Source organism: Cololabis saira, chromosome 5 (genome assembly GCF_033807715.1).
Source record: "Cololabis saira isolate AMF1-May2022 chromosome 5, fColSai1.1, whole genome shotgun sequence".
Lineage (NCBI taxonomy): Eukaryota > Metazoa > Chordata > Actinopteri > Beloniformes > Belonidae > Cololabis > Cololabis saira.
The window spans coordinates 46,898,601-46,970,689 of NC_084591.1; the positions used below are offsets into that span (position 1 = coordinate 46,898,601).

General features: G+C 41.1%; 3 protein-coding genes across 3 annotated transcripts in view; 2 read left to right on the top strand and 1 right to left on the bottom strand.

Annotated features, from left to right (window-relative positions):
- The window catches only part of has3 (hyaluronan synthase 3), a 29,720-nt gene extending 13,436 nt beyond the window's left edge, over nucleotides 1-16,284 (top strand). Inside the window, exons 2-5 of the mRNA XM_061722302.1 lie at nucleotides 4,638-4,731; nucleotides 5,577-6,127; nucleotides 8,936-9,037; nucleotides 10,317-16,284. Coding sequence (XP_061578286.1) covers nucleotides 4,638-4,731; nucleotides 5,577-6,127; nucleotides 8,936-9,037; nucleotides 10,317-11,246 — 1,677 coding nt within the window. The 3' untranslated portion in view covers nucleotides 11,247-16,284. The remainder of the gene's footprint in view (nucleotides 1-4,637; nucleotides 4,732-5,576; nucleotides 6,128-8,935; nucleotides 9,038-10,316) is intronic.
- Nucleotides 16,285-19,511: 3,227 nt separating this feature from the next.
- On the bottom strand, nucleotides 19,512-26,985 carry chtf8 (CTF8, chromosome transmission fidelity factor 8 homolog (S. cerevisiae)). The gene is made up of 3 exons (XM_061722301.1): nucleotides 26,812-26,985; nucleotides 21,526-21,649; nucleotides 19,512-19,949 (listed from the first exon to the last, which is right to left on the bottom strand). Exons 1-3 carry the CDS (start codon nucleotides 26,829-26,831, stop codon nucleotides 19,680-19,682), a joined length of 414 nt encoding a protein of 137 aa, XP_061578285.1. The 5' UTR covers nucleotides 26,832-26,985; the 3' UTR covers nucleotides 19,512-19,679.
- Nucleotides 26,986-27,022: 37 nt separating this feature from the next.
- utp4 (UTP4 small subunit processome component) lies at nucleotides 27,023-53,713 on the top strand. Its single transcript, XM_061722300.1, has 17 exons — nucleotides 27,023-27,107; nucleotides 30,268-30,432; nucleotides 30,528-30,716; nucleotides 32,691-32,775; nucleotides 32,911-33,000; nucleotides 35,381-35,592; nucleotides 35,669-35,840; nucleotides 36,485-36,576; nucleotides 37,434-37,530; nucleotides 39,412-39,476; nucleotides 40,936-41,058; nucleotides 41,921-42,077; nucleotides 45,943-46,049; nucleotides 46,994-47,089; nucleotides 47,172-47,357; nucleotides 51,320-51,430; nucleotides 53,512-53,713. Exons 2-17 carry the CDS (start codon nucleotides 30,274-30,276, stop codon nucleotides 53,626-53,628), a joined length of 2,058 nt encoding a protein of 685 aa, XP_061578284.1. The 5' UTR covers nucleotides 27,023-27,107; nucleotides 30,268-30,273; the 3' UTR covers nucleotides 53,629-53,713.
- Nucleotides 53,714-72,089: the final 18,376 nt, after the last annotated feature.

Here is a 72,089-nt window from a genome sequence, read left to right on the forward strand (position 1 = left end):
TATGATGACACATGAAAACAATGCCTGACAGAGAAAAAGTTTTGAATGTGATCCAGAACCTCGATTTGTAAAATTGCCCTCTTTGTCAGGGCATATCCTGGAATATCCCGTGGAAAGATGGTCCGAAACACTGAGTCTGCCCGTCAGCGACTATGTCTGTGGTGAAAGTATAAGTTACTACCGTCATGCAAATCTGTGCATCCATTCACGGATGCTGATAAGTCGGTCTGTTCCACAGAGCTTCATGTAATGATATAAATATCAGAGTGTTTTTGCTGTGTGACCTTGTCCAGCCTGGTGGGGGCAAGGCCTCATTTCATGAATGAAAGAACGCAATTGTGCCTGTTTCAACTGGTCCGGACCCGTTGCCAAACCCTGCCTGGCCTTTAATTAGACCAAACCCAGACAGGAGGAAGAGGGGAGCAGCAGAGGAGCTGATGGGAGGAGGAGGGGGGTGTGTATTGTCAAAGCAGCAGCAGTTATAGTCAGTACTGGAGTTGAGGGGGGATGAGGGGGGACGGCATCCCCCCCTGAAATACAAACGGCCCAAATCATCCCCCCCTGTAAAACTGCCATCCCCCCTTTCCATCCCTTATGTCATTTCATCAATGAATGTGGTTTTACTGCTATTTCAACATTTAGAGTCATCACCAGAAAAATAACACCAGAAAAATAACTTATTTGACAATTTTCACCTGTTTCAAGTAAATTTTCAATTGAAATAAGTAGAAAAATCTGCCAGTGGGACAAGATTTATCTTCTCATTACAAGCAAAAAAAAAATCATGTTCCACTGGCAGATTTTTCTACTTATTTTAAGTGAAAATCTACTTGAAACAGGTGAAAATTGTTGTTTTTTCCAGTGATGAGTCTTGTTTTAAGTGTAATGAGATTTTTTTACTAAAATGAGACATTTTAACTAGAAATAGGACAAATATTCTTATTTTGAGTTTTTGCAGTGATCCATGTTACTTATCCTGTGAAGGACAGAGTCATATTGATAAGTTCAGAAAAGTGTTTTTTATTGTTGTGTTTTGATGTATTTGATGTAAGCCCAGTGGATATTTAAAGCTTACAGAAGGCTGCATTTAACTGCTGCTATGTCATTCCTGCAGTATTTCTGCAGCTGTTTTGGTCACTGCTATTATTTGTAATATATTATATTATTTAAACCATATGTCAATCAGGTTTGTAAAATAGCCTTTTTCCATCTCCGTAATATTGCAAAGATTAGGAAAATCCTCTCACAGAGTGATGCAGAAAAACTAGTTCATGCGTTTGTATCTTCTAGACTAGATTACTGTAATGTGTTGTTAGCAGGATGTCCAAGTAATTTGCTGAATAGGCTCCAGCTGATCCAAAATGCAGCAGCACGAGTACTGACAGGAATTAGCAGGAGAGACCACGTCTCTCCAGTGTTAGCGTCGCTCCATTGGTTACCCGTAAAATTCAGAATCCAATTTAAAATTTTATTACTTGCGTATAAAGCCCAAAACGGCTTAGCTCCGCATTATTTGCAAGACCTGATAGTGCCTTATGTTCCTGTCAGAGCTCTCCGTTCTCAGAGTGCAGGTTTACTCGTAGTTCCTAGAGTATCTAAATGTAGATTTGGAGGGCGGGCGTTCTGCTATCAGGCGCCACTACTATGGAACCAACTTCCAATCTGGGTTAAGGGGGCTGACACCACCTCCACCTTTAAAACTAAACTTAAAACATTTCTGTTTAGTAAAGCCTATAGTTAGTGTTTAGTAAACCTCTAGCTGGTGTTGGTAAATCTCTAGGTAGTGTAAACTTTAGTGTGTCAGAGTCGCTCCTGTGGTTTCTTGTGCTGGCCCCCCCTTCTCCTCCCTTTTCTCTCTTTTGTCCATGTTGCAGCATCCTTTGCCGGACACCGGAACCTGCAGTGTGGGAGTGAGGGGGGCAGGGTAACGGCCCCTTTTGGGCGGGGGAGAATGTTCGTCCCTCAAGACTCCTCTCCCTGGCCCTGCCCCTTCTCAACCTTTCCCCGACCCTGCACCCCAACCTGGGACTTGATGATTGGGCCGGAGCTTCGGGAGCTGCGTGCTGGCCTGCGGTCCCCACCCCTGGTCATCCCGTTGCTGGCCCCCCCTTCTCCTCCCTTTTCTCTCTTTTGTCCTGCAGGTGGCCGTGGGTGGCTTGTAGCTTGCATTACGGAGCACAAGTCTTTTCCTGACCCTGCACCCCAACCTGGGACTTGCTGATTGGGCCGGAGCTTCGGGAGCTGTGTGCTGGCCTGCGGTCCCCACCCCCGGTCATCCCGTTGCTGCTTCCACCTGCCTGCTGTGCTGTTGCCGTCCCTGACCCACCAGTCTGGCCCTCGGCAGGAGGGTCCCCCCTGATGAGCCTGGTCCTGCTCAAGGTTTCTTCCCTCCTAAAGGGGAGTTTTTCCTTGCCACTGTTTGGCTTAAGGTTTTTCTCCCACTAGGGGAGTTTTTACCTGCCATTGTTTATGTAATAACTGCTCGGGGGTCATGTTCTGGGTATGGGTCTCTGTAAAGCGTCTAGAGACAACTCTGTTGTATTAGACGCTATATAAATAAAATTGAATTGAATTGAATTGAATATTTGTAATCAGAACAAATTATCTGTCCCATATGATAAAATCCACCACCACCCTGATTTCTTTTTACAACTCGAGTACTGGTTATAGTTGCTGTAAACCAGTACTCACTCACCAGTCTATTGCCGTTTTCTCCGTTGCTGCTGCAGCACCGTGATGTCAGTGATGTGACGCTGGTGTGTTCTCAGGTTACTCATGCCGTTAAAAGTTGCATTTTCCAGAACATAGCAGGAAATCACACCTACATTGGCTCATGTGGACTTACAAGCTCTCTCTGTCAGAGACCAGAGACGAGCTTTCTTGGTCTCAACTGGCCTCTATATGATGACCATGTGAGCTTTCTTTTTTTTTTTTTTTTTTTTTTTTATTAGGGGGTAAGGCACTATAAAACAGGGATCAATTATACATTTAAATTGAGTATTATATTATTTCTGTAGGTCAATTTACAATATATAGGATATTTGACACCATACAAAATACTGTGCATCTCGATGAAATGAGAAAAAGATATACAGTCACAATGTTTTTCTTGATTTAAGAACAGAACATTACACAATTCAACGAAAATAATGATAAATTAAAGCTGCAAGCAGCGATGAACGGTTCCTCCACCCTTGATCACGTTCAGGCTGCAGTGGAAGCTTGTATGACTTGATGTAGATTCTTCAGGCCTGGACATTTAGTGGATGAAACCACCCACAACTCTCTATATCAAACCATTCAAAAGTTATGGCAGAAAGTAGGAACTATCAAATATCGACCAAACAGATGAAGGGCGGGGCTAACTTGCACCAATTAAGGTGAAGGAGTCAAAACCGAGTCCGATGACACCACCCACGAGTCTTTACGTCAAACCATTTTCTCTCCCTCCCAACTAGGTACTCGGCTGTAAATGTAGCCGGCCTTCCCTGTAAATGTCTTTCCACATGACTCTTTTTGTTATTGGACAACTTCTCGCTACAGAGCAAACATTCAGGCAATGAATGCAAATGATTCGGTCCAAGAAACGTTGAATCCTCTTTTTGTCAGTTATTTTTCTCTCTTTCCCTTTGGAAACAATCCCTTTGGTCGTTTTTTTTTACAACAGCCACCTGCCTGGCGCCGCCCTGCTGGTAGAAACGTGTGTCGCAAATCTTAGTTAACAGAAATGTTGAAATTTGATATTTATTCTACACATTTTTACAGCTTTGGAAAACCATATTAACCATATTAAAAAATATATATATATTTCCCTCCCACATCTATTTCCATTTTCAAACATTTTTGAAAAGGTTCCAGGGAGCCACTAGGGCGGCTCTAGAGCCCACCTCACTATGCAATGTTGCTGCTTCCACCTGCCTGCGGTCCCCCACTCCTCTCTGGTCATCCCGCTGCTGCTTCCACCTGCCTGCTGTGCTGCTGACGTGCCCGACTCCCCCAGTCTGGCCTTCGGCATGAGGGTTACCCCTTATGACCTGGTCCTGCTCAAGGTTTCTTCCTCCTAAAGGGGAGTTTTTCTTGCCACTGTTTGGCTTAAGGCTTTTCTCCCACTAGGGGAGTTTTTACCTGCCATTGTTTATATAATAATTGCTCGGAGTCGGAGGTTTATGTTCATGTTCTGGGTCTCTGGAAAGACCCTAGAGACAACATCTGTTGTATTAGACGCTATACAAATAAAATTGAATTGAATTGAATTGAATTGAATTGAATTGAATTGAATTGAATTGAATTGAATTGAATTGAATTGAATTGAATTGAATTGAATTGAATTGAATTGAATTGAATTGAATTGAATTGAATTGAATTGAATTGAATTGAATTGAATGTTGGTGAAGTACTGCTTTACCAGCAGTAGGTACCTCATTGAACTCATACCTGAGTTTTTTGTCCACTTGGCTTTTGCTGGTATCTATTTGCTGCCTCCGGAGAGAACATCATGAATCTGTTTCTGTTTTTACCATCTAATTTTATTTAAGGTGCATGCTGCATAATTTTGATACCAGATTAGAGGTTTTTGTTTGACTTTTGGTGTCTTTTTTCCCTTCTCTTGTTGGGGTCTTCCTCCATTGCACCTCCAGATGCCCTCATGCTACAGGAATGCGCTGAACATCATGGTCACCACCGTCTTCGCTGCGGTGGTCCTCTTCACCATCCTGCTGGCCTACGTCACAGGTTGCATTCTTCTCGCACACTCATACCCAGTACTGGAGTTGAGGGGGGATGAGGGGGGATGGCATCCCCCCTGAAATAAAAACGGTCCAAATCATCCCCCCTGTAAAACTGCCATCCCTCCTTTCCATCCTTTATGTAATTTCATCAATGAATGTGGTTTTACTGCTATTTCAACATTTAGAGTCATCACCAGAAAAATAACACCAGAAAAATAACTTATTTGACAATTTTCACCTGTTTCAAGTAAAATTTCACTTGAAATAAGTAGAAAAATCTGCCAGTGTGACAAGATTTATCTTCTTATTACAAGCAAAAAAAATCTTGTTCCACTGGCAGATTTTTCTACTTATTTCAAGTGAAAATCTACTTGAAACAGGTGAAAATTGTTGTTTTTTCCAGTGATGAGTCTTGTTTTAAGTGTAATGAGATTTTTTTTACTAAAATGAGACATTTTAACTAGAAATAAGACAAATATTCTTATTTTGGGTTCTTGCAGTGATCCATTTGACTTATCCTGTGAAGGACAGAGTTATATTGATAAGTTCAGAAAAGTGTTTTTTATTGTTGTGTTTTGATGTATTTGATGTAAGCCCAGTGGATATTTAAAGCTTACAGAAGGCTGCATTTAACTGCTGCTATGTCATTCCTGCAGTATTTCTGCAGGTGTTTTGGTCACTGCTATTATTTGTAATATATTATATTATTTGTAATCAGCACTAATTATCTGTCCCCATATGATTAAATCCACCACCCCCCTGATTTTTTTTTACAACTCGAGTACTGCTCATACATATTTATAAAAAGAAAACTTGATGCTCATGTTGACTTTTTTTTCTGTTCTAAAGGTTACCAGTTCATCCACACAGAGCAGCACCACCTCTCCTTTGGTCTCTACGGGGCCTTCCTCTCCCTCCACCTCTTCCTCCAGAGCCTCTTCGCCTTCCTGGAACATCGGCGAATGAGGAGCCCGGCTCGGTCCCAGCACCTCCGCCGCCTAGTTGCCCTTTGCATCGCGGCCTACCAGGAGGACCCGGACTACCTGAGGAAGTGTCTGCGCAGCGTGCGCCGGATATCCTTCCCGGGCCTGAAGGTGGTACTGGTGGTGGACGGAAACAGGCCCGAGGACCGCTACATGATGGACATTTTCCAGGAAGTGATGGGTGGTGCAGACCAAGCGGGCAGCATGGTATGGAAGGGCAACTACCACAGCGATGGAAGCGGAGGGGGAGGCGTCAGCGGCGGGAGGAGGAGCACGGTGCACATGGACGAGACGGCTCGAGTGGCCCGGTTGGTCCGAGGTTGCCGCTACTCCTGCGTCATGCAGGAGTGGGGAGGGAAGAGGGAGGTGATGTACACTGCCTTTAAAGCTCTGGGGGACAGTGTGGATTATGTTCAGGTAAGGGCCACAGAAAAAACACAGATATGTACTGAAGAAATAAGGAAAATAAACTAATCTTCTCACATCTACAGGCTACCAACTAAAATCTTTGATTCTGCAAAAAAGTTTGTTCCAAAGGGGTGAAAAAATTCAAGATTCAAGATTTAAGACAACTTTTTTTATCCCTTGAAGGGCAATTTGATTCGGCAGCTCGCGCCCAAACACACACATAACAAACACATAACACATTCAATAGAAACACAGAGAGAAAGTTGGCAGCTGTGTGCAAAAATGTGCAATTTGTTGCATTAAAAAAGTGCTGATACCAATAAATTAATTAATTCCTTAAAAAACAGTGTATACAAACACTGGATGATATCATTCCTAGAAGGTACACAGTACTTAAATGCACATACCAAACAAATTCATACGGATACATTTAATAGTAAAATTGTCTTTACAAGAATTCTTAAAGCTAGCAAAATAGTCTAAAATACTCTTCTACTTTTCATTAAGTTGCGACATGATACAGGTGTGTACCAATTTTCGTGCATGTACGTCAAACCGTATTGTGGGGCTTGAGGCACAAAGTTTTCTAGGGGGCGCTGTTGAGCCATCAGGCCACGCCCATTAATGCAAACCATTAAATATCACATTTTTCGCCAGGCCTGGCTTGGTGCAAAATTTGGTGACTTTTGGGGCACGTTTAGGGGGAAAAAAGGCCCTCATTTCGTCGGAAGAAAAATAAAAACGAGAAAAAACAAGAACATCTCCTACAGATACAATAGGGCCTTCGCACTGTCAGTGCTCGGGCCCTAATAATAAAATCATGGCAGAGGAGATGATGCTGTCAACTTTCTTCATATTATAAGAGTGTTATGTCCTTTTAATGGGCTGAGCATGTGCATGGGCATGAGATGCACATGGACAAGAGAGTGATTGTGTGCAAGCGGATGTGTGGACAATCTGACTGGGAGGGCTTGAAAAGTTTAATGGCTCTTCCAGCTGGAAGTGTCCGGTCTTCCCCAGCAGGTGGAAGTGTCCGGTCTTCTTCACCAGCTGGAAGTGTCCGGTCTTCCTCAGTAGGTGAAAGTGTCTGGGTCTTCTTCAGTAGGTAGAAGTGTCCGGTCTTCCTCACCAGCTGGACGTGTCCGGTCTTCCTCAGCAGCTGGAAGTGTCCGGTCTTACTCACCAGCTGGAAGTGTTTGGGTCTTCCTCAGCAGGTGGAAGTGTTTGGGTCTTCCTCAGCAGGTGGAAGTGTCCGGTCTTCCTCAGCAGCTGGAAGTGTTTGGGTCTTCCTCAGCAGCTGGAAGTGTCCGGTCTTCCTCACCAGGTGGAAGTGTCCGGTCTTCCTCACCAGCTGGAAGTGTCTGGGTCTTCCTCACCAATTCAATTCAATTCAATTCAATTCAATTTTATTTATATAGCGTCTAATACAACAAAAGTTGTCTCTAGACGCTTTCCAGAGACCCATACCCAGAACATGAACCCCCAAGCAGTTATTACATAAACAATTGCAGGTAAAAACTCCCCTAGTGGGAGAAAAACCTTAAGCCAAACAGTGGCAAGGAAAAACTCCCCTTTAGGAGGGAAGAAACCTGGACCAGGACCAGGCTCATAAGGGGGGGCCCTCCTGCCGAGGGCCAGACTGGTGGGTCAGGGACGGCAGCAGCACAGCAGGCAGGTGGAAGCAGCAACAGGATGACCAGGGGTGGGGACCGTTGGCCAGCACGCAGCTCCCGAAGCTCCGGCCCAATCATCAAGTCCCAGGTTGGGTCGCAGGGTCGGGGAAAGGTTGAGAAGGGGCAGGGCCAGGGAGAGGAGTCTTGACGGACAAACTTCTCCCCCGCCTGCCCGGGCCGTTACCCTGCCCCTCTCGCTCCCACACTGCAGGTTCCGGTGTCCGGCAAAGGATGCTGCAACATACCAGGTGGACCAGGTGGAAGTGTCCGGTCTTCCTCACCAGGTGGAAGTGTCCGGTCTTCCTCACCAGGTGGAAGTGTCCGGTCTTCCTCACCAGGTGGAAGTGTCCGGTCTTCCTCACCAGGTGGAAGTGTCCGGTCTTCCTCACCAGGTGGAAGTGTCCGGTCTTCCTCACCAGCTGGAAGTGTCTGGGTCTTCCTCACCAGCTGGAAGTGTCCGGTCTTCCTCACCAGGTGGAAGTGTCTGGTCTTCCTCACCAGCTGGAAGTGTCTGGGTCTTCCTCAGCAGCTGGAAGTGACCGGTCTTCCTCACCAGCTGGAAGTGTCCGGTCTTCCTCAGCAGCTGGAAGTGTCCCATATGCTTACAACTATGGCGTGATCAGAAAGTTGTTAAATTCTCACATTTCTCACTTGGTTATGGAATGGGGGGATGGCCCTTACATACACAACTGGTCTCTCGTTTTTCACGACTTTTTTTCCACCACGGGAGGTGGAAAAAAGAGATGATCAGATTTGACACCTTTCTGGAAAGTGGCTCTTGCATGCAGGCAGCATGACGGGCAAAAGGGGACAATGTTCCGCAAACAAATGCCAGTATGTACAGTAAGCATCGTTGGAGATGTCTTGGAGCCACCACCAGCATATCTCCCAACAACATTTAAACCAGAAAATGTAGGTGGCAAAAAGAACTTCTTTACTGTGTCAATTTAAATGACAAGGATGTCACCCCTCACCACCTCCTCTGAAGTCACAGTGAAACCATATGTCTGTCTGCAGCTTCTCATTACTGTGCTGGGTTGTTTTTAACCTTATTACTAGCCAGCCCTCTGCAACACCTGCAGCCTGACTGTGACCACAGAGCTTGAATTTAACTCCTCCGTTATGGGGCTGTGTGCTCTCACAGGTGTGTGACTCAGACACGGTTCTCGACCCGGCTTGTACCATTGAAATGCTGAAGATCCTGGAGGAAGATGCCATGGTGGGAGGAGTTGGTGGGGATGTGCAGGTACACATGTATAGAAAATCAGCTTAAAGTCTCCAGCGCGAAAAACAACTTAAAGTGCAGATGTCAATCAATAAAGTCCTAATGTATTACACATTAGACAGATTATGTGGTAACGTCTTTTAGTTCTATTTTATTTCTGCTGTGGCTCTTTTATACAGAAGCGTATTGCATTCACTTGAGAAAAAAAAACTGCTGTTTTTCTGAATTAACGAGATATGTCAGAATTCCAAAAAAAGTTTTAATGGAAAAAAATGTATCTGTTTACAACCTCCGAGAAGCTCTCACGTGACCTGCATGGAGTAGCCTACGGTGGCTGCTGCTAATAACCCTCCAACAGTGCTATATGATTTTAAGAATGGGGTTAATACAGGTATGGTATCTAAGGTATTAGTTATGGAGTACCCAATGTTTCAAACCAAAAGCAAAATAAAACTTCCATGAAATCGAACTCTCAAGTGAATGACAGTTTCTTGCAAGTTGTGAGGTATCTGGTTAATTCAGAAAAACAGAGCAGATTTTTTTTTGCAATGCAATACGCTTCCATACTTTTACTATGAAACATCTGACAGATATGTAAAATAATCTTAACCCTTGTGTTGTCTTCGGGTCAAGGAAGGAGGAGGGAAAGAAGGAAGGAAGGAAGGAAGGAAGGAAGGAAGGAAGGAAGGAAGGAAGGAAGGAAGGAAGGAAGGAAGGAAGGAAGGAAGGAAGGAAGGAAGGAAGGAAGGAAGAAAAGAAGGAAGGAAGAGAGAAAAGAAGGAAGGAAGGAAGGAAGGAAGGAAGGAAGGAAGGAAGGAAGGAAGGAAGGAAGGAAGGAAGGAAGGAAGGAAGGAAGGAAGGAAGGAAGGAAGGAAGGAAGGGAGGGAGGGAGGGAGGGAGGGAGGGAGGGAGGGAGGGAGGGAGGAAGGAAGGAAGGAAGGAAGGAAGGAAGGAAGGAAGGAAGGAAGGAAGGAAGGAAGGAAGGAAGGAAGGAAGGAAGGAAGGAAGGAAGGAAGGAAGGAAGGAAATAAATAAAGAAGGAAGGGAGAAAAGAAGGAAGGGAGAAAAGAAGGAAGGAAGGGAAAAAAAGAGGAAGGGAGAAAGGAGGAAGGGAAGAAGGAAGGAGAGAGCAGGAGGAAAGAAGGATAGGATAATTAGGTAATTTTGACCCAAAGACAGTACAATAGTTAAGAGTTTTAGAGCAGCAGAAAGTAACCAGGAAACTGAGAATTCAGGTTCAGAGTGAGATTGTCCAGAATGAGCTTCTTTGTTTAACACATGTCTCTCTCCCATCTTTCAGATCCTCAATAAGTACGACTCGTGGATATCCTTCCTCAGCAGCGTGCGCTACTGGATGGCCTTCAACATCGAGCGAGCCTGCCAGTCCTACTTCGGCTGCGTCCAGTGCATCAGCGGCCCCCTGGGCATGTACAGGAACTCTTTGCTGCAGTGCTTCTTGGAGGACTGGTACCACCAGACCTTTCTAGGCTCCAAGTGCAGCTTCGGTGACGACCGCCATCTCACCAACCGGGTGCTCAGCTTCGGCTACAAGACAAAATTCACGGCGCGATCGCAGTGTCAAACGGAGACGCCGACGCAGTATCTGCGCTGGCTCAACCAGCAGACTCGGTGGAGCAAGTCCTACTTCCGCGAGTGGCTCTACAACGCCCTGTGGTTCCACAAGCACAGCCTCTGGATGACCTACGAGTCTGTGGTTACCGGCTTCTTCCCCTTTTTCTTAGTAGCCACAGTCATCCACCTCTTCTACCGTGGCCGACTGTGGAACATCCTGCTCTTCCTACTCACCGTCCAACTGGTCGGCATGGTGAAGGCCACCTATGCCTGTTTCTTGCGTGGCAGCCTCGTCATGATCTTCATGTCTCTCTACTCTCTGCTCTACATGTCCAGTCTGCTTCCTGCCAAAATATTCGCCTTGTTAACCATAAACAAGGCTGGATGGGGCACATCGGGCCGCAGAAAGATTGTGGTCAACCTCATCGGCGCTGTGCCGGTCACAGTGTGGGCTCTGGTGCTGCTTGGAGGTGTTGCATATACAATCTACTGTGAAACCCAAGAGCCCTTTAGCGAGACTGAGAAAGCCTTGTTGACAGTGGGGACGATACTCTACGCCTGCTACTGGGTCATTCTGTTGGTGCTCTATCTGGCAATTGTAGCCAAACGATGTAACAAGAGGGAAGAGCAGTATCACCTGCCATACGCCGAGGCGTGAAACAGAGAAGCTGCTGGGACATTTCTGCCAAGTTTCACTGCAGTATGACTCTAGTGAGGTTTCTGTTGAGCCAATGCACAGCTAGAGCAAAGAGCTGGGACCATCATCACTGGTGCTACAAAGGTGTGAATATGAATAATATGAATTCTGAGATGACAGGGTCCATACAGCTCTCCCTCTTCCTGTCACGCTTACCAGTACCTCATACAAAGCCAGTATACGCAATCCAGACCTGAAAGTGTTCACATACGTCCTCAAAAGAAAATACAGACTTGGACTCAGTAGGGTAAGCTGTAGAACTCTATACTGTAATGAATATAACAAAAAACATGACAAAAATAAAGATAAATAGCTCAAATTAGTCAGGTGCCTATTTCAGATCAGAGAAGGGAGGTTCTTCATAACCAAACTATTCAGACAGAGAGCCAACTTTAAAATCGGTGAAACTGCCTACAGCCATCTGATTGGGCAGAAAAGATGTAATTTTGCTCCAGTGTAAAAACATGCACTGATCTCAGGGTTGTGTGGGTCTAATTTTATAAATAACAGAGATAAGAGGAAGCAGGGAGAGATGCCGGATTACATAGCAGAAATGAGAGGAGTCCTCTGTGGACGAGACATGCAGACAACTCATGAAGATACACTGATGCTACAGGAAGTTTGGTGAAAGTCTGCAAATGTCCTTGTGGAAATTTGTGGTCAGCTTCAGTAGAGCTTAAAGCAGCACTATGTAAGTTTTCCACCTTAATGTAATATTTCATCATCATCATTGTGATGGTACATCAACTTCCAACAGCTTTAATGAACCTCTGTCATGATCTGAGGGATCTGTATCGCCTTCACTGGCACTATGTAACTTTGAGGTGCATGGTAGGAACCCTGCCACACTAAAAAAATACACATTTTTACGGCTTTGAAGTTTTAACGGAGAAGGCGAAAAAAAGAAAGCGGGAGAGTAACAAGCTAAATGCCCGGACAAGAATAAACATTGGCCCGGCGTTCACTCGCTGGCGTGAGCTGAAAGACGAGGAGGGATGTCCGACAAGAGAGACAGAATTGTTATGATACAAATGTAAATGTAGAGTTCTATGTTCAATAAGAATCAAAATTAGGATGTTTTCACATTCGTCTTGGGTTTTGGTAATTCTAAAATTACTGACAATATCAACAACAGACACAGAATAATAATAGTGATCATAAAATTGTGTAATTCGCAATGAGGAAGCTTTATAAAGAAAGAATGCAATGCAAAGAAAATGTAATGAACATTTCTACTATTTTTCCTGAGAACTGTAAAATTGTGCAGGCTGATCTGCAAAACATTCAGTTATTCACAGGTTGTAAAGTATATTTTTATTTTGTCAGTAAGTATGTTGGACTACTAATTTATGACGTCCCTCTAAAAAACGTGACAGGAAAAAGGTGCAGTAGAACAAAACCAGAGCGTAGTTTGGGGCGCATTATCTGGCTGAAACAGGACAGGGGGGCGGGGGTGACTTCACTAAAAAAACCAAGTTGAACTTAGTGATTTTCAACATCGTCATATTATATTGTTTAGCCAAAAATAGATACATTACCTCTTCACTATCCATCCTGCAAACGACCGCTGAAAACAGAAAAGTAGTTTTGAAAGTCCGTCCCGTCTTTTTTCATTCACTATCAAAACGAATGCAGCTACGGGGACAGGAGTTTTCCGGCGGTACGCGCTGGTGCTCATGGGAAATGTAGTGTTCTTTCTGGTAAAGCACTACCGCTTTGGTCCAAAGGAGCCGCCAAACTCAACAAAAGCTGAAAGTTACATTGTGCTGCTTTAAAGTATCTACAGTGGTGCAGTGAGCGTGTTGAGAGTAATTGGTTACAGTAATCATTCGTCCTCTGCATACTGAACGTGGACAGGAAGTAGCGTGCAGCTAAATCCACAGAGCTAGCTTCTTGGTCTGTCGATGGATTCTCAACAGAGCAACTATGAAGCACAACAATGAATGTATAAATGTTTATTTTCATTTGGTCATTACACAAATAAAGAAGGTAAAAAAAGAAGGAGAAATTACTCTTTACGTGTTCAGTTTTCTCAAGAGTTCATCCAGGAAACACTTCACACATCAACCGAGCATTTATAAAACTGTAGCATTGTTAGTTACAAGGAAACACTGTTCCTGGTTTGAAAAACAACCCTCATCAAACTAACCACAGTTAGGTTTACCTGGTAATGGTATGTTTCCAGAAACTGTTTCCAGAAACTGTTTTAAGGAACAATCCTTTCTCATGAATAGCGACTAGCCTAGCCTAGCCTAGCCTCGAGCCTAACTTGATTTTTATACCAATCATGTATTATAACTTTGCATCAACCAGCTTTGCCTTGAGAACTGAAACATTAACCTATCACTTCAGTGATATTTCATCTAAGTTGCTTTCCTGATGCATATTAGGAGAAAAATTAAGATTTGCTCACTGACCACGCTAGCTATTGTTTGGAGATGAAACGCCTCCGACATTCCAAGAAGTTACTAGGGAACCGTCATTTAGCCTAAGAAACTAGTTTCATAAGTCTTTTCCAAAGTATTTATCCTTCAAATCATTAGAAAATATCTTGAGACCAACAAAAGATGGTGAAATCCATAAGGACTTAAAAAGTGACACAAAGGAAGTTTTGCATGTTTTTAGCTCAGACATAGAGGTTAAGTCGTCTGAGATTCACTTTGGTCTTTTGGTCATTTCTTATTTAAATTCTCGTTACTTTGTTGAGTCTCCCACCTTTGTCAAGACGTGAACTTTAGCTCTGTGAGCTTGTTGTTAATGTGTGAAGTAGTGCCATAATGCAATACACAGTTGTCAAAAGAGATGACCAGGACCAAGTCCAAAGTTATTTTTGGTGGTTTTTGGTTACTTTCCTACAAATCTTTGCAGATCTTCAAGTGAAATTGAGATTTTATTATAAAAGAAAAGGTTAATTTTGCTGCTTTAAGAGACAGTCACAGTACAATGAGGATCCAAACACACTTATACACACCCAAATCATGTTGTGGCTCAGATACCTCCGGATTAAAAAAAACAACAACTCACAAGTAGTTTGATAGGCTCAAACATTTTTATTGTGCTTTTCAAAAGAAGCTATTTCATAATGTCTCAGTATAAAATGTTTTGATACAAAGCCAACATTATAAGTTACATGCTAGCATTTATCTGACCATCTGTAGCTTTGATTTCAGTACACAATCATATGGCATTATTTTCAATAAGCGTATGTAATGTCAGCTTTTGCCTCTGCCCTGAGTTTCTGACTCTTAAATTGATGATGAGAGATTCTGGGAACTGCATGAAGTGTTCTCCAACACATCCCAAACATTCTCAGTGGCGTTAAGATTTGGACTATGAGATGCCCTGTCCATGTGTGAAAATGATGACTTTTGTTCCCTCATGATCGCTGAAGAAAAAAAAAAACATCTACTGTACCAGACCTGGGTCTGGTGTCCAAATTCTTTCCATTCAGGTATTCAGAAATCCACTGTGGATTCTCAGTCATCCAAATCACCATAAATCTAAAACGTTTACCGTATTTTCTGGAATATAAGCCGCTACTTTTTTCATAGGTTTTGAACCATGCGGCTTATACAAAGGTGCAGCTATTCTGTGGATTTTTCTTCCACCGCTCGGGGCGCTCTGACGGGAATTACAATCAAAACTAAGACAAAATAAATGCAAAGAAGAATACGCTACTTCTTCTTTAGCAGATAGAAGTAGGTAGAAGAAGATTTCAAACAGATAAATAGATAAATAAATACAGGTTATTTTCTCTTGGTTCTGTCCCGTTTTAATCAGTAAAGTTGCTGTCGTGTTAAAAGACACTGTTAGGAAAGATCTATTTAGGTACAAACATGTACATCATTTACAGTTCAAAATCCTTCTGTACATGTAGTAAATATCTAATCTAACAACATAAATATCTGCGGCTAAATATATATATATTTTTTTAAATAGAGCGGATGCGGCTTGCATATCTTTTTTTAATTGTTTTTTAAAAAATAGAGCGGGTGCAGCTTATATGCAGGTGCGGCTTATAGTCCAGAAAATATGGTAATTATTTTCAAGCTATTTAACTCAGTTATAAGCTGAAGCCCCGGGTACAGGGGGGCAAATGCCATATAAGAACATAAACCTGAGATTAGTCAGGGCTAAGTAGTAAAGGGTTAAGACTGAACATTCTGATTGTCAAGTATACTAGAACACAGGAAAAGCCAAACCAGTCAAAACTCTTCAGCATGACAGTAAGGAGGACTCCTATGGAGTAGAGGAAAGATTCAGCAGCCAAACACTTCCTCGGCAGACATGAAAGCATTACAACAATATTCAGACAAACAAGAAAATCATTTGATTTAGATTTTGAGTCAGTAATCATTCAGGTCTGGTTCTCAGACACCGTCCGTCTAATGTGCCCTAAACAGCACAATGTTCTGCTGCAAGCAAACAGTCGAACATTTCTGAAAATGCAGCTGTATTGATCCTGTTGAACAGTGTCAATTAACTAATTTATGTTTGTCTAAAGAGGTCAATGTGCAGTTTACGAGTTTACAGTCACCAGTGTTGTAGGTTCATTCAGCTCTATGTTGTCAAGGTGCCAAATAACATTTGTGTAACAGTAATGTTTCGTAGCAAATAGTTTTCTTAACTTTGGACATTTTTTGTCTTTTTTTTTTTTAAACATTTTTATGTCACATGTCACTCTGTCAACTATGTAAAGACTGAACACCAAAGAGATTTCTTTTACCTTCTGTTCTGGCGATGGGCATTTACTCTTTTAAGGTTTTTTTGTTGTTGTTTTATTCGGAATTGATTTTAAGATTAAACTTGAAAATTCAAAAAGGGTCTGCTGTATATATTAAAAGGAAGCTGTGTTTCTGACGTTCAACTGTATGTCAAAGGTGCTCTTATTTCTTCATTTCCCTCAGTTTCCAACTTGGAGCATCAGCAGATGCTGGAACTTCTACAGTCCCTAAAAACGCTTTCTGTTTTAGACACAATCCTCTTACACGCAGCAGACAGAGGAGTTTAAACCACTGAATAAACTATTTTCCTCATGAATCCATGTTTTGTTCACTGTAATGCCATTCACCTAGGAAGAGAAATGCATTTTCAACATCTGGCGTAGATAGCACAGATCAGAAGTTCCTGATGTAATTTTCTTCCTGACCAAAACAATATGTCCATAGATACATAAATAAAAGGTATAAATAAATAAATATGTGTAAAAAGAATGAAACCAACAATGAAAAATACATAAATATATGCAAAAACATTTCATCATTTCTACAGGACTGTCTCAGAAAATTAGAATATTGTGATAAAGTCCTTTATTTTCTGTAATGCAAAAATGTCATACATTCTGGATTCATTACAAATCAACTGAAATATTGTAAAACTTTTATTATTTTAATATTGCTGATCATGGCTTACAGCTTAAGAAAACTCAAATATCCTATCTGAAAAAATTAGAATATTCTGGGAATCTTAATCTTAAACTGTAAACCATAATCAGCTATATTAAAATAATAAAAGGCTTGTAATATTTCAGTTGATTTGTTATGAATCCAGAATGTATGACATTTTTGTTTTTGTAATTGCATTACAGAAAATAAAGAACTTTATCACAATATTCTAATTTTCTGAGACAGTCCTGTATATTTGATTAAATATTTCTCCATAAGAAATGTATTTACTTTGGCAGCTTTATATATTTAACATTACAACTTCAAAAACCAGATTCCAGCATCAGCGTGTGTGGTGTCTGACCACTGGAAAAGGAGCTGCCCCTTTACCACATCTCAGTGAACTGGTCCTTTGAGTCACGGTGCTCCAACAAGACGGCTTTTTACCGGTGAGGAGACGCCTTCGTCAAACCCACACTACACGCAGTAATACTGGGACAACACATCTGTCCTATAAATACCTCTAAACCCATACTACACGCAGTAATACAGGGACAACACATCTGTCCTATAAATACTTGGTAGAAGGTAGAAGGGAGTGTAGCTCTGGATGAAGGAGTGAAGGTAGAGGGAGAGTACTGGGTGGCAAAAACATCAGAAAAAACAGCTGCAACTAGTGGAGAAGACGGGATAACAGCTGATTAGCGTCTTAAATTAAAGGCAGTTGGACTTGACAGTGACCCGTACAGTTACCAAGAACCTGTGGTCCATGGACATTAATATTTGGTACAGTTACCAAGAACCAGTGGTCCATGGACATTAATATTTGGTACAGTTACCAAGAACCAGTGGTCCATGGACATTAATATTTGGTACAGTTACCAAGAACCAGTGGTCCATGTACATTAATATTTGGTACAGTTACCAAGAACCAGTGGTCCATGGACATTAATATTTGGTACAGTTACCCCAAGAACCAGTGGTCCATGGACATTAATATTTGGTACAGTTACCAATAACCAGTGGTCCATGGACATTAATATTTGGTACAGTTACCAAGAACCAGTGGTCCATGGACATTAATATTTGGTACAGTTACCAAGAACCAGTGGTCCATGGACATTAATATTTGGTACAGTTACCCCAAGAACCAGTGGTTCATGGACATTAATATTTGGTACAGTTACCAAGAACCTGTGGTCCATGGACATTAATATTTGGTACAGTTACCAAGAACCAGTGGTCCATGGACATTAATATTTGGTACAGTTACCAAGAACCAGTGGTCCATGGTCATTAATATTTGGTACAGTTACCCCAAGAACCAGTGGTCAATGGACATTAATATTTGGTACAGTTACCAATAACCAGTGGTCCATGGACATTAATATTTGGTACAGTTACCAAGAACCAGTGGTCCATGGACATTAATATTTGGTACAGTTACCCCAAGAACCAGTGGTTCATGGACATTAATATTTGGTACAGTTACCAAGAACCAGTGGTCCATGGACATTAATATTTGGTACAGTTACCAAGAACCAGTGGTCCATGGCCATTAATATTTGGTACAGTTACCAAGAACCAGTGGTCCATGGACATTAATATTTGGTACAGTTACCAAGAACCAGTGGTCCATGGACATTAATATTTGGTACAGTTACCAAGAACCAGTGGTCCATGGTCATTAATATTTGGTACAGTTACCAAGAACCAGTGGTCCATGGACATTAATATTTGGTACAGTTACCCCAAGAACCAGTGGTCCATGGACATTAATATTTGGTACAGTTACCAAGAACCAGTGGTCCATGGACATTAATATTTGGTACAGTTACCAAGAACCAGTGGTCCATGGACATTAATATTTGGTACAGTTACTAAGAACCAGTGGTCCATGGACATTAATATTTGGTACAGTTACCAAGAACCAGTGGTCCATGGACATTAATATTTGGTACAGTTACCCCAAGAACCAGTGGTCCATGGACATTAATATTTGGTACAGTTACCAAGAACCAGTGGTCCATGGACATTAATATTTGGTACAGTTACCAAGAACCAGTGGTCCATGGACATTAATATTTGGTACAGTTACCAAGAACCAGTGGTCCATAGACATTAATATTTGGTACAGTTACCCCAAGAACCAGTGGTCCATGGACATTAATATTTGGTACAGTTACTAAGAACCAGTGGTCCATGGACATTAATATTTGGTACGCACCTGTCCCTGTTCCAGTGGTGGTCCCGGACGCACCTGTCCCTGTTCCTGTGGTGGTCCCGGACGCACCTGTCCCTGCTCCGGTGATGGTCCCGGACCCCCCTCAGCCAGCTCCGAGGACCCGTGTCCCCCCCCAGCCCGCCCTGGATGTGGACTGTGGGGACATCTGGGATCTGTCCCTTGAGGGGGGGCCAGCGCCCCGGACCCGGGTACCCCCGCAGCCATGTCACGTTCCAGAGCCCCGTCAAGTCCCAGAGCCAAGCCAAGAATCCCCGTCACGCCCCCCGCCAAGACCCATGCCAAGACCCAGGCCTAGGCCTCGGGGACGCCCCCCGAGCTCTCTCGCTGGTCTGCTCGGTCCCGAGGGCGGCCCCCGGAGCTTTGGCCGTGTGTGGCCTGGAGTTTTCAGAAATTATCGTTTTTGGTGACTGCCGAGCAATTGACATAACTTGTTTTCGACCAATACAACACAATCTCTTTGTAAAAAGAGCTAAAAATTGCAGAATTAAGCAACAAATTCTCACAGTATGAGTCTAAGACGGATGTGGAAAAAAAAAAAACAACCAGACAGGACACAATATGAAAAGATAAACATCTGCAAAAGTCTGTCAATTCCAAATAACATTTATTTATGTACAAAAAAGAACAAGACTACAAAAAAAAACTGTTTTAAACTTAAAAGACCCACAACAGGAGCTGAAACTATTTAAAAGTGTGATTCTGGGAGCATCACCTGCCTTCTACCAGTGAAACCAGTCTTTCCGGGGATATGGAAACAGCTTCCTGTCACACTTTTTTGGGCACGTTGGTGATTATGGGTTTGGGACGCGTCTTAAAGATCAGTTTCCGTTTGATGATTGCAGTTACGGAGTAAGAGGTGGAAGCAGGTCCTTGCTGGTTGGTTTCCATGACGACCTGTGTGGCATCATCGTCACCGTTAGTGTCATGGCCGTCCTCCAGATGGCCGGGGTGCTTGGTGAGCACAGCGAACGGCTTCTCCAGTTTCACCTGCTTCCCGTAGAGAATGTGATGTCCTACGATCATGACCGGCACCCCCTGGTGGACAGAAGAGGAACAGCACTTTAACAGTTTTACCGGCGGCGCTTTAACTTATGGCAGAAAAAGCAGCCATGTGAATTCATTTTCATTTTTGGGTGTTTATTATTCAAAAAACACACAAAAACCAATATTTCAGTACTTAGGCCCGTTTACACGTAGCAAAAACGGTGGTGTTTTCATGCGTTATGGCCGTTCGTTTACACGAAAACGAAGCTCAAAGTCATTAAAAACGATCATTTCTGAAAACTCGGGCCAAAGTGGAGATTTGCAAAAACTCCGTCTTCACGTTTGATTGTAAACGGAGAGAAACGGGAATTTGGGCTTCAGAATGTCACATTATGCCACAGAAACATCACCACACTGCAAAAACTCAAAATCTTAACATGAATATTTGTCTTATTTCTAGTTAAAATGTTTCATTTCTAGTCAAAAAAATCTCATTACACTTAAAACAATAATCATCACTGGAAAAAAGTGAAAATTTACTTGAAACAAGTGAAAATTGTCAAATAAGTTATTTTTCTGGTAATGACTCTTGTTTTAAGTGTAATAAGATTTTTTGACTAAAAATGAGACATTTTAACTAGAAATAAGACAAATATTCCTGGTAAGATTTTGAGTTTTTGCAGTGCAGCGTCATGAGTGCGACCTGTGTTTAAAATTTGTTTGGACACCGTCAATATTTTCTTGTATTTTACCTGTTTTATATTCTAAAGTCACACTTAAAAGTAACTCCACTTCTCTGTCACTCCAAACCAAAGACTCTCGTTCATCTTGGAAGTAACTGGAAGTTACTCGTGTCATTTGTTGATGTTTTTTTCCAGGATTCTGATTGGCTAGCATGACTTTATCTTCTCGTTACACTGCCCCCTGTAGGTTTGGCTGCTCATAGCACCTTAACAGATATTTATGCAGGTTCCTGGAAATGATGGTATTTTTCAAAACTTAGAGGGGGAAATGTCGGCTTTTGTAAATACCCGGCTAAGTGTAAATGTGGCCTGAAACAGACTTTATTTGTCAATCCGGATTTGCATCGGAAATTAAATTTCGATGCAAAGGCAATGTGGCAGAGCAGTGAATATGTCATATTTACAGTTTAGATAAATAAATAAAATACGAAATAAGTATATTTACATAGTGCAGATACAATAAATGGGATGTGATAACATAGTCCGTATGTAATGCAGATGTATGGCAGATGCACTGCAAAAACTCAAAATCTTAACAAGAATATTTGTCTTATTTCTAGTTAAAATGTCTCATTTTTAGTCAAAAAAAATCTCATTACACTTAAAACAAGAGTCATTACCAGAAAAATAACTTATTTGACAATTTTCACCTGTTTCAATTACATTTTCACTTAAAATAAGTAGAAAAATCTGCCAGTGGAACAAGATTTTTTTGCTTGTAATGAGAAGATAAATCTTGTTCCACTTGTTCCTAAACACTTCAGTTAACGTTCCCACTGTGGAGTGATAACTGGAGCCCAGGTTATACCTGTCAAATAGTTTTGGTTTTTTCACATTTTGTCTTTGAGACGTGGGCCTGTGTTGCGTTTGTCCCAGTGCTGTACCTCTTTTGTGTAGATCAGGTCTCCCATCACGTTTCCTGCCAGACCGGAGTCGTGTCGCGACACCACCTCCCCTTGCAGCTCCACCAGCAGCCAATCAGGAGGAGCGCTGCCGTCCACGCTGGCTCTGCAGGAGAAGATGCGCATCAACAAGTTTCACACCGCAGACAACAAGGTTTTCTTCATGATCAAACCATCCAAAGAGAAGACACTCCGTACGTTTACATGCAGCAAAGAAATGGGATTTCTGATGGTATCAGATAAACATCCAGAAGACCCAATCACTTGTCTGAGTTTACATGAGAATGGGATAAATGTCCAGAGCATGGCTGTAACCATGGTAACCATTTCAACAAAGAGCCACTTCCGGTTGACGGTTGTTTTGTTTGGCGCCAATGTTACGCCTTCCGTTTATTTTTCCACTTTATTTTGATCTGCTCCGGTGTAGGGCTGTTCGATTAATCGATTTTAAATGGTTATCGCGATTATGTAATTAGAACGATGTTAAAACGTGAAAATCGTAAAATCGATTTTTCACTTTTTTTTTTTTTTTTAACCTTGTCTGCACACATATTAATGATTGATACCATATTAATGATTGATGGAAATACCTCTCAATACCTGCGACAAGTGCCCCATCAGAGAGGCTCTTTAGTGTAGGAGGGGGCGTTGTAACATGCCACCGGGCATCCCTCAAGCCAGATGCCGTAGACCGGCTCGTGTTCCTTGCAAAAAACTTGCAAATGTGAATATCAAATGTAATGAGTGACATTACACACCTCTACCTCCTTCATGGGTTGATTATTATTTAGCATGCAAAGACCCAGTTAAGTTCAATTAGAAAATGTCTTGTTTTATTTAATTGGAAATATAACTTACTGTATGTTTGCAAGTGCTGATTTGCTAATTTTTTTTTCAGAAATAAAACTTTATATTTTATTATATTTAATAAAAAAAAATTTCAGCTTATTTTACAGAGTTTTGCACTTTATTCATTAATTTTTTGTTTAATAAGAGCAAAGTTTGCACTTAAAGCCCAATGGGGCAAATGTTCAATAAAAAAACAGCATATTTGAAATAATTTCTTTGCCTTTTGTCAATTCACAAAATAATCGCAATCGAAAATCGGATTTTGAGAGAAAAAAATCGAGATTTTATTTTTGGGCAAAATCGAACAGCCCTACTCCGGTGTCCTGATGAAGCTTCTGCAATCTCTTTCACAATCTTTTTAAAAGTGTTTAAACAACAACTATTTAACACGCGCTGTCTCCTTTCACTTCTGGGTGAAGCCCCAGAGGAAATTCTCCAGCATGCACAGACTGCAATATCCGATGTCTCCGTATACATGGTGCATAATGAAAAAAAAAAAAATCTTCCCCCAGTTCTAACTAATATAGAAACATGCAGCATGTGTTGTCTTCATTCTAAGGCTGATACAAGACTTTTCATGTTTTGCGGCTCCAGACATATGTTTTTTGCGTTTTTGGTCCGTTTCATTTTTGGTCCATTTCTCTTTCAACATTTTGGGTTGCCGACCCCTGAATTAACCAGTTTGAGTATGGACTCCCCGGTATCCTCCACTAGGGGGAGCCCTAAGCCCTTCTCCCACGCTGCTTTGAGTTTATCTGTGGGCGCACTCCTAAGATCCAGTAACATGCCATAGAAAGATGATATGAGCCCTTTTTTAAGTGGGTCTGTGGCAAGAACTTTCTCAAAATTTGACATTGGAAGGCTGAATTTCCTACTTAATTGCTTGAAAGATGCCACGGTGTTGTCTATGAACAAATCTTCAAAACGGATTATACCCTCCTGTGCCATCCCTGGAAGGTGGGGTCCTCACAGGACGGTTTGAAAAAGTGATTTGATGCAATGGGGCTAAGAAGAGAGAAGCTGTGAAAACCAAAAAACTTCCTAAATTGGGCCCAAATTCTAAGAGAATGTTTAACCACTGGGTTTTTGATTGATTTAAGTGAAAGAAGTGGAAGTGAGGAACCGAGTAGGGCAGGAATTGACAGATTATCAGTTGGATTTAACTCCATGGCCACCCAATCAGGGCGGTCAGCGCTGCAGTAGAAGGACCAGAATGCAAGGCAGCGCAGGTTAGCAGCCCAATAATAATAACGAAAGTTTGGGAGGGCCAGGCCACCTGCAGACTTAATTTTTTGAAGGTGAGTTTTGTTCAAACGTGGCCGTTTACCCCGCCATAAGTATGAAGAAATAACTGAGTCAAGAGACTGAAAAAAGAACCAGGAATAAAGAGTGGTAAGGCCTGGTATTTATGGATTTCACGCTGTGATTGGGGATCAGTCATATCGGGATCGCCACATACTGATCTTGGTGATCGGCTCTCAAAATCCTGATCGTGCATCTCTAAACAATTCTAGCTGCAATGTCAAATTAAGTCACCTGTGATGTTCTCAGATTCAACACCTTAGTCCAGCGGTTCCCAAACTTTTTTAGCCGCGCACCCCCTTCTATGTCTCAACCAGGTTGACGCACCCCCGATCCCCCACCCAAAAATGTGATGCTTTTTTTTGTTGTTTTTTGGTATAGTCTTACTAACATGTTGTATTCTAAATCTAGGCTATTAGTATGTAATCATGATGTTCAAAATAATTCAAAATAAAAAATCTTATTTTTGCATGTGAAAACCCCCTGTCAGGCGATGTGTCGTGGCAGCTGGACTGTTAAACCTAAATTATGGTTCCGCGTTAAATCGACGGCGTAGGGTACGTGGCAACGCACAACGTACGGTGTGCGTCGCCGCGTACCCTACGCTGTAGGCTCTGCGTCGGTGTAACGCGGAACCATAAATCAGCCTTCAGACAACTCATCAAACGGAAGGTGGATGGCGGACATGAGTTCCCGTCCATTATTGAAGTCTTAGACTCCTGCGACAAAGATGTTTTATCCAAGATTAACTGTTTGCATCGTATTCTGATAGCATTGCCTGTTACAAGTTGCTCCGTGGAGCCTTTTTTTAGTCGTCAACAGGACCAGATCCGTCAGAGCGACGACGCTCACAGAGAAACTGAGGAGCCTCTCGTTGCTCATGTTTGAAAAAGATTTGAAATGTGCATTTTCTGTATTTAACAGCGTTTGTGTGTAATGTATATGATTAATAACAGCAGCACGTCATTATAGGCGCCCCTCTGCTCCTTCACCCGCCCCCCTCTCTCCTCCCCGACACACACTTGTATGAGCTGCAGCACAAATTGATGAAACCAAAACAAACTAAGCAAACGTAATTCATTTGGTAGAGAGAGTCCAGTTACTACAGAATAGCCTACAGTTCAGTTGAACGTTACACTCCCCGAAAAAGTGTCGGGTCTGACACATCCACAGCATTAATTATGCAGGGCAGGCTGCGAGAGTGCGGATGGGTTTTATTACAGACGTGCATTTTGAATAGCCTGCATTTATTTATTCATTAAAATTACAGTTTTTGATTTAAAATTTTACAAAGGAAATTTTTATTTACACATCTTTATTGTGTGAAAAAAAATAAAATGATCAGACCGCCATTACATTTTTCATCTCGCGCACCCCCTAGAGGCAGCTTGCGCACCCCTGGGGGTGCGCGCACCACACTTTGGGAATCCCTGCCTTAGTCCATACCAGGGGTCGGCAACCCGCGGCTCTAGAGCCGCATTCGGCTCTTTAGTGCCACCCTAGTGGCTCCTGGAGCTTTTTCAAAAATGTTTGACTTTTTTTTTCTTCCTTTTTTCCTTTTTTTCTTCTTTTTTTCCTTTTTTCCTCTTTATTTCTTCCTTTTTCCTTTCCTTTTTAATCTCGATTTTTTTCTCGAAATTTCGACTTTTTTCTCGACATTTCAACTTTTTTCTCAACATTTTGACTTTTTTCCTCGACATTGACTTTTTTCTCAACATTTTGACTTTTTTCTCAACATTTCAACTTTTTTCTCAACATTTCAACTTTTTTCTCAACATTTCAACTTTTTTCTCAACATTTCAACTTTTTTCTCGACATTTTTACTTTTTCTCGACCTTTCGACTTTTTTCTCGAAGTGCATAATGAAAAAAAAATCTTCCCCCAGTTATAACTAATATAGAAACATGCAGCATATGTTGCCTTCATTCTAAGGCTGATACAAGACCTTTCATTTTTTGCGGCTCCAGAAATATTAGTTTTCTGTGTTTTTGGTCCAATATGGTTCTTTCTACATTTTGGGTTGCCGACCCCTGGTCTATACCAAACCATAATTAGTGTAAGAGCTTATTCTCTGTTTTGAAATACATCTACTGATATATCGGTCACAATATTCAATACACTGACTAAATAGGAATTAATCAACTCTGCTCCAGGTGAACATGATTTTAATGCAGCTAAGTTCAATCAGTCATATAACTGAACAGTTAAAAGTAACTCCACAAGCTGGGAGTTCACATGTTAAGATTAAGGCAGGCCTTGATGTTTCCAAATCAATTAAAGTTATTGTTACCAGGACATTAAAATAAAACATTTGTGATTACATGTTAGTTAATAACTAAGTGTCATTATTTTTTGTGTAGTATTTCATCATCATTAGGAGCCTCTCTGGGCCCCTAGGATTTTTTTTTGCTAGATACTTTGATATATCGGTTAATAATTTTTTTGCAGAGTTATTTGACTTAATATTTTTTAAAGAAAAAAAAAAAACTTTTGAAATCATTAATAAAAAAGTGGAAAGAGGGCTTAATTTTTCTCCACTTACAACAATGTATGTGGTATTTAGCCAGTGAGAGAATGACATTAACCAAGGACACTGATTTGTCAATAGTATCTATATAAAAAATAATGTTAACGATTTCTAATTTTGGAATGTCATTCATTTTTAAAGATAGCCAATTTCTAATTTCATACCAAAACATTTGTGAGACAGGACACAATAAAAACATGTGATCAAGTGATTCTTCAGATTCATTACAAAAAGCACAGGGGTCAACTTCAAATTTAAATCTTTGTCTCAAAAATTCAGCGGTTGGATACATTTTATTATTAAAATGAGTTTCCTTGACTTTGGGGGGAATAAAGGGCCATTTGATATAGTTTGAGTGGCTTTATCTAATGTAGACAAACTTAAAGACTGGGAAGTGTCAGAATATAAACCTCTCTGGGCCCCTAGGATCTGTCTCCTTTTCGGTAAGTTGTTGTGAAAAAGTGTCTTAATTGTAATGTGTGATTGTTTATTAAACGAATGAGTAAAAAAGGTTAATTATAAATTATAAAAAGCTATACACAATATTCAATTTGAAAGTGTCTGTGATGAAGTTAGTTCAAAGTTCTTACCTTACAACTATTTGCACCATCACATTTAAATTATACTGAATTTAAAGCAAAGATAAAATGTTCCCAAAGGAGCACTTTAAAGCGAACAACTAACAACAACTAACGTTAAATAAACAAACGAGGACTTCTAGTGCTAGTCTGGATTTCCCGCGAGCAGTACGTCCCGTCAGCGTGATGACGTACTTCCGTCTACAGGTCCACTTCCGGTTCAGAGGGGAACCACGTGGTCCAGCCCAGGGCTGCGCCGAAACGTGCGCCAGTAAAAACACCGAGGCGCTTCTGTCCCAAACTAGTGGGTAAGTGAGAGCTTTTTCCACCAGTAATATTGTGAAAATAACATTTTGTTACTATTAAACTGTGAGGTGTTTCTTTGCTTTAAACAGGCAGGACGCCCGAGTTGGTTCACGTGTTTTGTATCAACTGTTTGCTTCTCTAAATTGATAAATAAGATATAAACGGGGGAGGAAATGGGATCCTAGGAATGGTACCTTTAGTAAACCTTAAAAAAAAGTTGTTTTTAATTTATTTACGTAAATTAACCTAAACCCAGTTGTCACCTGGAAATATGGACTTTGATTATACGTAAATAATCAGTATAAGCAGCTGGAAATTATAGGCATATACAGGACTGTCTCAGAAAATTAGAATATTGTGATAAAGTTCTTTATTTTCTGTAATGCAATTGCAAAAACAAAAATGTCATACATTCTGGATTCATTACAAAGTGAAATATTACAAGCCTTTTATTATTTTAATATTGCTGGTTATGGTTTACAGTTTAAGATTAAGATTCCCAGAATATTCAAATTTTTTGAGAAAGGATGTTTGAGTTTTCTTAAACTGTAAGCCATGATCAGCAATATTAAAATAATAAAAGGCTTGCAATATTTCAGTTGATTTGTAATGAATCCAGAATGTATGACATTTTTGTTTTTGTAATTGCATTAGAGAAAATCACAATATTCAAATTTTCTGAGACAGTCCTGTACACCCAGTTAGAAATAGTAGTCCCTTGAGTATTTATATCTTCCTTAAACTGTAATCCCAAAATACTTGACAAATACTGCAGAGGAAACTTTCACTGGATTCTGACTGACTGGTGTGTCTGTAGTTTAATTTCACTTTTCATGAGTATACAAGAAGTACAAACCCCAATCCAATGAAGTAAGCTCCCTTTGCACAATGTAAACAGAAAATTAAAGGCTTTTCACGTCTCATGAATCCATGTTTTATTCACAATAGAACATAACACACCAGATGTTGAAAGTGATACGTTTTGCCATTCAATGGAAATATTAGTTGATTTTGAGTTTAGCAGCAACACGTTTCAGAAAAGTTGTAATAAGGAGATGTTTACCATTATTAGGGGTGGGACGATACGGTAACTCACCATTCAATACTGTGGCGATATGTGGCCCACGATAATGATAATATCAAGATACACGATATCTACGATATATCAATATATATGTGACTGAAAAAGAAAAAATACCCATAAAAAGGAAAACGTCTGTAGTTATGCATTTATTCAATGCCAAAACTTCATACAATGTACAAAGAAAGTACATTTGTATATTTCCTCACTGCCTCCTAGGCTTGTAAATGTAAACTCTGTACAGCTGGACAAATTAAAGTGCATGAACATTAATAACGTGTTTTATATAAACCAGGACAGTGCACTGCTTTGTTTCTAATACTGAAAAGTCAGTAAGAAACTTAATTTTGTATAGTATCTCACTGTCTCCTAGTCTTGTAAATGTAAACACTGTTGAACAAATTAAAGTGCATGAACAATGGTGCGATGACAACCGCCTAAATCCATTATGTGTTGTAATAAAATATCGATATTTGCCGTCATTATCGATTATTTATTGCGACAGAGAGCACAGCAATATATTTTTTTCCACCACTAACCATGATCTAGCTTTTGTTTTACAACTGTGTGTAGAGGTCTGGGAAGGGAAGGGACCAGTTGCTGGAGCTTTAGGGGAGGAATGTTGTCCCTTCTTGTCCGATGCAGGATTCTAGCTGCTCAACAGTCCCCAACCTTGATTGGTGGATCTTTGTTACATGATGGTCCAAATGTTTTCTGTTGCTAAAAGGCACGCTGGCCAGTTCAGCCCTTGGACTCTGGCCGTGGGAAGCCATGCTGTTGTGATTGATGCAGTCTGTGGTTTTGCATTGGCTTGCTGAAATATCAATCAATCAAATAACTTTATTTATCCGTTAAGAACTGCGTTTGTGTAAAAGCATCAGCGTCAATGCGTGTACAGTTAACATATGTGACAGGCAGTACTCGAGATGAGAAATAAAAACAGTCCAAATCATCCCCCCTGTAAAACTGCCATCCCACCTTTCCATCTTATGTCATTTCATCAATGAATGTGGTTTTACTGCTATTTCAACATTTAGAGTCATCACCAGAAAAATAACTTTGACAATTTTCACCTGTTTCAAGTAAATTTTCACTTGAAATAAGTAGGAAAATCTGCCAGTGAGACAATATTTATCTTCTCATTACAAGCAAAAAAATCTTGTTCCACTGGCAGATTTTTCTACTTATTTTAAGTGAAAATCTACTTGAAACAGGTGAAAATGGTTGTTTTTTCCAGTGATGAGTCTTGTTTTAAGTGTAATGAGATTATTTTTTACTAAAATGAGACATTTTAACTAGAAATAAGACAAATATTCTTATTTTGAGTTTTTGCAGTGATCCATGTTACTTATCCTGTGAAGGACAGAGTCATATTGATAAGTTCATGAAAGTGTTTTTAATTGTTGTGTTTTGATGTATTTGATGTAAGCCCAGTGGATATTTAAAGCTTACAGAAGGCTGCATTTAACTGCTGCTATGTCATTCCTGCAGTATTTCTGCAGGTGTTTTGGTCACTGCTATTATTTGTAATATATTATATTATTTGTAATCAGCACAAATTATCTGTCCCCTTATGATGAAATCCACCATCCCCCTGATTGTTTTTTTTTTATACAACTAGAGTACTGGTGACAGGACAATACAAAAACAAACCACACAATCAATGTAAAGCAACATCCATTGGGAAATCACAAGTACTGCTTAGACTTAGATGGTGTAAACCATAGCACGGATAAAATAAGAGAGAACAAAGAGATAAAAATAACTCCCCCATTAAGTGCATAATAAATACATTTAAGGAAATTATTTTAAAAATTTGTTTAAACGCAGGTACAAAAAAAAAAAAAAATGGGTAAATCAGCTATTTCTGAGTGTGATGGATGAGGGCACAAAGCTTGACACGGCTCCGTTTGTCCTGAATGTTAGTGATCTGTAAATATGCGAGGTCTTCCCTGAGAAACATCTGGGTGGGAGCAGATATCGCCCTAAAATGTCTATGTACTGCTGGACACTGGGTCCATATTTTCCAAAAACCACTTTAAAATCTGATTGCGTTGCTACCGTTGTTTTCTCTCCTGCAGGGCGAGATGGGAGAGTTTAAGGTGCACCGCGTCCGCTTCTTCGACTACATGCCCAGCGCCATCAGTGCCATGGCCTTCAACCGGCATACGGAGCGGCTGGCCGTGGCCCGCGCCGACGGAGCCCTGGAGATCTTCAACTTTGCTGACAACTACTTTAGGGAAAAGGTACAATTCTAGTTTCTTAATGCAGTCCTGTAACGGATCTGTTCAGACCGGACCTGGAGGAAGTGTTTCTAGCTGTTTTTGGTCTGAATGTCCAGGTGATCCCCGGACGTGAAGGCCGAGCCGTGGAGTCTCTGTGTTGGGTGGGCCAGCGTCTGTTCGGTGCTGGTTTAAGTGGAGACATCACAGAGTACGACCTGGAGAACCTGAGGCCCAAGTACACGGTGGAGGCGTACGGGGGACCCCTCTGGACCATCAGGAACAACCCCCAGCAGACGCTGCTCGCTGTGAGTCAAACCTCATTTAAAAAACTCCGACAGCACTCACTTGAAGTACAAAACTTTAATATATGGTAAATCACTGCACAGCAGCAGAAAATTGGACGAGTTTCAGCCATATATGATATGTTTTTTTGGACTGGCACCCGGTGACACACTTTTGCTCTTTTTGAGTGAGCACGCCAAGTCTGCCGATTATCAAAACTCATTTACTGTACATACTGGGACTAGGCCTGTGTTGAAAAAAAAAAACGATTTTACGTAGTGCTGGGCGGTATACCGGTTCATACCGAATACCGGTGTTTATTTTTCATATACCGTAATACCGGTGAGTATGTACAGTAGCGTACACAACGTTGGGAACGCCGCGCAGCGCTACGTTCCGCCGCCGCTGTTTAGCAGTAGTAATGCACCGATTGTTCGGTAACCGAAATTGTTCGGTAACCGAAATTGTTCGGCCGAAAATGGCAAAAAAAACACTTTTAATTCACACATCCGTGGTGTCAAACTATCAATGGACGGAGAGCAGCGGTAGCGCACTGCAAAAACTCAAGAATATTTTTTATTTCTAGTTAAAATGTCCCATTTTTAGTCAAAAACTCATTACACTTAAAACAAGACTCATTACCAGAAAAATAACTTATTTGACAATTTTCACCGGTTTCAAGTAAATTTTCACTTAAAATAAGTAGAAAAATCTGCCAGTGGAACAAGATTTTTTTGCTTGTAATGAGAAGATAAATGTTGTTCAATTTTTTTTCTACTTATTTCAAGTGAAAATGTACTTGAAACAGGTGAAAATTGTCAAATAACAAGTTATTTTTCTGGTAATGAGTCTTGTTTTAAGTGTAATGAGATTTTTTTTTTTACTAAAAATTAGACATTTTAACTAGAAATAAGACAAATATTCTAAGATTTAGAGTTTTTGCAGTGTGTTAACAAAGCACTGGGTTTTTAAAACTCTTGAACTAAATTAAGTTTTCTTTTGTGAAAATGCCTAAAGAGGGGTCACTAAAAGCCGGGGACACTGCGATTCTCTCCCCCCACCCGCCCCCGCTGCCCTCGTGAACAAAACAAACATGTCGAAGCGGCCGTCTGAGAAACCAGCTCAGAAAATACAGAACCACAGTTTACCCCGTACAGACAGCAGGCTGAGCAGGACTGTTAATGCTGGAAATGACTTGCTGTTTGAGCCTGTTTTTATGCTGCCATATGCGTTTATGTCTGCTCGCACAGACAACCAGCTGCGTTGTAAACGGACCTCGCTCGCTCCACGTGAGGAGAGCGCGTCGTACTGTAATACAAAATTATGATTCCACCTATTACAGACGTCGCTGTTAAAGTACATGATCTTTCTTCGCACGTATCCTTCCATGTCCAGTCAACCGTATGCTGGCAAAACCTGCAGATCATTGAATTGCCGGACACGGACACGCTCATACACACCCCCACCCGTGCACAACCAATGTTCAGTGTTTGGATATTTCAGCGTGCATTTTAAAATGTTATATTAGTTCAATGAAGTTCATATTATCTATATTTACTATAGCTTGTTTGATTTATTCTGTTATCGGACATAGTTTGTCATGACACCTGAAGAATGCCTGATGCTTCATGCCAGCTGTGTGTCTGGTGACGGAATAAATTAGACAAGCTAAAATGATTTTTGCACTTTAAATGGATATTGAAAAGCCTATTTGAGTTAGTTAGTTAGTTACTTATTTCACAATAATTATTGTGACATTATTATTTCACTAGTTATTTTACAGTCAGAGCCTATAATTCAGGCAACAGCTCCAAAAACATTTTTAATAACACTAACCCACATCATCAATTCAGAATTTTAAGAATCGGAATTGATTCTTGACATTGGAATGGATCCCCAGCCCTAATTGTGACTAATCTGGGTTGAAACCAGTGATGAGCCTAAATGATCATTCAGGTTTGACTTAAACAAGTGTTTTTTTTTTTTCTGTGTAACAGGTTGGCTGTGAAGACGGGACGGTGAAGATTTTTGAAGTTCTGGAGGAAAGCATTCGCTTTCAGAGTAACCTTGAAAGACAGAAAGGTCAGGGGACAATCTGAGTCTTAATACTTGCATTGAAATGCTTTTAAATCCTTCAGAATATGTCTCCAAAGTAATTAGGGCAAAACAGGTGGATATTGTAATGTGCATGAGCGAATGCTTGTTCCTGTCTTCCAGGTCGTATCGTCTCTCTGTCCTGGCATCCCTCCGGCACTCAGATCGCAGCTGGAATGATGGACATGATCAGAATCTTTGACACACAGACGGGTAACTCCATCCTGAATGGATCTGCACACAACCAGCTATCATTTATAACTTTTTAAATGGGTCATGTGTAGGGATGGGAGTCGAGAAACATACGCTCCAAAGACTGTGTACATTTCACTAAAAAAAGACAAACGGGGCAACTTTCAATACTTGCCAAATTAATATTTCCTCAAAGGGCCGAAATGCTAACAACATGCTACCAGCATAAAATAAAAATCAATGAATCTCGTGTTTTCGGTCCGCTCTGAACTAAAGATCATGCTCTTTTAATTTGCTTCGTATGCTTGGAGCAAAGCAATGACATTTGAATAATAAAGATGCACCGATCAGGATTTTGAGGGAGATCACCGATCACAGCGTAAAATCCATAATTTCTTCAATATTGTTGTCTCATGTACATGACACTGACATTGAATTATTAGGTATAAAAATTAGGAGATGAGAAAGTATCATGAATTGACCACTTTTTTATTGCAGGCTGAGGCAATATGCAATATTTATACAAAGACTAAGTACAAATCCCAATCCCCCCCCTACTTTCTACCACTTCACTAAAAATGAAGCCACAGGCGTAGGGCCCTTGTAATGTTCCCTAGGGATTGGGACACCACTTGCTACGTCACTGCGTGGTTTACGTTCGGGTACGTAAGCGACTGCGTAGTTACGTTTGCACAAACGTCACACCATATCAGGAAGCCCAGAGATAAAAGCTGTTTTAATTTCAGCTGTAGTGCTGTTAATATGCCACTTTATTAAGTTTTAATATTTTTTCAGGTGTAAAAGTAACCGTTAAGATCCCCAACCTGGGCTCAGTTTATCCAAATAACGCCTGTTAAGAAATTTGCTCCCATGTTTTCAGGATGAGAAGAACCGCCGGCGATTTATGGTTCCGCGTTAAATCGACGCAGAGCCTACGGCGTAGGTTACGCAGCGACGCGCTGCGTACGGTGCGCATCGCAGTGTAACCTACGCCGTAGGCTCTGCGTTGGTGTAACGCGGAACCATAAATCAGCTTTTATTCTGGTGAGATCTGAAAAGACTTCTCAACAACGAGCAAGCGAGTGATTATGTACATTCACTGAGTGAATATTATGAAAGTAAAATATATATTTCTCGCTAGCAGAAACTAACTCAAAATATTGATTTTATTCACAAAAAAATAAAAAATGTTCGCCACGTTTTTTTGTTTGATTCAGTCTGCAAATTATGATGTAAAGCATTCTGGGAAATTCTTCTGGCCCTCGGTCAGCGATTCATCATCTGAAATCCCTCGCTTTTAAAGGGAAAGTTCGGTTTTTTACAACCTGGACCTTATTTCTGGCATTTTTTATGGTTGTATACTCACCCAGAGGTGTTTGGTGTCATTTGGAGTCCTTCGGAAGATATTAGGAGTTTTTTGCGAGCCTCTTCTCCATATAACGGTAGTGAACGGGGCACAGCGGGACACAGACGATGCAGCGTCTAAATAACACATGAGTGCCGCGAAACTCTTCATTTCTTTTATGAATCTCTAGATCTGCTTCCAGGACCTGTTGTTTACATCCGGGGTTGTCTGTGTAACAAATAAATCCGTTTGTAAACAAGACCTCTGAACTCATGACGTCATCTCTGTGCGCGCACTCTGTCCTCCGTTCAGTGAGCTCTTCAGCCGTATACTCCGGCTCAAAACGGAAAGGACGTCCATCATATTCAAAGTTGTCGTCCACAACCTCAGAATTTGACAAATATTCAGACATGTTTCAAATAACTAACAGTAAACTAACAGTAGTGAACTCCAGCTGTACACGGAGCTGTGTCTGGGACGCGCACAGAGATGACGTCATGAGTTCAGAGGTCTTGTTTACAAACTGATTTATTTGTTACACAGACAACGCCACAATGTTACAACAGGTCCTGGAAGCAAGTGATTCATAAAAGAAATGAAGAGTTTCGCGGCAATCATGTGTTATTTAGACGCTGCATCGTCTGTGTCCCGCTGTGCCCCCATTCGCTAGCGGCTCGCAGAAAAACCCCCTAATATCTTCCGAAGGACTCCAGATGACACCAAACCTGGGTGAGTATACGACCATAAAAAATGCCAGAAATAAGGTCCAGGTTGTAAAAAAAACTAACTTTCCCTTTTAAGGGCTAGATTCATACTCCTTAGCCCTCGTTATGTCCACTAGCCCTAGATGCAAAGAAGAATTGGGACACCACTACCCTCACGGCAACACGCAAAATTTAGGGCTGAAAAGTAGGACTGGGGGGGATTGGGACTGGCCCTTAGACTTTTCTTGTGAAGGCCGTGCTTGTGTAACATCTGCAACACTAGAGCAGTCCGGTCTAAACTGCTCCAGAGTAAACGAGACTGAACTATGATGTTCTGGTTCTGTTCCTCCAGGCCTAGCCACGCACCGGCTGCTGGTGGAGCGCGGCGCGGGGTCGGCCAAGAGCAGGGAGGTGGTGGTCTGGGACCTGCTCTTCCTGCCCGACAACACCGTCATCAGCGGCGACTCCGCGGGGAAGGTCCAGGTCTGGGACGGACTGACGGGAACTCTGGTCAGAACTCACCTGGTCACCAAGTGGGACGTCCTGACGCTGGCCGTCTCCCAGGTGAGAGACTGACGAGCACGAGCTTCTCAACCCCGTTCACCCTGCAGACTCAGACACGGCTGTGCATGTTTGACAGGACCAGAGCAGCGTGATCGCCGGCACGTCCGAGGGAACCGTCGTCCAGTTCCAGCTGCTCTCGGCCACCGTGGACCAGAAGGAGCAGCAGTGGGTCAGAACCCGGACCTTTAAGAACCACTCCCACGACGTGAGGGCTCTGGTCCACACGGACACCGCTGTGGTTTCTGGAGGTCGGTGCTAAACTCACCCTAACCCTTATATTAGATTATTGGGAAGATTTACCTTACAGCAGCATGAATCAATCATTATTAAACAATTATTAAGTAAACAGGATCCACTTTTGGGAAATAGACATTGATGCTTTTATCTTTCATCCTTTTTTTTACCGTAACGTGCACCCAGGTGTGTTATACATCAAAATGTGCGTCTCCATCCTGCGACTACACGCATTACTTTTCTCTTTCAAAAGCATTAACGTGGTGACGATAGACGCCAAAAAGCTTGCCCCCCCTTCATCTGATTGGTCCATATTTGATAGTTCCTACTTTCTGCCATAACTTTTGAATGGTTTGATATAGAGACTCATGGGTGGTGTCATCCGCTAAATGTCCAGTTCTGAAGAATCTACATCAAGTCATACAAGCTTCCACTGCAGCCTGAACGTGCACAAGGGTGGAGGACCGTTCATCGCTGCTTACAGCTTTAATTATTATTACAACACATACAGAGGCTTAACAGGAAGAATAACTAGATGATAAATGTTCTGTTCTGCTTCCATGTCATCAGATCCTGTGGGTTAAATAGTTGTTAGTAAGTTGAATGCAGCTGATGAGATGCAGAGTTGAATGTGACCGTGACTGCGTTGCTGCTGCAGGTGTGGACACCCAGCTGGTGGTGCGCCCCCTGCTGGACAAGGTGGAGAAGAACAGCCCGGAGGCAGCGCTGAGGAAGATCGTTTTCCCACACGTGAGTAAACGGAGAGAAGCACACTGTCTATAAATTAAATCTGTTTTTTTTTTTTTTGGATCTGTGATGTAACGGTCCAGCAGTTCTGAGTCAAGCACTTTATACGCTGACTGGCTTGTTTCTTCATGGTTCTCTGCAGCACAACTGGTGTTCAACATTGGAGCAGTTGAAGAGAATGTTTGTTTTCTGTTGTGATTCTACATATATTTATTAAGGTTTTCATATCTGTAATTTCTTTTTTTCAAACTCTTTATTTTGGAAACCACATCAAATATGTGTCTCCAATTAGTGCTGGGCGATATGGCCTTTTATTAATATCTCCATATTTTTAGGTAGTGATGCACCGAAATGAAAATTTGTGGCCGAAACCGAAAATAATAATAAACACATGGCCGAATACCGAATAACACCGAACAATGGTTCTTCGCAGTTTTTCATTTATTTTGCCAATTTTTTCACCATTGAACAAATCAAATAAATGTGCAGTGAAATACGCGCCAGTCACAATTTGTCTTACTGTACTTATTGTAGTTTTTCTCATAATCCTTTTTTATTTTCTCCCGTTCAAATCCAGTTAATCGGGTCGCGATGGGGCTGATCTCCGCAATTTGAAGCCTTGTATAATTGTAAAAATCATATCAGACAGGGAGGGTTTTCCACCGTATCGGTAGTATGGTTCCTTTTCTCTGCTGTGCGTCCCGTCACCGTCTCATCACCAAGCGGTTTCCCAAATCCAACTCAGCCTGGATCATTTCTCGTGTCCTCTGCTTTTTCCCACATCCAAGTAACCACCATCTTACAGGCGGCTGTAACTGTTGCCAAGGCAACATGCTCAACTCTGTCTCTTGTTGTTGTAGAGAAGCCTGGTTAGTTGTGCCAAGAAGGCCGGACTGCTGCTGTTCCAGTTTCCTGATCACCTGGAGCTGTGGAAACTGGGGGAGAGCGACGGACACGGTGAGAAAACCCCACACTAGGAAGTGACGGCATCATCATGGCGAGCCGTCTTCACCCACGTCTGCAAACTCTTTTGAATCAAAGTGTTATGCACATGAATCATGTATCAAAGAGCATCTTTGGTGGACTGCAACACAAATGTGAGTCTTTTGGACAATCAAGATCAGGGTGTTGCCTAGTTCCCAATACATGGAGAAATGAACCCTTTTATAGGGTAGTCAATAAAATACTTAAAAGTTATGGGAGAACATTAAAGGACCTCTTTTAACATTAGCCCCTTTCACACAGCCAGTTCGAGGCGGGAACGTTGCGCCTTTAAGCCGCCTCGCTGTTCTGTGTGAAAGTCACGGAGGCGGAATGGGGGGGCCAAGTGGCCCCACCAATAAGCCGGCAGCGGAGGTAGTCACAGAGCCGTCACAGAGACGAAACGGGGTCTGTGTGAATGACACAGCCGGCATGCCGGCATGCCACTAGACGCTGACGCTGTCGTCACGCCTCTGATTGCGGAACGCCGGCATGCTGTGTGAATTTACAGACGGGAGCGGCGTTATGCCGGCGTTGTATGGTTCTGTGTGAACCAACAAAGGCGGCGTATTGGCAGGACTTCTTTACACCAATATTGCGGAATCTCTGTGTGAAAGGGGCTATTGTCACTTTTTTGTAATAACCATAGACTGTAGTTCTACTAAAATTACCCAATATGGTAATGGAATCTTTCATCCTATGTGACTTTACTTAAACCAGATCTCAGTGGACGCCAGCTTTAATTTTGAGCCAAGTGGCTAAAGATATATCCTTTCTAACTTGACATTGGCCACGGTTACGTGATGTTTTTTAATTCGGAATTTAATTATTCCCAATTAAACTATTTTCCTTCCAGTTTACATGGAAATAGTAATTCTGAATTGAGGTTTACATGGAAAACACGTTTGATGGTCTTTCTCCAATTCCTCTCCAGGTCTGGGGGTTGGGAAGGTTCTGATTGGATAGGGGGGGGACCGGAAGTTAAACTACCGGAAGAAAAACTAACTTAGCCGCTACAACTTTGAAAAGCTCACAATTGTTATGTTTCCTGTTTCCATCTGTTCTTTTAATGATTTCTATTGATTAAATAAATGGTCTCTGCTCTTGACCAGCGTTTACTGCTGCTGCATCTTGAAACTTTGTTTGGAAAACCAGCCCAGCGGAATATAAGATCATGGAGACAGACGGGCGAGGGAACGAGCAGAAAGAAAGACCAGAATTAATTTAAAGAGGAATGAGTGTTTACATGATCTGGAATTATTCTATTCAGATTTAAAATCAGAATAAACCAGCCACTTACTTCGGAATTAAGTTTAATTCGGGATGGCCATTTTCATTTGGAATTAGGTGTTTACATGGTCATTTTTACTCATTTTAAATCAGATTTCATTTTAATTCTGAATTAAAGAGGAATTAAACTAAGTAGTTAAGAACAGTTTAGCAAAACTTTTACTTTACGTTGCTCTCTGATACACGATTCTTGTGAAGGACATTTTGACATTTTGATTCCAACACCACATGTTCCTGAAAAGCATCATCCATTTGCAGGCACATCAGGAACTGGTTCACATGACTTTTAACACCACAAAGGCAAAATATACAATCTCTCCTCTCTGGAATCCATACCTGCTGCAGATCTGGTGCCACGTGGATCGTAACAGACACAGAGATGAACTACACAAAGAAACAAACATTAGAAACTGTTTATTGGTTCTAAAGGAAGACAAAAATCAGTTTAGATCACAATAGATGGTTTTGGTTTAGTGTGTGTGGTGCAGATGATAAAGATTTCATGGAAATCCATATTTAAAAGGAAGAATAAACCCTACTTGGCCTGTGTTTATTCTTTGTTCACAGGAAAGCCGGGTGACAGTCTGCCCTTAAAGAGAAAACCTGAGAAACTGATCCAGCTCAAGAAGAAGGTGTGTTGTTGTGTCTGTGTCCTTCTCAGTTGAAGCTTCAGGAAACACACGTTTCCAGTGAAAATGAATGAGCTTGTTCCTATTGATGTAAGGCTTTTATTTTGAAATGCAGCTTTACAGTTAACCGAGAAGATCTAATGAAGCATTTGGCCATCATGGGTCTGGTTGTCATGTGTGGTAGGCAGATTGCAGGGCGGGGCTCCTGCATGCAGGGGTCCTGGATCCTGCACAGCTAGTTTGATTGACAGGTGTGTGCGGCCGAGTCAGAGTCACTGACTACGTTTACATGCAGTCAAAATTCGGGTTATTGCTAATATTCCGGTTACTGAAACATTGGGAATATTCTGTTTACATGGTAATTAATCATTCAGGATATCTGGATCAAACCAGCGACGCACGGAGAACGTGATGATGCAATTCCCGTCATTTCTGCTTCTTCTTCCTGTATCCAAATTCAAAACAAATGCTGTTTCCCGCAACTTTTCTCTCACCTTCTTGTAAATCTGTCTATCCCGGTACTTTCTACCGTCTACAAATGCAGAAATGTTCATATCCTTCATTACATTTATGAAGTGATTAGTCTCCTCCTGGTCTTGGTTTCTCCGTGTTTATAAGAACTTCCTGGACTCAAAAGAGCAGGATTCCTTGTGAACAGAACATGTGCAGAAAACAAATTCATGTTTGGGTTAGAAAAGGAGTAACCCAGGGCTCATATTCAGGTTTTTAAAAACCTGTTCTGGTTATTCAAAGGGGTTATTGGTGTTTACATGGCCGTGCAAATTCGGGTTATTGCCAATATTGGGGTTTTAAAAGGGTTATTGATGCTGGAAACACAGTCAGAGACTCCACTTCCTGAGAGTTCTCAGGAGAAACAACATGGAGAGGAGACTGCTGATTTAATTCTACCGAGCAGCTACTGATCCATCCTTACCTACTGCAGCTCAGTGTGGTATCAAGCTGCTCGCTAGCGGACAAAAAGTCATTGCAGAATGTGGTGAAAGCTGCAGAGAAAATGATGCGCTGCCCGCTGCCACCACTGCTGGAAACTGATTCTGCACCTCAAAAGAGCCAGTAAAGACTCTTCCCACCCCGGCCATCACTGGTTTGATCTGTTGCCCTCTGGCAGTAGCTACAGATCAATGAAAACACGCACCACCAGATTCAGAGAAGCTTCTTCCCCAGGGCTATCTGTGCTCTTAATACTGTAATGCACTAATTAAGCTGATGCTGCTATGTTGCCATTCTTGCACTTTAACCTGGTACAAGCCAGCTGTTTCACTGTTTATTTATTATTATACAGGCTTAGTAGCAGATCTTAGTTGATACATGCTTTTTATTATTTGTTATTTCATTGTCCTGTTTTTTTTATGTTGTTGTAACACCACAGAGTTGATATCCAATTTCGTTGTTCGCACTGCTTATAATGACAATAAAGGAATGATTGGTTGACTCTCTGTAGGGAGAGGATCAGATCTGCTGCAGTGCGGTGTCTCCGTGTGGAGGATGGCTGGCCTACTCCACCGTCTCCAGCGTGCGTCTCTACAAGCTGCAGCTCAGCAGCAACAGCATCAGCATGGACAAGGTGGGTCTTCAACGGTTACTAAGCAACAAGCAAGAGACGGTTTTAAAAAGGTTCCTTTTAGGTACAGACATAAACAATGTTTAATATATATGTTTAATAGGGGTGTAACGATACACTTATTTCACCATACGGTACGATACACGATATTGAGGTCACGATAACGATACGATATCATAGCAGTATTTTTTTAACAACCTTGAATGAGGAACATATGACTGGAAAAAATTGTCTTTTATTTGAAAGACACAAAATACAAAACAATACTGTACGTTTGCCCTATTGTTACAGTTTGTAATGCTTTATAACTGTTTAAGTTTTAAAGAGAAATCCAGGCCAACCATTTTCCACAAACTGGACTAAAAGTAAATGTCAGGTTTGCATTATGCAAGTCGTGGGTGGTGTCATCGGACTTAGTTTTGAGTCCTTGACTTTTAGTGTTGAAAATTGCACGCACGAGGGCCCGTTCATCACTGCCTGCAGCTTTTTGATTTGATTGATGATTATTGTTTTGTATTCACTACTGTTTCATTTTCGAAATATAATTTCAATTCAAAATAAAAAACAAAACAAAACTCACAAACAGAGCTTACATGTTAAAATACATGCAGTGTTTGCTACAAGGAAGTGTGTGAACAGCTTTGTCAACAGAAATCTGCTCAAATTAAAGTTCAATTTTATTTCTATAGCGTCTATTACAACAGTAATTGTCTCTCTGAAGACCCAGAACATGACCCTGAGCAATCCAAAGTGGTGATTTGTCACAGAAATGTAGTTTGATTTATAAATCTCCTCATTCAGAGCCTAGTGTCCAGACTGTTGGTGAACTTTCTGAAAAATCCCCATCTTTTTTGTCTTCCTGTAGGTGTCTAAACTACCCAAAGAGCTTCGCTCGGTGCACCAGCTCTGCTTCTCCTCCGACTCCTCCAAACTCTTTGCTGCCTCCAGTCAGTCTTCTGTCATAGTTGTGACCCTCAACCAGCTGGACTGCAAATACCTTCATACCCTCAAGCCTAAGTCAGGTGATCATCAGCTCATTATTCAGTTCAACTTTATTTATATAGCATCTATTACAACACAGGTTGGCTCTAAGATCTTTCCAGAGACCAGAACATGACCCCCGAGCAATTATTACATTAACAGCACAACAAAGAACGATGGACAACAGTGATGGCTATGAGATACTTATAATTAATAAAAAAATGCAGCATAGGCCTATAGCAGCATATCTACCACCAAGCTATATTTGAGACTAACTATTATAGTCTTGTTCTATAGCTGCAACTATGACTACTGACTCTAACACACTAGAGTTTACACTAACTAGAGATTTACCAACACCAGCTAGAGGTTTACTAAACACTAACTAGAGGTTTACTAACACCAACTAGAGGTTTACTAACACTAACTAGAGGTTTACTAACACTAACTAGAGGTTTACTAACACCAACTAGAGGTTTACTAAACACTAACTAGAGGTTTACTAACACCAACTAGAGGTTTACTAAACACTAACTAGAGGTTTACTAACACTAACTAGAGGTTTACTAAACACTAACTAGAGGTTTACTAACACTAACTAGAGGTTTACTAAACACTAACTAGAGGTTTACTAACACTAACTAGAGGTTTACTAAACACTAACTAGAGGTTTACTAAACACTAACTAGAGGTTTACTAACACTAACTAGAGGTTTACTAACACTAACTAGAGGTTTACTGACACTAACTAGAGGTTTACTAACACCAACTAGAGGTTTACTAACACTAACTAGAGGTTTACTAAACACTAACTAGAGGTTTACTAACACTAACTAGAGGTTTACTAACACTAACTAGAGGTTTATTAACACTAACTAGAGGTTTATTAACACTAAGGGTGCGTCCCAATACTCCCCCTCGCCCTCCTTTTCTTCCCTAACCCTAACTTTTGCGCGTTCCCGTGAAGGTAGTGGTGTCCCAATTCCTCTTTTCACCTAGGGGGAGGGAGCATAACGAGGGCTAGGGGCTGAGAATAACCCCTTCAAATCGAGGGATTTCAGATGCTGACTTGGCGAGCGAGGGGGTATGAAAAAAAGAGGCTCTGCGTCGATTTGACTCGCCGACCGAAGGCAAACAGGCAGACTGGTCTCAGAGAAATAGAGAGAAATAATCCTGTGACTCGTCAGATTTGTTTTGGATGTTTCTGATATAATAGTCTTCAGAAACCACAAAGTAATCCAGCTGTTATCTGGGTAATTTACAAACTTTCAGATAAAGTTGCGGAAGATCACGCCAGAATAAAGGGATTTATGGTTCCGCGTTACACCAACGCAGATCCTACGGCGGAGGTTACGCAACCTACGCCGTAGGCTCTGCGTCGATTTAACGCGGACCCAAGCTCCGGACCCGGCAGACAGAAATCTCTAAATTTCGAAGCAAATTTCTTAACAGGCGTAGCTACAACTGTTAGATTTCATCTATTAAACCAACATATTCCTAAATGATTTATTTCAGCCGGCGTGATTCTCAACAGAGCTGCGTCCCGGGAGAGAGTGTCTCTCCCGGGGCTGACGGAGCAGCTTCACCCGGCGGACACGTCTGTTCTCGGGCTGTGTGCTGAGGCTGCTCCCCGGGGCCGGCGGCTCTTCTCATCTCCGAAAACATCGGGTCAAATTTCTTAACAGGCGTTATTTGGATAAACTGAGCCCCGGTTGGGGATCTTAAGGTTACCATTATACCTGAAAAAATATTAAAACTTAATAAAGTGCCATATTAACAGCGCTACAGCTGAAATTAAAACAGCTTTTGGCTCTCTGCTTCCTGATCAGGGTAGGGATGAAAACGAGGGGGAGTAGGAGAAATGGGACAGGCACCTGGGCCAAGTGCCCTAGATCTCAAGTGCCCTAAAATCTCCCCCTTCTTTTTTAGGGCTTAGGGAAGAAAAGAAGTGCGAGTGGAGAAAAGAAGGGCGAGTGAAGGAGAATTGGGATTGGGCCTAACTAGAGGTTTACTAAACACTAACTAGAGGTTTACTAACACTAACTAGAGGTTTACTAACACTAACTAGAGGTTTACTAAACACTAACTAGAGGTTTACTAACACCAACTAGAGGTTTACTAACACTAACTAGAGGTTTACTAAACACTAACTAGAGGTTTACTAACACTAACTAGAGGTTTACTAACACTAACTAGAGGTTTATTAACACTAACTACAGGTTTACTAACACTAACTAGAGGTTTACTAACACCAACTAGAGGTTTACTAACACTAACTAGAGGTTTACTAAACACTAACTAGAGGTTTACTAACACTAACTAGAGGTTTACTAACACTAACTAGAGGTTTACTAACACTAACTAGAGGTTTACTAACACTAACTAGAGGTTTACTAACACTAACTAGAGGTTTATTAACACTAACTAGAGGTTTACTAACACCAACTAGAGGTTTACTAACACTAACTACAGGTTTACTAAACACTAACTAGAGGTTTACTAACACTAACTACAGGTTTACTAAACACTAACTACAGGTTTACTAAACACTAACTAGAGGTTTACTAACACTAACTAGAGGTTTACTAAACACTAACTAGAGGTTTACTAACACTAACTAGAGGTTTACTAAACACTAACTACAGGTTTACTAACACTAACTAGATGTTTACTAAACACTAACTAGAGGTTTACTAAACACTAACTATAGGCTTTACTAAACAGAAAGGTTTTAAGTTTATTTTAAAGGTGGAGGTGGTGTCAGCCCCCTTAAACCAGATTGGAACTTTGTTCTATAGTAATGGTTTCTGATAGCAGAACACCCGCCCTCCAAATCTAGATTTGGATACTCTAGGACAGTGTTTCCCAACCCTGGTCCTCGAGTGCCACTGTCCTGCATGTTTTAGATGTTACCCTGCTTCAGCACACCTGATTCTATTTAATGGTCCTAATTAGCTTGTCACCAAGGCCTGCACAACTCTGTTGATGACACAGCTCCTTGTATCACGGTGTGCTGAAGCAGGGTAACATCTAAAACATGCAGGACAGTGGGCCTTGAGGACCAGGGTTGGGAAACACCGCTCTCAGAGTGCAGGTTTACTCGTAGTTCCTAGAGCAGAGAGCTCTGCCAGGAACATAAGGCACTATCAGGTCTTGCAAATAATGCGGAGCTTAGCCGTTTTGGGCTTTATACGCAAGTAATAAAACTTTAAATTGGATTCTGAATTTTACGGGTAGCCAATGGAGCGACGCTAACACTGGAGAGACGTGGTCTCTCCTGCTGATTCCTGTCAGTACTCGTGCTGCTGCATTTTGGATCAGCTGGAGCCTATTCAGAAAATTACTTGGACATCCTGCTAACAACACATTACAGTAATCTAGTCTAGAAGATACAAACGCATGAACTAGTTTTTCTGCATCACTCTGCGAGAGGATTTTCCTAATCTTTGCAATATTACGGAGATGGAAAAATGCTATTTTACAAACCTGATTAATATGCTGTTTAAACCATAAATCGTGATGGACATAACTCCAAGGTTTCACACAGTTGTACTGGAGACCATCGCAACACCATCTAATCCTTTCCTGAGGTGTTTGCAAACAAAAATAATAACCTCTGTTTTATTGTAATTTATGAAGCTGTGAGACTTCAGATCAGATCACACATGAGATACAAGATTTAGGCTGCATGGTCTTACAGACTGGTTTCATATAGTAATCCAAGTAAGACAAGCGTTGTGGTTCTTGATCAATATAAATAGTCATCAAAATGACATAATATGGGATCTTTAAAGATATTTTTGAATGATTGCATTGTTCCTTAAATCCAAAATCAGCTAATCTTGAATCTGCCTCCATGCAGCTCATGGTCTCTGATCAAGTGTTTTTGTCTGTGTTGATATCCAGCGTCCAGGCAGCCGGTCCACCTCCTGTCGGCCAGTGAAGACGGTAAATGGCTCGCTGCAGCAAACACGGGCTGCGAGATCCACGTGTTCAACCTCCACAAGCTGAAGGTGAGAGCAGAGTGTTGTCCATTAGGGCTGGGACGATACGGGTAACTCACCATTCAATACTGTGGTGATATGTGGCCCACGATAACCATAATATCACCATACACCATATCTACCATATTTGATATATTGTAAGAAATTTCATCGATATATCTACGATATATGTGACTGAAAAAGAAAACGTCTGTAGTTATGTATTTATTCAATGCCAAAACTTCATACAATGTACAAAGAAAGTACATTTGTATATTTCCTCACTGCCTTCTAGTCTTGTAAATGTAAACACTGTACAGCTGGACAAATTAAAGTGCATGAACATTAATAACATGTTTTCTATAAACCAGGACAGTGCACTGCTTTGTTTCTAATACTGAAAAGTCAGTAAGCAACTTAATTTTACATAGTACCTCACTGCCTCCTAGTCTTGTAAATGTAAACGCTGTTGAACAAATTAAAGTGCATGAACAATAGTGTGATGACAACCGCCTAAATCCATTATGTGTGTTGTAATAAAATATCAATATTTGCCGTCAGTTTATCGATTATTTATTCCGACAGAGAGCGCAACAATATACAGGACTGTCTCAGAAAATTAGAATATTGTGATTTTCTGTAATGCAATTACAAAAACATAAATGTCATACATTCTGGATTCATTACAAATCAACTGAAATATTGCAAGCCTTTTATAATTTTAATATTGCTCATCATGGCTTACAGTTTAAGAAAACTCAAATATCCTATCTCAAAAAATTAGAATATTCTGGGAATCTTAATCTTAAACTGTATGACTTTTTTTTTTTAATTGCATTACAGAAAATAAAGAACTTTATCACAATATTCTAATTTTCTGAGACAGTCCTGTATTGCAATATCGATTTGTCACTATTGTCCATGTTGGCGGCTGACGCCTCACCAAAAATGATGCATGTGTTGTTGGTTTGCAGCTCCACTGCACGCTCCCAGTGTCCAGCTCGTGTCCCACGGCCATCGCCCTCCACCCGACCGGCAGCACCCTCGTCTCCGTGCACGCGGACCAGCAGGTGGGACAGGTCACGGGCTTTTCCTCAGCTTCTCCGGTAGCAAAAGGCAGTTGTGTAACTTGTGTTTTTGTTGGCCCTGCAGATGTACGAATACTCGCTAAAACAGAAGGAGTACTCTGAGTGGAGCCGGAAGCTGCAGAAGCAGGGACTGCACTCCCAGTGGCTGCAGAGGGACACGCCCGTCACCCACATCCTCTTCAACCCCAAAAACCCCGCCCACATCATCCTGCACGACACCTTCATGTTCTGCATCATTGACCAGAGTCTGGTGAGTGAACATCACCGATATCTGGCTGGAAAAGCCTGTTTTTTTTCAGCTGGAACCCCTCAGGATGCTGCCCCTACCGAGCTTCACATTGGTGGCAGGTTCATATTGCTGTGCTTTTTCTGGTGGAGAAAAAAACATGTCCATGTGTTTCTACCACAAATGGTGATCAATCGGTAGTAAAATGAAAATATCAATTAAACACTCTAATTTTCAAATCCAAATATGAAAAACTTTTTTCCTCGCAGATGTATAATAACTTGAAATATTTACCGTGTTTGCCTGTCCATTTCATTTAAAGGAGAGTGCAGTCAGTCAGTACGTTTCCACGCAGCAGTTCAATCAGATTTCTGATCGTATAAGACATCGTTCGGACTTTTAAACTGCATGTAAACACCTTAATCCGATCTACTTCAAACCTATTTTGGACATTTTTATAATCGGATAGCAACACCTGGATAACTTGTTCAGTCTGAATGTTAATGCCATGTATACGGAGACATCGGATATTGCAGTCTGAGCAGCTGGAGAATTTCCTCTGGGGCTTCACCCGGAAGTGAAAGGAGACGGCGCGTCTTAAATAGTTGTTTAAACCAAAAGATCTGTTGTTCTTTTCATAAACATAACTAAGAGGTACATAATGCACGAAATGTACGTTGCTGTAGCCTCGTCCAGGTCCTCGTACCACATCTCTCTTTGTTGTTGTTAAGTGGAGGTCAACAAGAAGTGTCTCTTTGTTGAAATGGTTACCATGGATACAGCGCCACATAGCGTCACGGAGTCAGCCATGCTCTGGACATTTATCCCATTCTCTGAACAGCATGTAAACTCAGACTAGTGATTGGGTCTTCTGGATGTTTATCTGATACCATCAGAAATCCCATGTCTTTGCTGCATGGAAACGTACTGAGTGTAGCTGAGCTTAGTCCAGCGTGTTGGAACTCTGTCCCCGGAGCCGGTTCTCTGGTCGTGTTGCTCCTAACAGCCCTGAATGTCCTGGACCAGGGCTCTTCAGTCCCCGCCCTCGGGCCCCGTCCTGTGTGTTTTTAAGGCCGGGACACACAAACCTGATTATCGGCCGTGGGGCTGTGGGGCTGTGGGGCGAGGTCGGTGACTCCAGGCTGGTTGTTGTGTCCCGTGCATCTAGCGAATCAGAGTTAACCGGAAATGACGATGATAACGCAGAACAGACGCTCTAGAGCAGGGGTCTTCAACTAGATTATTCAGGGGGCCACATCTGCAAAAAGACTGTATGGAGAGGGCCACAAAGCGCGCACGTGGAAAATTTGGGAGTTTTCAAAATGTATTTTGCACTAAAAGACGAAGATTTATGTATATATAATACATTTGTGCACAGGAATGAGCAGGAGAATATCTGTCTAGTTTACATATGAATTATGGATTAATTGTCTCCAGATTTAGTCATTGTGAATGTTAAATATAATATTCAGATAAGGAAATATTTTAAATGCAAGTTCATTTTGAAACCATGCATTGTGCAAACTTAATGAAGTTGATATTGACCTACTTTTAATAAAATACGCCATAATGATAAAGCTCCACTTTCCACCAAGATTTCCTTATTTGAATATTATATTAAGCATTGAGCACAAGCATTTCAGTCCATAGTAGCCAGTTTGATGTTATAAATAAGCAACTAAAATATTAACCATAAGCTCCTTTATTTATGACACATCTGTGTATTATATCAGCAAAACAAAACAATCACATGAAATTATAGGAGGTTTAGAAGTTCATCTGAAATGAAAGTCCTCATTTAGAGATTCAAATGAAAAACATTTCAGGCCAATCCTAGAGGCCTAATGATGTAAACAAGTCTCTATAAACGGAGGTTAATAACAAATAATGTGACAAACATTATCACTGTGCAACACTGGCAACAAATCTGAAGTAGTAAAAACATCTCCAACAGAGATTAACATGTACAAACACTGTCCAATGAATCATTAACCAACTGAAAAGGCTACCAAGCATCTTAAACTTGTATTAATTAACAAAATGCGATATGTAAACCATGTTAGTTTCGCTTACTTCGTTACTTCCATCCGCCGACAGGAAGTGAAATATGACCAGGGGCCACATAAAACTCCTGGCGGGCCGCAAGTGGCCCGCGGGCCGCCAGATGATTATCCCTGTTCTAGTGGGTGTTGGGTTGGTGTGTTGGGGAGGATTTGTTTGAGCGATGCGGGGAGACTCTGTCCTGGGGTTGGTGTGTTTCCTGCTTCAGTTCACTGATACAGGCGTCTCTCTCATCAACACAGTTGGTGCCAAGCTAATGAGGAGCATTAATTGGAATCAGATGAGTTGACCAATGTAAAGCCTGCAAGGCAGGGGGAGTGAGGACTGGAGTTGAAGACTCTCTTACACCTCCAATGATCTGAGTGTTAGTTCTGCCAGTAGATGGTGCTCCTGCTCACTGAACTGTAACCAGGTTTTTCCATGGAACAGGAGAAACCTAAGCCATCTTTAGAGTAGACCCCGTTATTTTCCCCGGACAAGGAACTCGTCGTGCCTTTTGTTTCCATCAGACCTTTTTAAAGATTTTTGTGAAAGCAAGCAGCCTTTCCTGCACTATGGAGATGCACTGTTGACACTGAGCCAGTCACAGATACCGTCTGCTCTGAGAAACTTTAATTAACCTTAACTTTTGTCTAGCTTTATGTGTATCATGTCATTATCATCACTCAGCTTTGACTTTGGTCTAATTAATGAGTAATTATCTGAGCTGAATGTTTATCTGAGAGAGAAACGAGCTAAATCACGCGCCCCTCACTGATGAATAAATGCTGACATTTCTTTGTTCATTTTCATGCATTCATCTTGTTCACTAAACATTATTCATTTATCTCCTTTTTTATTTTATCTCCACATTATTGATGTCATCCCCATCAGTGCTCAGCGCTGTGTCTGTGTTCAAAAATAAGACGGATGTTTGTTTCTGAAGTGGATTTCTAGCTAAAAAAAATGACTATATTTTGCGGACTATAGGGCGCAATATCAATGAAAGGGTCTATTTTTATATATAAGGCGCACCGGGCTATGAGGGGCATGATAAATATATATAAAGACAAACAAAACAGTCTGGTAGGTTGAACTTTATTCAACTCATTCACAATAATGCAGAATATCGTTCAGTTTTAACTGAAACAGATAAATACAATCACATTTTAAATAATTCGTCTTCCACGAATCCGCAAATAAAAAGTGGAAAGTAGCGTCGTACTACGTCCTGCTCTCTGATTTGTTCATCATTGCCAGCGATAGTGGACATCTGAAGTTAGTGTGAGGTTGGAAGAACATTGTAGTCCAACATTTGATTATAATTGGATTAGGATATAGATTTGAAAACTGGGTTTATGCAAAAATTTCGGAATTTCTAATTTATTTAGCAAAAACAATCAAAAGCTTGTTTTTAAGACATTCAAGGCCTGTTTAAAATAGGTATTAATTGCCATAATAGGTCTCCTTTAATCGTTTTTCCAACTGTTGCTCAGCTTACTGCCCCCTATCGGTCACAGCCGGTACGACGCGCTCTCCTCACGTACACGAGCGACGTTGGGCTTGGTGGTGCACGAGAACGGATGTGAACGCAAGCACCAACAGCAAGTATATCTGGGGCTTAACGGTGTCTGACGTTGCAACCTGTATCCAACCAAGGACCGACTTTAATATAACGTCCCTGTGTCAGCTGAACGGTCCGACAACCAACCAATCAAGCAGCGCGGCTCGATCGCTCACCGAAGTCGCACTAAAACAGTTTGACAGATTTCTGAGTGCAGTGTACCATATAAAAGGTGCACTGACGGTTTTTGAGCAAATTTAAGGGTTTTAAGTGCTCCTTTACAGTGTGGAAAATACGGTACTTTGGACATGAATTCAGGGCATCCACAAACTCTTCCATAACCTGTGTTTTGGGGGCGGGGGGTCTTTTTCTACACATGCAGCCGCTTCCTGAAGCAAAGACGACTCTGTACAACCAGGCGAGGCTGAGGAGCCTTCCTCTGCCGGAGCGGGTCAAGCACAGTCACGCCTTTAAGATCTGCAAGAACTTCCAGGTAGGGACCTTTTGCATATTCCTCATGTGCAAAGTTGAGTTCCTGGAACTTTCTGTTTCGGACATTTTCAATTATGCTGCCACTGTTCACAAAACAATAGAAATAAATGTTTAGTTTTTTTTCCAGGTAACATTGCAAAAAGCAACAAAAAAAAAGTGTAATTAGAGGTGTTTGTTGTATTAAACGTTATACAAATTGAATTGAATATCTACTTACACACGTATTCACACACTCACACACACACATATATATAATTAGCTGCCCATTTCTGTACATAAATATAAATCTACCCGTTCACCAATAGTGTTATATCAGGCCCCTAAAGCCGCTAAACCCCTTCCTCTTTGTACCTCGTGAAAATCATGTTTTTATATTTGTTTTTAAACTGGTTAATGTTTGGACATTGTTTTAATTCTGAATCCATTCTGTTCCATAGTTTAACTCCACTGACTGATGTAGAAAATCTTTTCATAGTTGTTCGTGTTCTGCAAGTCCTAACATTTAGAGTACCCCTTAAATTAAACCTCCCCTCTGTCACAAAACATTTCCTGTAAGTGAGATGGTAATAAGTTGTTCCTAGCTTTATACATGAATGGTGCTGTTTGGAATTCCACTACAGTTCTTCTCATACAGGCTGATCTGAACCCCACTTTTTACACAGTCCAATTTTCATTCCATTAAAGTAAATATTATTATTATTATCATCATCATGGTTTTATTAGTAATCAGAGCTACATGTATGATGTACGACGTATTAGGGCCAAACTAAGACAAAAAAAAGGAAATTAGGAGAATAAAGTTGTAAAATTACGAGAATAAAGTCATAGCCTAATGTTGCGAGAATAAAGTCATAATATTACGAGAATAAAGTCGTAATATTACGACTTTATTCTCGTCATATTACAACTATTCTCGCAACATTAGGCTATGACTTTATTATTTAAAGCATGAATAACTGATTTAATATTTATGTTTTTTGGAAAGTGACCGTGGTATCCCTTACTCAGTACTCGAGTTGTAAAAGTTGAAATAAGTAGGAAAATCTGCCAGTGGGACAAGATTTATCTTCTCATTACAAGCAAAAAAAAAAATCTTGTTCCACTGGCAGATTTTTCTACTTATTTTAAGTAGAAAAGTAGTTTATTTCAAGTGTTTTTTCCAGTGATGAGTCTTGTTTTAAGTGTAATGAGATGTTTTTACTAAAACAAGACATTTTAACTAGAAATAAGACAAATATTCTCGTTTAGATTTTGAGTTTTTGCAGTGATCCATGTTACTTATCCTGTGAAGGACAGAGTCATATTGATAAGTTCAGAAAAGTGTTTTTTATTGTTGTGTTTTGATGTATTTGATGTAAGCCCAGTGGATATTTAAAGCTTACAGAAGGCTGCATTTAACTGCTGCTATGTCATTCCTGCAGTATTTCTGCAGGTGTTTTGGTCACTGCTATTATTTGTAATATATTATATTATTTGTAATCAGCACAAATTATCTGTCCCCATATGATAAAATCCACCATCCCCCCTGATTTCTTTTTACAACTCGAGTACTGAGTAAGGGATACCATGGTCACTTACCAAAAAACATAAATATTAAATCAGTTATTCATGCTTTAAATAATAAAGTCATAGCCTAATGTTCCGAGAATAAAGTCGTAAAATGACGAGAAGAAAGTCGTAAAATGACGAGAAGAAAGTCGTAAAATGACGAGAAGAAAGTCGTAAAATGACGAGAAGAAAGTCATAGCCTAATGTTGCCAGAATAGCCGTAATAACATGAGAATAAAGTCGTAATAACACGAGAATAAAGTCGTAATAATACGAGAATAAAGTCGTAATAATACGAAAATAATGTCGTAAAATTACGAGAGTAATAATGTTTTGAGAATAAAGTCTTAATATTATGACTTTATTCTCGTAAATTACGACTTTATTCTCATAATTTCCAAATGTTTTTTGTCTTAGTTTGTCCCCAATACTCCGTGGTAATGATGTGTTTAGTGATGTGTTTAATGATGTGTTTAGTGATGTGTTTAGTGATGTGTTTAGTGATGTGTTTTGACGGCTGTGTTTGCCCCGCAGCACCTGGTGAGCGCGGCCCTGCTGCAGGACGGCTCCCTGGTGCTGGTGCAGCGCCCCCTGCTGGACGTGCTGGCCCAGCTCCCTGCACCCGTCAGGCACAAGAGGTTCGCCACGTAAACCTGATCCCAGCCCAGCGCTGTCCATGTGTCTCCACTTTAAAGGAGGTGTTTTGATAAGTAATAAACCAAACAATTTGCTGTTATCCGTGTGGTTTTTTTTTTTATAAAACAAAACTGGAAGGCTTATTTTCTTTTTTGTTTTAGACAGGACTGAATAGATTTCACTTTCAAAATACACAAGTTCCAGAATAAAATTTGCAACATCAAACTATATTTTATTCTTTTAATCAAAAGTTGGTTTTTATTTTTTTAAATGTCTTCTGTCTGTTCTTGAATATTAAACCTGCCAATGTTCACCCAGATTGACGGTTGCCTGCGTTTGTAGTGTGAAGCTCATTCATGGAGCTCAGATGTGGAGGATTAAATAAGACTTAATTAAAACACTTCATCTGAGCAAGACGATGGAGGAACGCAGCTGAGGTTCAGCAGGAGGTTTGAACTGAATAATCTTGTATTTACTGCCGCAGCAGTCCCACTTCCAAACTGGATGTGTGTTGTTTTGGACGACATGCTCCTGCATACATAGCTTTTATTCAGTTATTGTCTATGGTTGTGCAAATTCATGTGTCCTGCTGCTGCGAAGCCTTTTGAATAATTTTCTGATCCAGAAATGTTCTTCACTGCCATTGACAGCAGGGAGGAAGCTGGATGTGTTTTGTTTTAGACCTTTTAAGCATCCATCCATTTACTCATCTCGGCCACTTGTCCTTGTCCCTTGTCTTGTCCTTTCGGTCACTACCCGAAGTTCATGACCATAGGTGTGGGTGGGTGCATAGATTGACCGGTAAATCGAGAGCTTCACCTTTCCACTCAGCTCCTTTTTACCACGATCACGTAAACCTTTAAATCTACCCAGCAGTAGCCAAATAAAAAGAATTAACTAGTTACTGATGGTTCCTTTGTTACTCTGGTCCCAGCTCTGCAGGTCCTTCACTAGGTCCCCGTGTGGTTCTGGGATCTTTACTCACCGTTCTGGTGATCATTTTTACCCCCCCGGGTGAGATCTTGGAGCCCCAGATGGAGGGAGATTATCAGTGTCTTGTATGTCTTCCATTTTCTAATAATTGCTCCCACAGTTGATTTCTTCCCACCGAGCTGTTACCTGTTGCAGTTTCAGTCTTCCCAGCTGGTGCAGGTCTAGTCCTGGTCCTGGTCCTGGTGCAGGTCTACAGTTTAGTTTCTCACGTCCTTTGACAGCTCTTTGGTCTTGGCCATAGTGGAGTTTGGAGTGTGATTGTTTGAGTTTGTGGACAGATGTCTTTTATACTGATAACCAGTTAAAACTGGTGTCTTTTATACTGATAACCAGTTAAAACAGGTGTCTTTTATACTGGTAACCAGTTAAAACAGGTGTCTTTTATACTGATAACCAGTTAAAACAGGTGCATTAATACAGGTAACGAGTGGAGGACAGAGGAGCCTCTTAAAGAAGAAGTTACAGGTCTGTGAAAGAGAAATCTTGCTTGTTTGGAGGTGACAAAATATTTATTTTACAGAGGAATTTACCAATTAATTCAGTAAAAATCCTACAATGTGATTTCCTGGATTCTTTCCCTCCATTCAGTCTCTCATAGTTGAAGTTACCGATGATGGAAATTACAGACCTCTCATCTTTTTAAGTGGCAGAACTTGCACAATTGGTGGCTGAATAAATACTTTTTTGCCCCTCTGTGTATATATATATATATTTTTTTTTTTCTTTTTTTTTTTTTTTTTAACTTCAAATCATCTCTTTTTTCCTGCTGTACACTGAAATGTTGGGATTGTACACCAGCTCCTCATCTACAGATAAGCTTCTATCTGGACAGTAATTTCCCTTTAAGATTCATATAAGTTGCAGAGATTTGTGATTAGTTACTACACTTTGACTTCATTAATTGCAATAACATTTCCTGTAATCATTCTTTACTGATATCTGTAAGTAGCAGGCAGACGCCAGATTAATCTGAGTTTCATCCAAATTAAAAAAGCACCGGGATGTAAGAATTGGTTCCTTTTGAAACTGTCCCTAAATGACTGACATTATGATCCAAATTGCTGCAGCAACGTTTCTGACCATGAACACGACTATTTCTTAATGGTAGCTTGTTGTTTTTTCTCCCAACTGCCACCAAATATCTTTTCATCTGAAGTTTTTCTTTTAAGTGCAATCAGGAGATGTTGGTGATGATGTTGCTGTATGAATGAAAAGGGAGGGAGTCATTAAGGACACATGAGCTTGACTCCAAATACACAATTACACTCATATTCTTTAACTTGCAACGCATTTATTTAATTAGCTTCAAAGAAGCTGAACTGTTGAAGTCCCACTGGAACAAAATCAGCAAATTACAACCAAGTATTCCTCTTTGAAGAACAGCTTAAATGCCCAGACATTTAACATGAAAACAAACCAAATAATTGATTAACTTTAGTTCAGGTATTATTTATGAGAACTATACAATAGTTAGTTTCTTAGATGACATCATCAATATAAAAACGGGTGATAAAAGACCCAGTTTCGCTGCACTATGCAGAGCTAAATACGAGTTACGATGACGATCCAACATACGAGTATTAGAGCCAAACTAAGACAAAAACAATGGAAATTACGAGAATAAAGTAATGAGAATGAAGTAATAAAATTACGAGAATAAAGTCATAATATGAGAAGTCATATTATTATGAGAATAAAGGCATGATATTATGAGAATAAAGTAATATGAGAATTTATGAGAATAAAGTAATATGAGAATAAAGTCGTAAAATTACGAGAATAAAGTTGTAATATAATGTGAGAATAAAGTCGTAATATATTAAAATAAAGTCATAATTAATGAGAATAAAGTCATAATATGAGAATAAAGTCGTAATATTACGAGAATAAAGTGGTAATTTATGAGAACTGTAACAGGAAAAGCACATCCGTCTTTTGTGGAAGAGGAGCTGTCTGGTATAGTATAGTATATCTATATATATATATATATATACTTTTACGACTTTATTCTCATAATATTACGACTTTATTCTCATAATTTCCCTTTTTTTTTCTTAGTTTGCCCCTAATACTCCGTCATACCAACATGACCTATGAAGAGCTTATGAAATACACGTCAATAAATAAATAAACAATAAATAGGAAAATAAATCCAGTGCTGGAGACGCTGCTGACATGAGTCCAGGCCGCAGGGACGCGCTCCGAGCTGGCAGCGCATGCGCATGCGCTCAGAGCTGGGGGCGCACGCAGGTGCAGGCCACGCGCATGCGCTCAGAGCTGGTAGCGCACGCAGGTGCAGGCCACGGGCACCTGCAGGTAGACGGGCTTCAGCCGGTAGGTGGCGGGCCCGTCCCCCCCGGGCCCGTCCCCCCCGGGCCCGTCCCCCCCAGGCCCGTCCCCCTCGCAGCGCTCCCGCCGCAGGAACACCCGCGTCTGCGTCACCCGGCGGGAGTTGTAGTTGTGGCTCTCTCCCAGCACGAAGGTCCGCTCGTTGAGCAGCACGCAGCCGGAGCACAGACACTCCGCCGCCGCGTAGCTGGACGGGAAGTAGTCCGCGTTGGTCACCCGCCTGGAAAACAGGGAAACACACTCAGTACTAGAGTTGAGGGGGAGGAGGGGGGATGGATGGCATCCCCCCCGGAAATAAAAACAGTCCAAATCATCCCCCTGTAAAACTGCCATCCCTCCTTTCCATCCCTTATGTCATTTCATCAATGAATGTGGTTTTACTGCTATTTCAACATTTAGAGTCATCACCAGAAAAATAACTTATTTGACAATTTTCACCTGTTTCAAGTAAATTTTCACTTGAAATAAGTAGAAAAATCTGCCAGTGGAACAAGATTTATCTTCTTATTAGCAAAGCAAAAAAAGGTAAGGCAAAAAAATCTTGTTCCACTGGCAGATTTTTCTACGTATTTCTAGTGAAAATCTACTTGAAACAGGTGGAAATTGTTGTTTTTTCCAGTGATGAGTCTTGTTTTAAGTGTAATGAGATTTTTTTACTAAAATGAGACATTTTAACTAGAAATAAGACAAATATTCTTGTTAAGATTTTGAGTTTTTGCAGTGATCCATGTTACTTATCCTGTGAAGGACAGAGTCATATTGATAAGTTCAGAAAAGTGTTTTTTATTGTTGTGTTTTGATGTATTTGATGTAAGCCCAGTGGATATTTAAAGCTTACAGAAGGCTGCATTTAACTGCTGCTATGTCATTCCTGCAGTATTTCTGCAGCTGTTTTGGTCACTGCTATTATTTGTAATATATTATATTATTTGTAATCAGCACAAATTATCTGTCCCCATATGATAAAATCCACCATCCCCCCTGATTTTATTTACAACTCGAGTACTGGATACACTGTTTAGTATGGAATTTCGGACGCACCGAGTAACTTGACATGACAGTCAGAAATGTGCAACTGTTCATTTCCGTGATTGTTTTGTCTCCTCTATGCAGAGTTCAAATAGAATCCCGGCTTCCACTAAACTCCAGCTTGTCTCCTGCTGGGAGTTAAGGTGGGATCTGAGGGCCGTGTTTGACCGCCTGGTTGGTAAAAGCACTATAAGGTGATGGTGTGCGTGTCAGGGGGGTGTTACTCACACGTATCTCCAGGGGGAGATGGACCTGAGGCTGAGGTCGGAGGGGTTTGCCTGCCCCTGCAGCCCCTGCGGCCCCTGCGGCCCCTGCAGCCCCTCCAGCGGGCAGCGGGCCGGGGAGCTGCTGGAGGCGGGGAGGGGCAGCTCCGGGGGCCGCCGCAGCCGTCGGCTCAGCATCCTCTCCGCCGCCGCCGCCAGCTCCGACTCCTTCATGCAGCGGCGCGGGCACGTCAGCGCGGGCACCACGCACAGAGCCAGGGCGAGAATCTGGGGAGGAGAGCATGGTCAGGATGGAGGGATGGAAGGATGGAGGAGGGATGGATGGATGGAGGGCAGAGGTGTATAATCCAGGTGTCATAAAGTAAAAATCCAGTCCAGCAGTTGTTCCAACCCATCACTAAAGCAGCTCCTCTGCAGGTAGATGGTCGTTAGTGAAAACACCTGTTCTAAATGTACAGGCTGATCCACAGGTGTATGTTTTAATGAGCAAATATCAGCTTAATGTAAAGAAAATTATTTGACTAATGGTGCTTTGAGACTGACTCCATTTCAAAATTGGCCTTCATTTGAGATTGATTCAAAACTACTTTTGATTTTGAAAAAAACAAACATTAAAGCACATTCTAGAGGTGTATAATCCAGGTGCTGTGCATGTTTCTGGATCAGCCAGTACATTTAGAACAGGGGTTTTCACTAAGGACCTATCCATCTACCTGCAGAGGAGCTGCTTTAGTGATTGGTTGGAACAACTGCTGGTATGGAGGGAGGGTGCGGGTGCAGGGAGGATGGAGGGGTGATGGAGGGGGTGATGGAGGGGTATCAGTCTGTCAATCTGTCAGTTATGCGTTTCATCCCAAATCATTTGGGCAAAATGCATATCAGTAGGCGTTTCTTTAAGTATTTCTGAGCCTAATAATAAAAAAATTAATATATATAGCCTATATATATATATATATATATATATATATATATATATATATATATATATATATATATATATATATATATATATGTATGTATGCCTTAGGTTTTTACCAACATGGTATTAACTATTAATATATATGCAGACAAGTTAGTTACGGTATAATAAGTCCTGTAATGATGGCTTTTAGTTTTGGTGTCCACCCCAAGAATGGAAGTGGCCCCTGGGGATGGATGGCACTCACCTGCTTCAGGTCCATCTGTCCGTCCAGGTGAGTGTGTGGTCCAGGTGAGTCTGGGGTTCAGGTGAGTCTGGTGCTGGCGGCTCTTGACGGCTCTGGTTCTGCTCTGGTCTGGTCCTGACTGACGCCGAGCGGCTTTTTTATCCGCACTGCGCCGGGGAAACACCGCCGGGGAGGAAAAAGGTGACCGACTTCCCCTTTGCTGAGAGTAGGAAGCAACAGATAATAAAAAGAGAGAAAAAAGAGGGAGGTACTGCTGCTCCCTCACTCACTCAGCCACTCATTCAATCTCACACACACACACACACACACACACACACAAAGTTGTAGCTATTATTAGAAACCTGCGCTGTGTAGACGGACCTTCATCCACCTCATCCTCAGCGTCGGCCCGCAGTAAACACACCTAACATGAATATGACTCTGAACGGGCCACCTGGTGCATTACAAATGATGAATGAAGCATTGGAAGAAATTTTGAATTAGGCTGTATCCAGTTCTCGAATTGTAAAAAAAAAAAAATCAGGGGGGTGGTGGATTTTATCATATGGGGACAGATAATTTGCGCTGATTACATAATATATTACAAATAATAGCAGTGACCAAAACACCTGCAGAAATACTGCAGGAATGACATAGCAGCAGTTAAATGCAGCCTTCTGTAAGCTTTAAATATCCACTGGGCTTACATCAAATACATCAAAACACAACAATAAAAAACACTTTTCTGAACTTATCAATATGACTCTGTCCTTCACAGGATAAGTAAAATGGATCACTGCAAAAACTCACAATCTTAACAAGAATATTTGTCTTATTTCTAGTTAAAATGTCTCATTTTAGTAAAAAAAATCTCATTACACTTAAAACAAGACTCATCACTGGAAAAAACAACAATTTTCACCTGTTTCAGGTATATTTTCACTTGAAATAAGTAGAAAAATCTGCCAGTTGAACAAGATTTTTTTTGCTTGTAATAAGAAGATAAATATTGTCCCACTGGCAGATTTTCCTACTTATTTCAAGTGAAAATGTACTTGAAACAGGTGAAAATTGTCAAATAAGTTATTTTTCTGGTGTTATTTTTCTGGTGATGACTCTAAATGTTGAAATAGCAGTAAAACCACATTCATTGATGAAATGACATGGGATGGAAAGGGGGGGTGGCAGTTTTACACGGGGGATGATTTGGACCGTTTTTATTTCAGGGGGGGATGCCATCCACCCTCATCCCCCCTCATCCCCCCTCAACTCCAGTACTGGCTGTATCTTGATAACACAAATCACAAATAGGAAGTTTGAACAATTATATTCTCTCATTAAAACATCTTAAAACGACATTCTATTAGACAACAATAAAGATATAACTTTTTCTTTCGCTATTACTTCTGCTCGTTAGTGTGAAATGCACTCTGGGATATTTTGCAGTCTGAATCTATACGCAAGAGTCCATTGGATGAATCTTGATAAAATGGGTGGTGCAACAATGGGGATCAATACCATACTTGATGAGATGCAGAACTACATTTCTGCTTAAGCTGTTGACATTTCACAAGAAAAACAAATACAAGTACAGATACTGAGAAACAGCCGAGATTTCTCTGACTTTTAGGGTTGGAATTGAGCCTTCAGGTGGGTCGGGGCAGTGTCTGCAGTAACATTGACTCTATTAGTTTGTTGAGGTGAAGAGAGGGATGAGGCAAAAGGCAAGGCTCTCTTTTTCCAGGTGATCTACGTTTCTACCCTATGGGTAGCAAACGAAAAAATTATATTGCGGACACAAGTAGCTCAAATTAATTTCCTCCACAGTGTCTGGGCTCTCCCTCAGGGAAAGGGTGAGAAGCTGAGTCCTCCAGAGAGTCACTGCTCCTCATGTTGAGGGGAGCCAGGTGGATGAATGGATGGATGGATGGATGGATGGATGGATGGATGGATGGATGGATGGATGGATGGATGGATGGATGGATGGATGGATGGATGGATGGATGGATGGATGGATGGATGGATGGATGGATGGATGGATGGATGGATGGATGGATGGATGGTTGGTTTGAGAGGAGCCAGGTGAGGTGGTTCCTGCGGGTGAGGATGCGGGTGAGGATGCCCCCCTGGACACCTCTGTTGGAGGGGTTGTGGATGGATGGATGGAAGGATGGTGAGGTGGTTCCTGCGGGTGAGGATGCGGGTGAGGATGCGGGTGAGGATGCGGGTGAGGATGCGGGTGAGGATGCGGGTGAGGATGCCCCCCTGGACAGCTCTGTTGGGGTTGTGGGAATGTCCAACCAGGAAGAGGCAGAAGATCCGGGACATGAGCCCCTCAGGCTAGGTTGCTGCTCCTGTGATCCAACCTTCGATAAGAGGTTAATGGATAGATGAATTGATGGATGGATGGATGGATGGATGGATGGATGGATGGATGGATGGATGGATGGATGGATGGATGGATGGATGGATGGATGGATGGATGGATGGATGGATGGACGGATGGACGGATGGACGGATGGACGGACGGATTGTGGATTGTGGCCATCATTTTTGTCCATCGTTCCTGAAGATTCTTGTGCTGGCCCCCTTTTTTCTCTTTTGTGCATGTTTGCAGGCCGGAGCTTCGGGAGCTGCGTGCTGGCCTGCGGTCCCTCCTAAAGGGGAGAATGTACTGAATGGATTAACCTTTAATTTATGTTTAGTTAGATTTCTTTTAAAACTAAACATTTATAATATCCACAGAAGCAACTGATGTTTTGGTCATTTATCAAAGAGATCTAGGGGGGTAACTGGAGTCATTATGGTACCTAAGATGGATTTCAACTCTTTCACATGTACATGGATAGATGGATGTATGGATCTATGAATTTGTATCGATGGATGGATGGATGGATGATGGATGGATGGATGGATGGATGGATGGATGGATGGATTTCTCAATATATGATTGCCATGTCTACAAATACACAAAAGAAATGTATGAAAGCAAAATGATTAAAGAGAAAATAATAGAGGAAAATACACAACAATGCAGAATGTTCTGCGAAGAGCTGTATCAGTGATGCTGTAGTTTATATAAAGCTAAATTGTGTAAACGTGAGTCTCCAGCTGCTCATCAAGTTTTTCCAGGTGATCGGGGGGAAGGAAAGGGGGGGAAAGGAAAGGGGAAAGAAAACAGTCGTTACGCCTCTTCACCAATCAAACAAGTAAAAGTTTTACTTTCCTGACTTCTGACTGTCCACTTTCAGGTGCAGTTTCCCTCTCCCAAATGATTGAGGGTGACTTCCTACGTAACGTGTAGCTACATGTCGACTAATCTTGGCTGCTTTCCACACGTGTGACTCTGAAACGGGTTAGAAGTGGCTCATAGGTCATGACCTGGATCTGACCTGTTGTTTCATGGGTCATAATGTTATCCATGTTTGGTAGGCAACCACACATACCCTGAACCAATGGGGGGCCAGAGAAAACTGGAAACGTAGGTTGTTTTTTTTCTTTTCTTTATTTGGCATGGACAAACCAAATGCACTGTTTGAGTGTTTTAGCATACATGCTAATTTGCAACACTTGTCCACAGGAGGCTTTTAAAAAAAGTATAGACAATAAAATATACATTAAAATTAGAGGATGATATAAAGCAAAGACAACATAATTCAAGAGCACAACCAGACCCTATTCATGTAGGCACTGTTGTTTAGATTTGAGCCATAGTTTGAGTCCTCTGTTGTGGGTAAAGAATTCCAGAGTTTTGCACCCTTCACAGACTCACCAAAAGAGGTCTTGTACTTTGGGATACGACAATCACCATTGGTGGAGGCCCGTGTGGTTACTCTACCTAATAACTACTTCAGAGAACAGGGGGGAAACATGATTATGTAAACATTTAAAAACCAGTTTAAGACTACTAAATTCACAAAGTTTTCAAAAGTGAAAAGGTTGTGTTTTCTTAAAATTTCACAATGGTGCAATCTCATAGGTTTCTGATCCATCATTTTTATTGCCTGCTTGTATAATGATATTATAGGTTTTAGAGTTGTTGGAGAGGCAAATGATGTGATGCAATATGACAAACGTGCAAAGATCATTGCATGCATGTATAATCGAGCAGTTTGACATGACAAATTCCTTCGAATATAACGAAATAAATTTAGATTTGGTTTGACCTTCTTGGAAATTTGCTTAACCTGACTGTCAAATTTTAAATTCTTGTCCAGAATAATGCTTAGGTACTTGACTTCGGTCACTACATCCATTCTTTCATTGTGGATCCATACCTCAAATACGTCATTAGCAGCCCTATCACGTATAGAGAAACACATGGAGACAGTTTTCTTTACATTAGGAGTTAAATAAGACAGCTCAAGCCATTTATGAATGTTTAGTTGAATGTTTAGTTATGATTGGGCCAAACAGGTTTTGAATGTATTAATTTAAAGTCAATAAATACATATCTAGAGCTGTTAGAGGGTGACACAGCCAAATGTGTGCAAGTAGCAAACATCATTTTTTTTTCAAGAGGACAAGCGGATGCTCCAGGTAAAGAAAGTAGTCAGAATGCGGACAGGAAAATGTCAAATCCGTTGTCACAACATCATCAAATGTCATCTGAAGTGGCAAAACATTCAACCAGATCTTTGAAAACATTTTTGTAGCTTTGAGCAACAAATAACTATTTCTTACCAAGAATGAAGATGACCGATGGAATGCAATGGCTGAGACAGCAGGTAATGTGAATATGTATATTAGTGTAGTTTATAACCTCAATTCCCACCCAAAAGTTGTTAACATGGATGTAAATAAAGATTGCAATGATTTGCAACATCCTGCAAACTAATTTAGTTTAATTGGCAAAAGAGAAGCGACAGGATTGGGAATAAGAATACTGTTGGTTCACCAATCTGCAAAAAACTGCATCTTCAAATGGTGAAAGAATTACAGAATAATATTCCTCAGAGGAAAACCTAAAAACTTTGCAGACCTCATCTTGTATGGTACAAAATAGTATCAACAATATCAACAAAAAATCCAGAGAATCTGGAGAAATCTCTCTGAACTTGGAACAAGTGCAAAAATCAATGTTAATCAAGACGTGTGATCTTCTGGCCGAAGGCAGCACTGCATTCATGACTGGCGTGTTTCTTTGATGTAAACATGGCCTCTGTATGAGATCTTCTAATCATCACGTTTTACCTTTAGAATTTAGACAAAATCTCAACGTTTTGGGAACTGGGATTGTGGTTACAAAAGGGTGAATAAATAAAATGAAATAAAGTATGCTAAAAAATAACTAGAAAAATAACTACAGGGAACTCTTTATCTTATCCAGCTTCCTCCATGTTGAGAAAAAGTGGGTTGGGCTTGGACGTGACGCTGAAGCTGAAAACTGGTTCCACCGTGAGCCCTGGTGTCACTTCTGGTGATGCAATAAAACTGGTTTTTATGCTACTTGTCAGATATCCAAAAGGTCCGTTGCTATTTTTAGCTCCAGCAAAATTTCCAGCAGTTTGTCCAGCTGGCACAGAAAGCCTCCCTTGAGGATATTAGGTGACGACTGTTGTCATACATACCTTTGCTGTTGCCGGCTCCGTGGCAGTGAGGCGTGAGACGGACTTTTGCTGTTGTCTTTGTGTTCATTCAGCTTTTAGGAACAAATGCATCTGCTTTGTAACGGGCAACAGCAGCCACTATACCTGACTCACCTAACCTGAGCTCCATCAGTGCTGAGATCACTGCACGAGTGTGTACGATTGTTTTAAACAGAGTAAAAGGAAACATAACACGAGACGAAGAAAAATGCTGGAAATTTCTGGAATCTGAGCTCTAGTGCATTCAGGAGATTCAAAAGTTAGAGTCGCAAAAAAGGTTAAAGTTCAGTAAAGGTTCGTCAGAACAATGTTCATCTCCATCAGATGATACATGAATAACTAACTATAACTTAAATAAAAGAGCAAAATTATACTTTGGGTGGGAATAAAGCCTGATTTATGGTTCTGCGTTAAACCAACGCAGAGCCTACGCCGTTGCCGTGACACCGTCGTGAACTCTACGGACTTCTTCGGAGCTTCCGGCTTTTCCGGTCACAGTGAATCAAAGAGATAAGGACAACTATTGTGCAAAAAACCAAAACAAAAAAAATCACACATACACAAAGAAAAGAGCGCTGAAAGTTCACTACTGCTTCACGAACCGGAACCGGAAATGCGTTGCTACCAAGCGGACCAATCATCTCGAAGCATAGTTCCATTTTTTGGGAGGTGCACGTCAGGCTACGGCGTAGGCTACGGAGAGTGTTGAATAAAATCATTCATAACTAAACTGTATATGCTGATCAACGTAATGTGTGTGTTAAGCTTACTGTGAGTTTACTCTGACTTCTCACTGAAAGGAGCATTCTGTACCAGGCAGGAGATAAGAGGTTTCATCCTCCTGACCTTGAAAAGGCAATAAAAGCCTAGTCTCACACACAGAGTGGTCAGAACTCAGCGGGGCGGGCAGACCTCTCCCTCTGCAGAGGCCAAAACTGTATTCGGAGTCTTCTGTTCTCCTTTAACTTTTCCAGCTCGATCAACAGATCCGGGGTGATCAGGTTCGATCACAACAAGAGCCTCCCGTGTAGCCGCGTACCCTACGGCGTAGGTTTAACGCACAACCATAATTCAGCCTTAAGTGTTTGTCCAGGAAGTTTAGCGGGTTGATCCATGTCCCTGTCATGAAGTGCCCTTGAGCAAAAACCTGATGTGGTCATTCGTTTACGAATGTAGAAATCAAAGTGGAGCTGTTTCTAAAATGACTCTGTACTACAAGTGTTGTAGTTGAGTTAGTGTGTTTGTGTGAATGAGTAGAAGAGAAAACCCAACGTAAAGCTGTTTGTAGAACCTGGCCATGATCAAAAAGGCCCTATAGATGTGCAAGAACATTTAGCATATTATATGAGGTAAGGTCAAATGATCAAGTTTTCATAAAATGTCAAATGTAAACATTACCGTAATTTTAGATACTTAGATAAAAATTGAAAAGACTGATGACTGGAGCTCTTGGACATCACCAAATTCTGAGTTTCTTCGCTGGAAAGGTTTTGCCAGACCTTCACTGCAGCACCTTGATTGGAAAATGAAAAATAAAAGTCTGTTGGGCTGAGATCAAGCGATTGACTTCTCCATACTTTTCTCTTCACATTATTATTATTTATGTTTATTTGATATGGACGTAGCAATTACATTGGACAAACCAGATGCATTGTTCAAGTGCTAATTCGCAACACTTGTCCATAGGCAGCTTTTGAAAAGAATAGAGAGCAATAAAATATTAAGATAACAAGAATGGGACAAAAATAAATAAATAGAAATAATAAAATAAATAAATGAAAAATGAAAAAAACAAACAAACAACAAAACAATTGGAAAGGAAATCAAAGAAATACAAACAATTTTCAATTAGAAACATAAAAAGACAACAAAGCAAGCAGTCAACAAGTTAAGAACTATTCATGTGCACACTGCTGATTAGATTTTAACCGCTGTTTGAGTACTTTGTTAAAATCTTTTGTATTGGTCTCTAATTTTAACTCAGTGGGTAGAGAGTTCCATACATAATTCTGATACAAGTTTATCTTGGGATAATCTATCTAAACAATCTGATTACAGAACCTGGAAGGCTTTTTGTAGTTGTTACCCAGCAAAGTCTTATCTGAATTTCCTGTTCTTGAGTGTTACGAATGGCCTTCACCTTGTTATACTTCTAATAACGTTTGGATTTAACATTTCTGACGTTGAAGCACAAAATAGGAGGTATTACCTCTACCTCTACTATTGCTGAATTTAGAGAGGCCATCACTCGTCTTACCACTGTGGAAAATAGTGATGTAGTCGAGGCCAGTGACCTGGGTTCTACCTCTGCAGATGTTGATTTTCTTGCTAGTAACACTGCTGATTTTCTGCATTCAGCTTTAGATGCAGTTGCTCCTTTGAAAAGGAGGGTTTCTAGCCACAGGAGCTTAACTCCCTGGTATAATTCAGATATCCGCATGTTGAAACAAAACGTGGTTAAAATGGAAAGGAGGACTCTTGTAAGTCTGTAGACTCTTATCGTGAATGGAAAGATATTCTAATAGTATATAAAAAAGCCATTCGCAAAGCAAGAACAGCTTATTATTGTTGATAGAGGATAACAAAAGTAACCCACGTTTTCTGTTCAGCACTGTAGCCAGGCTGACAAAGAGTCACAACTCTGTGGAGCCGTGCATTCCTGCAGCTCTCAGTAGTGAAGACTTTATGAGCTTCTTTAACAGTAAAATCACGAGAATTAGAGAAGAAATCAACCAGCCGGTTGTAGGTGTTTCTTCAGCTTTAGCGACTTCCCTAGGCTCTGACTTGACTCTAGATTGTTTTGATCCTATAGACCTCCCTGAGCTGACTTCACTCGTCAATAGAGCTAAATCAACCACATGTATGTTAGACCCCATCCCGACTCGACTATTCAAATATGTTTTTTTCTACTGTTGGCATGACAATACTGGACCAGATCAACTTATACTTAAAGCGACACTACGTAACTTTTCCACCTTAATATCATATTTCCAGAGTCATTGTGACGGTACATCAACTTCCAACAGGTTTAATGAACCTCTGTCATGGTCTGAGGGGTCTGTATCACCTTCACTGGCACTATGTAACTTTGAGGAGCATGGTAGGAACCCTTCCACACTAAAAAACTACAAATCGTTACGACTTTGACTGCTTTACGGCATACGTCACTTCCCCCTCCTTCCCGATTCGCAGTCGAGACGAAAATGGGCGGGGCGTGGAGCACAGCTCCGCAGAAGCTGCTAACCCATTGCTGCGTTGTGGCTGCAGCAGTTCCACACAACAGACGTGGGGAAAAGATCGTTAATGGTTTAACTTTTCACCGGTTTCCTGCTCGGAGGCAGAACCACGGAGACCAAGTATCTGATATAATAGAGTAAAAGAGTGAAAGAGTCGTTGGCTTGCTTGGATCGCGGCTGTAACGACCAAACCTTCCACACAGTAAAGCCTGAATTAGTAGGGTACGTGGCGACGCGCAACGTACGGTGTGTGTCGCCGCGTACCCTACGGCGTAGGCTCTGCGTCGATTTAACGCGGAACCATAAATCAGCCTTAAACCACAAGCATTCACACAGACCGGGTCGGATCAAAACACGGGTTTTATTCCCCACTTCGCCAGCTAAACGCAGTTGCTGGCCAGCTCTCTGCGGTGCAATTAACCCCAATCTTCAGATAAAACTAGTTTGTTGAGGAAAAAATATGAACTCTTATTTGTAGCTGCAGAGGAAACAAATAATCTCATGAGGAAAAAAAAATATTGCTCATGCCTCGGAGCCTCTTCAACATAATATAGCAGTCAAAAAAAAAGAAAAGAGAAGTAAGAGGGATACAAAACATGTACTATATGTTGTACTATTATACAAATTTATTGAAACACATGGCGAGTCAAACATTTACCAAAGCAGCTGCCAAACACTCCTAAACAAGGTAGCCGGAGACGGTGGTTCTGCAGAACTGCGGCTACATTGGATACTCTAGGAACAAGTAATCTAGTAAATCTAGTAAACCTGCACTCCGAGAACGGAGAGCTCTGACAGGAACATAAGGCACTATCAGGTCTTGCAAATATTGTGGAGCTAAGCCATTTTGGGATTTATAGGCAAGTAATAAAATTTTAAATTGGATTCTGAATTTTTACGGAGAGACGTGGTCTCTCCCGCTAATTCCTGTCAGCACTCGCACTGCTGCATTTAGGATGGGCCTGTTCAGCAAATTACTTGGACATCCTACTAATAACACATTACATTTACGGAGATGGAAAAATGCTATTTTACAAACCTGATTAATATATGGTTTAAACGACAAATCCTGGTCGATAACAACACCAAGGTTTCTCACAGTTGCACTGGAAGTCATCGCAACACCATCTAATCCCTTCCTAAGATGCTCTGGACCAAGAATGATAACCTCTGTTTTATCTGAATTTAGAAGCAAAACATTTCCGGACATCCAGTCCTTGAGACATGCCTGAAGTTTAACTAACGGTTCAATACAATTAAAGGACAATTTGTGAATAAAGTTGAAATGTTGAGAAATAAGGCGAAATTTCGACTTTATTCTTGAAATTGTATTTCAACTTTATTCTCGACATTTCGACTTTTTTCTCGACATTTCGACTCTTTTCTCGAGGTGCACAATAAAAAAAACCTTCCCCTCTCAAATATTTTTTCTCCTGCATGGCCCTAATACTCTTCCGTAGTTTTAGCTGCTGCGTTCAGATGAAGAACATTAAATTACACAAAATCCAAGAAGAATGTTGCAAGTTGTGCATTTGGTTCCGACTAAACGAAGCTCGGGCAGCACGGTGGTTTAGTGGTTAGCACTTCCTCACAGCAAGAAGGTTCCTGGTTCCACTCCCTGACCCGGCGGGGCCTTTCTGTGTGGAGTTTGCATGTTCTCCCCGTGCTTGCGTGGGTTCCTCCGGTTACTCCAGCTTCCTCCCACAGTCCAAAAACATGCATAGTACTGTAGGTTGATTGATGAGTATAAATTGCCCGTAGGTGTGATTGTGTCTGGTTGTTTGTCTGTATATGTGGCCCTGTGATGGACTGGCGATAAAGCAGAGGATAAAGCGGGTAGAGAAGATGGATGGATGGATAAACGAAGCTCTGACTCACACAGCAGTGAGGTGGCCAAGAGACGAAGACTGCTGCAGAAGTTTCTCTGCATTCATGAACCATTCTGCTAAGGTTAAGGCTGATTTCTGCTGCTCTGACTCCTGGACTAATGTATGTTTAGGTTTAGCTCCGGATTTCAATTCATAGTCATAAACGTTGAGTTAGTTTTACTTGACACGGTTTTGAGATGTTTCTTCTAATTGAAAGATCCTGCGTGTTAGTTTGTTTGGTGCACCATAAGAAAACCGGTGAAATAGAATCAAAGTTAATACGAGCTTTTATTATATCGTGCACAATGTTTTCCGGCCGGAGGTTCACTTTTCTCAAACCACAAAGGCAGGAGAGAAATGCACCCGGTGGTCATCGATCCAGCCCTATTTATACTAAAAAGGGAGGTGTTCTTTGTACGTGAACCCCATCTGCCAAACATGTCGGCCCTTCAGCGTCCCTGTTTATTGTTTCCTCCTTAAGGCTCAGTTATGCTTCTGCGTCAAAATGACGCCGTGCCTACGGCGTGTGGTTTGGATCGACGCAGAGGACACGCCGTCACCTGCGCCGTCGCTGACGTGCACCTCCTGAAAATTGTAACTACGCGTCGAGGAGACGCAGACCACACGCAGACCGAGAGGGCTGTGATTGGTTCGTTTGAAAGCGAAGCATTTCCGGTTTCCGGTTTGAATCATTAGTGAACTTCCAGGGCTCTTTTCTTCGTTTATGTGTGATTTTTTTTGTTTTTGTTTTTTTGCACAATAGTTTGATTTACTGTCACCGGAAAAAGTCGGATAAACCATTCAGAAAAAGATCGCTAACTAGTGGCCGCGGGGGGTACTGCACCGCGACCAAATGGAGAGACGGAGAAGTCAGAAGGGTTCAGCACGGCGTCACGGCTGCGGCGTGTGCTCTGCGTTGGTGTGACGCAGAACCATAGCTCAGCCTTTAGGATGTCAACCCAGATAACAGATAAGACCCATCAGTGTTAAAATATCTGTTCCTCTTCATTGTCTTCACTTAACGAAGAGTAAATATCTGAATTAAACCCTGCTAATAGAGAAAAACATTTCATGAAATCCTAACATAATAAAACTTCCCTCATCAATATTTTTGTCATCTGTGACGGATTAGAAACATTTTGGTAAAAGTTTCTTCTGTCATATTTAGATGGGTTTTTTCCCCTGTATTTTTTACTATTTTTTTTATCAGGAAAGGGCACCTGCTCAACCCGCTGAGCTTTCCACGGACCCCACCCCTGTGTTTTTAAGTCTATTTTCAAACATCGACGCAAAAATTAGTTTTCACTTTTGCACTAAACTCAGAAAGGGAACTGGTGTTAACCACGAAAGTTTCAAAGAATTCACTGTAGTTCTTTAAAAATGACGACACTACAACAATATAAGCTTTCACCTCATTATTAAGTGGCAGTAAACGCATTAGCCGCATTAAATGTAGTTTAACGGCTTCTCTTTTTTGAGCACTTAACACTAAACAATATTGATTTCTATTAATGTCATGTTTGAGCTGTCTGTCAATAAAACAGTTGGAAAATTACATCTCACTTTGTGCCTTCACCTGGTAAAAGATTAAAAGATTAAAAAGTAACATATTCAACATGAATTGTGCAGTGATTAACGCTTGTGATGGAAAACCATTCAGACTTACAAATTGGGCAGAATTGATGTTAGAATTATGGACTTTTACACAAAGTGATGTTTTAAACAGTGTTCACACTTTTTGGGCTCTGAATAAGTTATTTGAGATTTATGGAGAATAAACCAAACGATGCCCTACATACTTTTGCTGTGGTTTATGTATTACATTTATTTTATTTTTTTACACTTAAAAGTAAAAAATTGTGAGCATGGTCAAATGTATTATTTGTTGGCATTGAACAGAAAGATGGGAAAAAAAGTGAAAAGAAATCATCACAAGATTAATCTAAAAAAATAAATTGTTTGATTAATCAAAAAAATAATAGATAGATTAATCAACAAGAAAATAATCGTTAGTGGCAGCCGGAAACGGATATTTCCCCCTCTA

Coding starts and splice junctions, on each gene's coding strand:
- chtf8 (XM_061722301.1), bottom strand. CDS start 26,831: ATGGTGCAAATAGTTGTAAG. Junction 21,650..26,811: donor ATGGTGCAAATAGTTGTAAG/GTAAGAACTTTG, acceptor CTTCTCCTGCAG/AGCCAGCGTGGACGGCAGCG. Junction 19,950..21,525: donor ACCTGATCTACACAAAAGAG/GTACAGCACTGG, acceptor TCTGTCCACCAG/GGGGTGCCGGTCATGATCGT.
- utp4 (XM_061722300.1), top strand. CDS start 30,274: ATGGGAGAGTTTAAGGTGCACCGCGTCCGCTTCTTCGACTACATGCCC. Junction 30,717..32,690: donor CCCAGCAGACGCTGCTCGCT/GTGAGTCAAACC, acceptor TCTGTGTAACAG/GTTGGCTGTGAAGACGGGAC. Junction 33,001..35,380: donor AATCTTTGACACACAGACGG/GTAACTCCATCC, acceptor CTGTTCCTCCAG/GCCTAGCCACGCACCGGCTG.